Source organism: Acomys minous (assembly GCF_964271855.1).
Source record: "Acomys minous genome assembly, chromosome: 9".
Classification (NCBI taxonomy): domain Eukaryota; kingdom Metazoa; phylum Chordata; class Mammalia; order Rodentia; family Muridae; genus Acomys; species Acomys minous.
The window spans coordinates 116,342,691-116,414,779 of NC_140490.1; the positions used below are offsets into that span (position 1 = coordinate 116,342,691).

A 72,089-nucleotide genomic window follows, 5' to 3' on the forward strand; every position below is an offset into this window, starting at 1 on the left:
GAGCTGGAGGCAGGGATATCACAAGTTTGAAGCCAGCCTCAGCTACATAGAAATTATAAAGATAGCCCGGACTACACAAGATACTCAATGTCAAAGCAAAACAAAGGGGAAAAAAACCCAACACTAAACGAACATAAAAACCAAAGCCAATACATTTCCTTACATTCCAGAATACATTATTTTCTTACAATTAGAATGTATTCAGGTGGCATTAGGTTTGTTTTTATGTCTGTGCTTTATTGATTTTTTTAGTATATTTAGTCAGAATACAAGACATTCGGTATCATGGTATTTTCAAAGTGTGGTTCAGTAGAGTCCCTGCCCCTCTCTCCTCACCACTGCCATCCCGTCTCCTTGCCTCTCTCCTCTTCCTTACGCCTTTTGACCTTGTGCCACTGCCCCATCATTCCTTAGCGTCTATTTTTACCCTCTTCACCTCCTTCCTAGTTTTTGGGCTTTACACATACTTGTACCCACTTATGTATAACGTATCCCTTACAGGCGAGAACCTGCATAGGAGAGCACATATGAGTTTGTCTTTCTGAGATTGGGTCACATCCCCAAAGAACATTGTGTTTTCCTGGTCTATCCATTTTCCTGAATATTTCATGATGTCCATTTTTTTCTTTTCAGATGTGTGAAATTCCACTGCGTAAATGCACTATGTTTTAATTATGCATCCATCCGTTGATGGACATGCAGGTTAGTTCCTTTTTCTTTCTCATGAGTACAGCAGCAAGTGGCAGGTTATGGAGAACTCTGGATACACACATTTTAAAAACCCGACAGATCACGCTACACATATCCCTGACATATCCCCAACTCTGCTGGCTGCCCACACCCCATCCTGGCTGAGGAAACCCCATCCCTCATCCTTCTGAAGAATGTTATGCTGCCAGGAGAATAGAATCCAACCCCCCACGCTCTTGGTTCTTATGAAAATACTGATTAAATCAATTTTAATCATTAAATTAACTCAAGCAAGGTAGTTTAATTAACTTTAATTTTCAGAGGATGACATAATGGAATGAACCTCTGATGGCCAAATCATATCCGAATCCCACCAGGCACTTGTACTATTGTACAAGAGAGAGAATAAAATAAACTTACAAGACAGCTTCAGGTGACACAGCATTTGCAGTCTCGGCGGCCCATTCCTGAAGCTTGACTGTTTCTGGAGCCCAACAACCTAAGATCTGACAATTATTCAGTCTTTCTCAAACTCCCCATTAACTCTTATTGGTCAGATGAGAGTCAGTCCAGAATAACTAGAGGAAGTGTTGCATTCCTACTTAATCTCATTTTTCAAGGTGGCGTCCATTAAACTGAAGTACAGAGACACAGGCCACTCTCAGTGGCTGCTGGCTGTAGAGTTAGGACCTTCTGAGCACTCTGTGTCCTGAGATATCTTCAAATGAAACAATTGAAAGGATATATGCTTGAAATATGTTGATTTTCAACAAATATTTATTAAATTAATTTGCTTAGTGGGGGGACACACATGTGCTACAGTGTATACAGAGTGGGCAACTTGTGGAAGTAGATACCATTTCACCACGCAGATGTAAGGATCAAACTCAGGTCAGAAGGCTTGCCAACGAGAGCCTTAACCTGCCGAGCTCTCTACCCAGCCCTCTGCTATGGTTTTAATGAAACTACGTCTTTAAATGCTGTGGTGTAGTAGGAGTTTTGATTTCTTTAAAAAAAAATTCAGTTATGTACACCATTTTTGTTGTTGTTGTTTGTTTCTTTGTTTAATCGTAGGTATGGGATGTGGGGCTGCTTCAGATTGTCTACAGCACAGACTGTTTGCCTCTTGCGGGCTCTGAGAAGGGAAGTGATCTTTGCCATCCACAGATAGTTTAGTTCTGGGGCTCAGAGAGGGGCTTGGGGTGCTCGAAGGAAGAAGGCGCTATTGCTTCCCCCTGTGGTTCCTGGCTGCTATTGTTGCAGTTTAATGAGAAAGAGGAAGTTGGAGATATTTTGATTGGACTTGCCCCAAGGTTTCTGGAGACCCTCACCAGCGGGCGGTAGCTAAGGAGCACGAGGCCCTCTCTCCTCACTAACCTTCCTTCTTTCCCACCTGGTGTTGAGGTGTTGAAAGGGCTAGCGGTTGGAAGAGAGGTAGAGGCATACCCAAATAAAATAGATTTTAAAAAAGTATGCTCTTTAACTGTGATCTTCTTGTTTAAAAATAATTTATTTATTTTGTGTGCATTGTGGTTTTCCCTGCCTGTATGTCTGTGTGAGGGTGTCAGGTCCCCTGCAACTGGAGCTGCAAACAGTTGTGAGCTGTCATGTGGGTGCTGGGAACTGAACCCGTGTCCTCTGGAAGACCAGCTAATCCTCTTAACCACTGAACCATCACCCCGGCCCTCTACTGTATTTTTAATAAAATTATATCAATTGCCGTGATCAACTTAAAATGCCACTACCACTACCCAAAATACAGCAAGGTGTGGTGAACTTAAGTTCAAGTGTTGACAATAACACACATATACACACACCAAGAGAATGTCTTCGGATGACAGTAATACTGACAGTCCACACTATGGGGACAAGGGAGGGATACCATGTCCCTATGGGCAAGTTTTAATCCCAGCATCCTTTCTTTTCCAGGCTGCAAGGCACACATGCTTCTTAGAGACAGTGTCAGCCCTAAGAGAAACGAGAAACTAGGTAGACAGGTCTCAAGCAGCTTGCTTACCCACTCCTCACTTTTCGGCTACTTCTGGACTGCTAAGGAAGAAATAAACTTGCATCTTCCATAAACCATCTTATACGGTGGTTTTTGTTACAGCAGCTTAATCCTTCTGACTTATGCAGAGGGGGGGCAGGGGGGGCAGGGAGGAGGGGGGGAGGGAGAGGGAACAAATTAAAAAGCCAAGATTATCTTTTATCTTTTATGAGTCCCTTCTTCTTGCCAAACCTTTGGGTTTTACTTTTAACAAGTATAAATAAGGAACCTCAAATTGAACTGGCTGTAAACACGACCTGAAAACTACATGTGACTTCACGGGTTCAGTGTGCTTACCCTGTTCCAAAAGCCACCCTACAGCACATACTGGCACCTATACCCTTTGGGCTTAAATGGACGCGTGTAGTTAATATAAATCCTGAGTATCAAATTGACAAATGAAAACTCAGATTGTTTAGCATGTTGACTTCCTTTTATTCCAGTACAGACATATGTCTATGGGAGCTTAAGGTTTACGAGTTCTCTATAATCAGTTAATCACGGATAATTGGATGAACATAACACAGACTTCATCGCCCTCCGTGTGTGATGCCAAGACGATGATTTTCTCTGATTCCTGGTTTCGTGGTACCCGGTGCTTCAGAATAGTTCTGTGTTGCTAAGACAACAGGGATACTGCAAAAGAAAAACTGGGATTGAAGTCAAGGCACTGAAGCAGCCTCAAAGGATGTCATAAATAGTGTGTGCCAGGCCTTATTCACAGTGAAACCTATAACACCTGAATTAGAAGGAGAAAAAAAAATGACTGCATTATTCCAATGTTCTCCCAGAGGAGTAGGGTGCTCTTGACAGCTTCCGCTCTGAGGTTCAGAGGACAATGAGGAGTGGACTGCGAGTGAGGGAGTTGCCATCCCACTTGGTTTCCAAGACCCCGTGGAAATAAGTGAGGTGAGCCTGTTCTTAAATCCCAACTTCATTCTAAAGGCGGCATGTCTGCAAGGTGAGAAGAAAGCCAAGCCCAATGCTATTCAGTTGCTGTCACTTGTTCTTCCACTGAGAATTTATATCTCATCTGAATGAAGCCTTTATTCTGGCTGGCAAGTGTGTGTGTGTGTGTGTGTGTGTGTGTGTGTGTGTGTGTGTGTGTGTGTGTGTAGCGAGGGTCTGATACCTGCTAGGACTCCTGGTTGGCATTTGAAATTTGAGTCTACCAATAAATGCAAAGATGATGATTTCTGATGCTTTTTTTTTTTTAATGGCACAGGGTGTCACCATGTGGCTCTGGTTGTCCTAAAACTCACTATGTAGACCAGGCTGGCCTTGAACGCTGTGAGACCCACGTGTGCCATCACACCTGGCTCTGCTGACATTTTGAAGCTCCAGGAAGCCCCAGCAACAGTGGGGTGAGCCAGGCTGCATCCCCAGCTCTGTCTGTGTGAGCAACCTGAACAGCTATGGCAGTCACCCCCGCATTAACACGACAACACCAAGGCAAGGACTAAGGCAAGGAAAATCAAATGCTTGAGCTGGCCCTGTGAAAGGAAAACGGCATTTAACTAGAAACTGAAGAGTGTCCTTCAGGTCATGTGTATTCTACTGCAGAGATTAAAAAAAAAATCTGCCAAAACAACAACAACAACAACAACAACAACAACAACAAAACCCACCAACCCATGAACAATGAGGCCGGGAATGTGGGTCAATGGTCCAGAGCTTGGCCTGGCATGTGCTGCGCACGCCCCTGTTTTGCTTCCTAGCGCTACGGATAAATGAATAAATGGCATGACCAGAGAACCAAGAACCCACTGTCCCCAGAGCAAGGACAGGCCTTCCCCAGGGTCATGTCCTCTCTCACAAAGTCGTCTGGCCAGGAATAATGGCCACACAAAGGCAGGCCGTGGAGGATCGCAGTCTTCCAAGGGAAGAGACGGAGGTGGCTTGGAGACGGGGTGGCCACCGTAGGGTTCCCTTTTCACGTAGGAGTCAAGAGACTGCTTACTCGTGGAAACTGGCGGGGATGCAGTCAGGTCAGTGGATTTGAACACTCACTACCCAGTAAGGGTTTAATCTAATAGAACCAAGTGAAAAACCATTAGACCCCCCCCCTTTTTTTTAATACCCTGATTACATAAGCATAAAGAGGAAAATAGAAAAAGAACACAGAACACTGTATTTTTAATATTTGTAAGTAGCATAAATCATAACGGTTTGTATACTACACTATACAAATAACATACTGTTACTTTCCAAAGAAAACCAACTTCTTAGAGGGTTTCCCAAACAGTCAGTCACTCCATATAGCTAAGAGCTTGACCCTTTAGCCAGTTGCTACAGCACACGGAATGCAGGTGATGTGTTCCCGAGTCTTCCATCTCTGTGCCCGTTTCTACTGCCACTGAGGAAGGGACCCCTTGGAGGCCTGATGTGTGTGGCCCCTTCCATCTCTTGTGCCACGAAACGTGGGCTCTGCAGGTTAGGCAAGTGCCGACGGGGCGGCCTCCGTGCTTGGCTTCCCACAGTCTTGCTCCCCGTTAGGAGAACTTCCGCTTCTTCATGGCTTCCGCCTTGACCGCCAGGCTCTTGGCACAGATGGTCAGGACCACAATGAGGACACCCACCACAAATGTCACCACTGGCCAGAGGAAACAGTGCAGGAGGACAATCTCGTCATGTGTGCGGTGCAGCAGAACATCCTCCGGTCTGCAAGAGAGTAGGGGACAGGAAAGGAAGGCCAGGTCAGTCTAAAGAGCAACCGCCTCTGTACCACCTGCTGACAAGTACTTTCCAGCCCAGGGGCTAATCACTCTTCAAAGTGAAGACTGATTACAGACACCATACTGTTAGATTCAAGCCCATTTCCGAAAGCTGTGAGCTCTCGAATCAAGTAATTGCTGTAAATTTGCATATCACTTATTATATCATTTGCATGCTGCAAAATGTCGAAGGTATAGCATCGTTTTGCTATCATTTTCCTCCATCCTAAATTACTTCCTCTTCCCTCCTCATTCTAAACGTTAGTGATGGGTGGGCATTCTTGAACAAACCTAAACTCCATCTTGGTGTTTAGCTGGACCCCATGTGATTTTAATGGGGGAGGGGGAGAAATTAAAGGCATTGCTCAAGTTAGAGTGACAGAAGATCCATAGCCCATAGGCACGTCTAACCTGCAGTGTTGGCCACATGCATCCCAAGATGACTATGAACGCAGACCTACACACTAATATACCACATCACACTGTAGCTTCAAGTGGTTGGACACCCCTGGCATTTCTTAGATGAACTGAGCTTTGCCATATGAACCTAAGGTCTTATTAATAAGCAGGCAGGACATGGACTGAGTGTGTTGAGCTAACACAGTTGAGCCACTGCTCTCTCTTAGTAGGTCCTGCCAAGTGTCCGCAACGGATTTCTATCTTGTTAGTGAGGCCACTGCATTGATTTCTACATTTGACTCTGACAGAAAAGTAAAGATGAGACACGCCTCATAGGCCATGTTCTCTTATCTTTGGCAATCAGACAGGTGTCTGAGAGTTCGGCTTTCACACTGTGACTTATGTCTTATGAAATAGTAGCATTTTATCCACAGGAAGGTGTGCTCTGTTATCTTACAGCTGTAAGATATGTTAGCTACACTTCCTCCAGGAAAAAGGCTGCAAAATGATTTATCCCACTATCCCCAAGAACATCCAAGGTTTCTGAGGCCAAGGGCAGTGCCTTTAACAGGGAGAAATGCACTCCTGGGCACTCTCGTTAGTGCTAGCTTTCAGTTCCCAGAAGGCTGACAACGGACACTGAGTGTTTCCCTTTTCCTAAGCATCACATAGCATCAGCAGAAATGGATGTGCAGGCTGGATCGGAAATGACGGAATCCGTGTGCTTCTCTTCTTCAGTGCATAATGTCAACTCTAGTTGGCATTTCAATGAAAATGTATGTTAAATGAACGCAGAATCGTTCATCAAGGCCCACATCACACTCCGCTACCAGAAATCATTCTGATTAATCCCACAGCAACCCACTGTCTTCAAGACCTGGGCTGTGGTTCGCTTCAGTTCATATCCCTGCTGTGAGAGGCAACAGGGCCGTGACACTGCCGTGGCCCGCCGTTCTACATGTGTTCATTGTTAAATAACTTTTTGCAGCTGCTGAAGAGCCTGCCTGTGTTGCTGCCTGAGTCTGAAAATAGTAAGAGGCCAAGGCCTCAAAATAACCCAGGCACAAGACAGTCAGTGTCACATCTAGAGTCTTCGGAATGTGCAGTGCCAGTGCTGCCACACAGCTACAGGTGCCCACAGCTGGCAGATGACCTACCTAAGTGTGCAAGAGAAGGTTCACCCTGCCTCTCAGGATGCCCTCTCCGGAAAACACAACTATTGCTACAAAGAGGAGTCCTACATTCCTCATCAAACGAGTCAGATGCATCGCAACACGCATACAGTTCATAACCAAGGAACCACGCCCTGAAAATCGATGGTGCTAAAAACAAGGGGAAGAAAGGAGATTTGGGTTTTTATTACTATAGTAACTGCATGTGTAATTTGCGTAAGTAACATGTTTTTCTTTATATAACTAATTTCCCAGTAAAATGATTCTGTGTGGATCCTCTTTTGTATTCTTTCTCCAGCCATTACTTAGGATGTCACTGAATGCCTTATCGCAATAGTAAACAAATGAGCCAGAGAAACAGTTCCTAGGAGGGAGGCCGGAAACGCCATACGTAGAGCACGTGTTGGGGAAACAGGAAGTCAACAGGCAGGAAAGAAGGAGGCAACAGGAAATTGTTGGCTCCACAAGCTTGCTTTCCTCAGAAACTTTCTAGAATTCTATCTCCTTGTTCCTGGGCAACCCTTATGTTTTAAAGCTTTAAGTGACAAAATAAAATGACTCATCTGAGCTGAATTTGAACTGCCTCGACAAATCCCTCTTTGGAGGTAGTTTAAAAAAAAATAAATATTATCATACACGTTTCCTTAAAAACCATGCATGTCTATTTTGACTGTAGACAGCTCCAAGATGCCCCCACAATCTCCTTGGATAGGAAAAATTAGTTTCTCAGATTACCAGTCACTTGCTTACATGGTTCACTGAGATCACCTTTAAATTGCTTCTTCCTGCCTGTTTCACTCATGCCATCTGGGCTTATAGTACCTTAACTGAAGGCAGTCTCCTGCCTCAGTTATCTATTTCCTCCAGGTTGATTGGCCAAAAACTATCTGGCTTAGAATTCATTCCGTGTGCCCCACGCCCATGTTTATATGGTGGAAGTGAAGAGGAATTCTTAAAAAGGTAGGGAAAAAGCTGAATTAAAAAGAAAGAAAGGAAGAAAGGAAGGAAACGATGGGAGTTGTGAGCCTGCCTAAGCACGCACAATCGAAAGTGATGACGGGATGACGTGAAACCATATGTGTAACTGTGTTATTTATTCACCTTTCCGACGCTGGCTTTTCCCAACCTAGACTCCAGTGGCACTTGTCTCAGTCCTTTGTTCAGCGCTCTCGGATGGTGAAGTTGTGGGGCCCCAAAGTCTTTTCGAAACTCTGGGGGTAATTCTATCTACACTTGCGCAGGAAGCGTTACATAGAGGTCTAAGAACGGGAGAGTGCGGAACGAGCCATTTCGCAGACTAGCCGATGCTGACTAAGACTTAGGCCCTGGCGTGTGTCTCAGCCTCCACGTGATTCTAGGTATCATGTCTACTGTTGTGTGTGCATACTGTGTATCTTCACAGGAAAAGCTAGAGGTCTAGGGCAGAGCACACACATGTATGGGGCAGGGCCAGAGGCTAAGAGCTGGAAGTTCAGACCAAAGGAGGCCCTTGGTTTGAACTGGCAGAAGGATGCCCCTAATTAGCCTTGATTCTAATTGAGTGAGGAAAAAAAACAAAAACAAAAACAAAGAAATTTGAGGCACATCATCTTAAATACAGAAAATCTATGCCCTGTGATGTTCTCTAACCAAGTAGGACTTGTTGGTAAGTGGGGAAAGAAAATGGTGATTAAAATAAATAAATAAATAAATAAATAAATAAATAAATAAATAAATAAAATGAGAAATGTCTTCAATTTAATCTGTTCTTATCAGATCTCAGGGAGTGGGGGGGGGAGCCGTCTTGGTTGGTAATGTGCCCGCTGTGCAATACCAAGGGTCTGAGTCCGCGCCCCCAGTGCCTGTGTGAAAGCTGAACTTAGCTGCATGTATCTGTAATCCTAGCACTTTGGGGATGGAGACCAGTGGATCCCTGGATCATTTTGGCCAGTCAATATAGCCAATCAGTGAGCTCGGGGATCAGTAAGAGATGCTGTTTCAAAAGACAAGATAGCCTAGCACAACACACACCTTTAGTCCCAGCACTCCGGAGGCGGAGCTGGGGGCATCGCTGTGCTGTGAGTTCGAGGCCAGCCTCCACATAATGACTGTCAGAGGAAGAAATAAGATAAGGGAGAGACCCCTGACATCAGCCTGTGCCCTCCACACGCACATATACGCAGATACATACACTTTACACACGCACACACATACCACAACTTAAAATAGCATTGTAATTTCACAAATTTGATATTACAAAAACCGCACCAACTTGAGACAAGATGACCCACTTATAAGAGCTTATCCTACAGGACACTGAAGCCCATCTGGGCCCTCAGAAGTACTTCTTAGTTCTCTGGGTACAGGAGTGTTTTCATCAAGGAAGCCACTACAGCATTGAGACGTTGGCCCATTTTAGCAATGCAATAAGACACCCTCTGCCAGATACACTCCTCTTGCCTTGCCTTTTCAGTCCTATACACGTTGACTTTGACAAATCCTCCCACCCTTACCCTACCTTTGGTACTGAGTATTGAACCTGTGGCCCTGCACTGTTACGTGCACAATCTACTCTCCTACTGTACACACTGCCAAACCCCAGGCCTCTAGAGCCATGGAAGTTGCACAACATTGAGATATTACATTTATTATTATAAGCTACCAAGCCTTATCACAGAACAAACCATTATCATCGGAGACACTGCCACTGACACTTTGGGGGGAAACATTTGTTTCACGTGTTTCATCATTGCTTTGCTAACACAAGCACGGTGTTAGCCCCACATGACAGGCCTCTGACGTGTTGCATGGCCAAAGGACACCAAAAACTTCAAGACGTCATCACGTGAGCCCTTCTGCGCAGGTGCAATCTAGGCCTGCTTTAAATCTTATTTATTATTTACAACATGACCTAGTTTCACAAAGAGACTGAAATGGATAATACAAACAGGAGATTTGAATAAAATAAAATCCTTAGCCTGACAGTGAAAAAACAAGGGCAGTATAATTAGGATGAAGAGAACGTAAAAACTCCACTAAGATAAGCCTTAAGCTTAGTTTAAATAAAATGTATTTCTGAGCCTCTTGGTATCCAATGGCTGTGGAAAAGAAAATACTAGTTAACCAACTGCTATTACATAAGAAAGTGAAACAAGAGACTAGTGTTTTACTAGGGCTAACCTAGAAGAAAAACAAATTTGTATGCACGTTTACCTAAAGTAAGGCATTTGTCATATTTTGAAAGACTAGATAGCAGTTTCTCCAAGCTAAATGATAAAATCACTTGAAGGCTTCTTACCATACAGAGCTCAAGGTCTCAGATCTGCAGGACTGAATAACACTGCAACAATGCTTACAGCTTATCATGCCTGAGGACAACTGAATTAAGTGATGCTTTGGCAGCACCAGATCAGCATCAGCTTCGGTCTGGACAATGGCCACACCAGACTAAAATCATGACAGAGCTGGAGCATGGGTATAGTATGGTGTTTTTCCTCCCAGCCTCAAGCACCCAAATTGACTCATGAGATTCAAAACATATTTACAGATACCTAGGCCATATAGCTAGGCTCTTCTCTGACTACCTCATAACTTAAAATAGCCAAATTATTCTAATCTGCATTCTGCCATGTGGCTGGTTACCTCTGCTCAGGTACCGTGTGTGTGTCCTCCTCACATCTTCCCAGATGAATGCGCCAAGCAAGCCTGGCTTTATCCCAGAATCCTTTCTGCCTGCTGGATGTCCCACCTTCTGTTCTACCCTTTCCTATAGTCCATAGGTTTGTTTTTTTAATTGACAGGTGTTGCATCCATACGATATACAAGATATTCTCTCTCCACATGGGCACACACAAGATGAAAATCCACCAGGAAAGCCACACGTGTGTTCTTTGACAGATTAACGTCATCTGCATAGAGGGTGGGTTTTAGCCACCCTTATAAAGTCTTCAGCATGTACACAAATATTTAAATAAAATGCCGCCCGTGGGTCTGGAGAAACAGCACTCCTGCCTTGCAAGCATGAGGACCCGAGTTTGATCCCTGGACTCCAGGTAAGAAATGCTGACCATGGAGCCTGCACATGTAATCCCAGCACTGGGGAAGCCAAAACAGGCAGAGAGCCTAGGCTTGCTGGTCCACCAGCCTAGTCTATTGGTAAGCTCCAGGCCAGTGGGAAACCTGTCTCGAGGAAGAAATAAAGAGATGGATGGCTTCTGAGCAATGATACTGGAGGCTATCCTGTGTCCTCCACACATAACATGCATGAGAACACACACACACAGACAGACACACAGGCACATACACACACAGACAGACAGACAGACATACACACAGACAGACACACATATACACACACAGACACAGACAGACACACAGACACACACACATATATACACACAGACACATATATATACACACACAAACACAGACAGACACACACAGAGACAAACACACACACACACATACACACACAGAGCTTTACTGTGGTTAGAAGATAGCTCTCCATAAGTACACACAAAGTACTTGGGATATTTATGAAGAAGAAAGATTTCTTTGGGCCTGTGGTGAGGCACCACATCATCCTGGCAGCACTGGGCAAAGCAACTGCTCTCTTCATCAACAGGAACCGACGGGGAAGGCAGACGACGGTCCTACATTCCTTTTTTAAACTATGGCTCCAGTGACCTAAAGACCTTCTGATAAGCTCCACCCTTCAAAATTAACAATACCATCCTGGGCAGGAGCTCTGTGGGTCATTCGGCACGCCAACAATAGCAGAGTGTTATTGAATGTTTTGGCTTCCAGCAATACCGTATTCCATGGGCCTTCTGGAAGAAGACTGATTTAAAACATACTCAGTGAAGATATGATCTATTGATTATTAATTTTAAAAAACTGATCTTTGAAGGTTTTTTTCCCTACTAAAAGATACTAAACTTGGCCAATAGAAACGCTGGGGACCAGAGCTACATGGTTGTAGAATATATGTTTAAGGTGCATAAGGCCACAGGTTGGATCTCTAGCGAATACGAAAGGAGTTGAAGTTGGGTTTGGCATAACTGAGACATCCTTGTTGAGAGGAACTAGCTACTATGTCTAGTTGCTGGGGACGCAATCCTAGGACCTTGTCAAGAAGGTAGAAAAAAGCCAACCTGTCTTCCCATGCGCCTGCAGGGCACTTCCACAGCTCACTGAGAGCAACAGGAGACAGGGACCAGCCACACAGGCCCTCCACGGTGATCACTGTTTCCCCCGAGCCTCTCCGCTGTGGGGGGGACACACTTGGAACCCTGAATGTGGTTATTAAGCTGAAGGATGAATTTCTGGAAATTTCCCTCATCTGCATAACCACACAACTTCTGGGACATGAGGCTACCATAACTTTTTTCTCCGAGGGCTCCAGTCTGCACAGAAGGTCACTCCAGCTTACAGAGGCAAACGGTATCACACCCCCACCCCCACCCCCTCCTAAAAGCCATCTCTGGAATCTTCTTTTTCCCACCCCACTCACTATGCATGCTCCAACCTAACCACTTCTTCTTTGATCTGAAGTCCTACACATAAAACATATTTAATAACGCATCAGGTTTGCTTGCGCTTTCTCCTGCTAACGTGTTATCTGGCGGTTTCAATCACAGTCCCCAGCCAATAAATGTGACAGAGTAAAGGGATTTTCGTCCCCTACTCCAGTTCAAGCTCATTTCGTCTCACACAGGCTTAGCGATGATGCTGTGATAAGGGCTTTCAAAAGCCCAGGTGGCAGTGGTTTCGCTGCCGAGGGGTCCTATCTGTGGCTAAAAAATGCTCACCACACTTCTATAAACGTGAGTCGCGCCTTCTAGTCTCCCTCCACTGACCCCTCCCAGGCTGACTGAGAGTGGCAATGCGTAATTAAGCCAACTCCAAGCCTCCAGTGTGTACAGAGAAAAGCCCGCATTTGACTGTGGCAGGAGAGGTAGTGGAGTGGCAGGTGTGTTATTTTTTTGGAGCAATACAGCATCGAATTAGTTATAAAGCAGAGAGAGTATAGTAAAGTTCATTCTCGAGGAAAGACCTAAATAATCTGCAGGCACAGGACGGTGCCTAAGAACAGGAACGGGACGCAGGCAGTCTTGATCTTAAAGGTAAGTGTTTAATCTGTCCCTTCACATCGTAGTTTCCTCATCTCTAAACTCTAGGTGTTGTCATTACGTTTCTTGTCATCGTGGAAAAACACACGACAAAAATCGACCTAAGGGAGGCTGGAAGGATTCACTTGGCCTCATAGTTTAAGAGAGACAGTCCGTCAAGGTGGGGAAGACATTTTGGTTTCTAGTCAGGAAACAGACAGCAGACAGGAAGTAGAGCCAGGCTACAAAACCTACTCCTTTTGAGACTCCACTACATAAGGGTTCCACAAACCCCCGAAACAGTGACGGTTGGAAGGCAGAAGCATTTCCTAATCAAGCCACAGCAGTGATTAAAAAAAAAAATCTACCTTACCCCTGAGAACTAGAGTAAGGCACGTCAGGAGCTTACGGTACAGACGAGCTAAGAAGAGATGGGGCCAAGAATGACTGTCACCAATCAGCAAAACCAATTCCAGATTGTCTTCTTTGGGGATCTTTCACCCAAATACTATAAGGAGGTGGTCACAGGCGGCTCCTTTGATCACATTAAAAGTCCTTTCTGGGCCGGGCATGGTGGCGCATGCCTTTGATCCCAGCACTCTGGAGGCAGAGGCAGGCAGATCTCTGTGGGTTTGAGGCCAGCCTGGTCTACACAGTGAGTCCAGGACAGTGAAGAATATACAGAGAAACCCTGTCTTGAAAAAAAAACAAACAAACAAACCAAAAACAAACAAACAAAAGAAAAACCAGTCTTTTCTGTATAGAGGCCTTTGTTGCTCCTCAATCCCATGTGTCACCAACAGTGAGCATTGCATCCTGCACAGCAGGCTTACAGGGAGCAAAGGTAACCACCAGGAAAAGGCTTAACAAGCTAATGATGTCTTCCAAATGTCAGGCAGAGGCACTAACAACATTAGAGCCTTCTAATTAGGAACATAAGCAGAAGTTATACGCTAAACCCACCCAGGCAGTCCCCAGCTGCAGATGTGGTTGGGATCCCTGACTGTCTCAACAGATCTTCCAAGAAGCCTGAGGGAGCCGCTGCAGTTCTGGGTTCACAGAGTGATGTGCAGTTCTGGGCTCACAGAGTGATGCGCAGCTTTTGGCTTTCCTCATGCTTCGCGCTCATTTTTTTTTTTAACACACCCTGCCTGTCTTCTCAAGCTGATTCTTAAATCCCTGACATCAGACACCTGTTGTATGTATCCCTTGTCTGTAGAGGAATGTCAATTCAGAACATGGCTGTTCTGGCAAGAGATCACATCCAAAGACCTTCTAGGTCTGTGATCTGGCTGGAATACAGACACACTGTTTAATCCAGGAAACAGAGGCAAACAGATCTGAGTTCAAGGCCAGCCTGGTATAGAGAAAATATCAGGTAAAGAAAAGCTTAGGTCCAGTCATGGTGGTAAATGCCTTTAATCCCAAACAATGAAGGTAAAGTTAGTTTGTAGAAGGAAGGACCCATGTTTGAAAGTGATGTCTAATTGAGTGGCAGAAAATCAGAGAAGATTTGACAGAATAGGATACACCCAATTGTCATAAGAAGAGAGAGAAGGCAGTTTTTACCAGACAGAGAGAAATGGGTTGCGGAAAGAACTCAGGGGAAGATGGAATGAGCCAGAAAATGAGAAGAAGCCAGAAGATTAGCGCAGAATGCTGAGTTAGTCTGAGTCCAAGCAGCACAATTCCAGGCTCAGAGAGAAGCCAGATTGAATAAGTCAGCTGAGAGAAGAGTTTGAGCCAGAACAGCTGAGTTGAATAAGCCAGCCCAGAGTTCAGAAAGAACAAGTAAGGTTAAGCTTATTAAGCAGTGATTCTCAGAGGCTGAAAACATTCTAGGCCTAGGTTAGATTATATGGCGGCTAGAAGCTTGCAGAATTAGGCCTGGGTTAGCAGAAGGAGACAGTGAGTCTCCCAGACAACAACTGAGTCAGGAGAATAAAAGATACTTTTACATTTGTCTATGAAGGCTCCTATCTTCTCAGAGAGAAACAAACAAACAAATAAAACAGGAACCATTGTCAAGTTCTGCAAGCAGAAAGATGTGTATGAACTTTTCACACTGAAAAAAAGAAAAAAAAATGATCAGTGAAGTTGAATTGATGACCCAGAAATAAACCCACTCATCTATGGATACTTGATTTTTGACAAAGGAGCCAAAATCTTACAATGGAAAAAAGAAAGCATCTTCAACAAATGATGCTGTCTAACTGGATGTAAAAGAATGAAAATAGATCCATATTTATCACCCTGCACATCACTCAAGTCCAAGTGGATAAAAAGCCTCAATATAAAACAAGATACACTAAATCTAATAGAGGAGAAAGTGGGGGAAAGCCTTGAGCTCATTGGCACAGGAGACAACTTCCTGAACAGAACACCAACAGCTCAGGCACTAAGATCAACAATTAATAAATGGGACCTCATGAAACTGAAAATCTTCTGCAAGGCAGAGGACACTGTCAACAGAACAAAACGACAGCCTACAGATTGGGAAAAGAAAGATCTTCACCAACCCTACAACCAACAAAGTGCTAATATCCAAAATATATAAAGAACTCAAGAAATTAAACACCAACAAACCAAATAACCCAAATAAAAAATGGAGTACTGAGATAAACAGAGAATTCTTGATAGAGGACTCTTGAATGGCTGAGGAACACTTAAAGAAATGTTTGGTATCAAACAACTCTGAGATTCCATCTTACACCTATCAGAATGGCTAAGATCAAAAACTCAGGTGACATCACATGCCAAGAAGGATGTGGAGAAAGGGGAACACTCCTTCATTGCTGGTGGGAGTGCAAACTTGTACAACCACATTGGAAATCAATCTGGCACTTTCTCAGAAAATTTGGAATAGCTCTACCTCAAGGCCTGGCTATACTACTCCTGGGCATATACCCAAAAGATGCTCCACCATGCCACAAGGATGTTTGCTCAACTATGTTCACAGCAGCCTTATTTGTAATAGCCAGAACCTGGAAACAACCTAGATGCCCTTTAACCCAAGAATGGATAAAGAAACTGTGGTTCCTTTACGCTACGGAATACTACTCAGCTATTAAAATCAAGGACATCATGAAACCTGCAGGCAAATGGATTGAACTAGAAAATACCATCCTTAGTGAGGTAATCCAGATCCAGAAACACATTCATAGTAGCTGCTCACTTATAAGTGGATATTAGCCATAAAGTACAGGATAACCATGCTACAATGCACAGACCCAAGCAAGCTAAGTAACAAGGAGGGCTCAATGGAGGATGCTTGACTCTCACTCAGAAGGAGAAATAAAATAGACATCTGAAGCAGACGGAGGGAGGGAAGTGGATAAGAGAGGAGGGGGAGGGGAGGCAACGTGGGGATCAGTGTGAGTACAGAGTGGAGTGCTGGGAGAGGGCATCTGTAGGATGCAGGAGGCTCCAGGGAGTCTACAGCGGCGACCCTAGCTGATGCTCCCAGCAGCTGGGGGGTTGGGCATGGTGCCTGAAGTGGTCACCTCCTGTACCCAGGAGGGACTTCCAGTGAAGGGAGGGGGACACCAACCCACACACAAAACCTTCGACCCAGCCAATGAATGAGTGGCCCAACTCGAGTCGAGTGGCGTGTCATGAAAGAGAGCACCCACCACTGACACTACCCATAATATTCTGCTATGCTTGCAGGCAGGAGGCTGGCATAACAGTCGTCTCAGTGGCTTCACACAGCAGCTGATGGAAACAGATGCAGAGACCCACAGCCAAACTTTAGTTGGACCTGAGGGAATCTTATATACGGGGAAGGGGTGGGGGGGAAGAAAGGATTGCAAGAGCCAGAGAGGTCAAGGACAGCACACGAGAGCGCGCGTATGGGCGCGCGTGCACGTGCACACACACACACACACACACACACACACACACACACACACACACACACACACACACACACCCCTACAAAATCAACTAACCTGGACCCACAGGGGCTCACAGAGACGGAACCACCAGCCAGAGAGCATCCATGGGATGGATCTAGGCCCCACACACATATGTAACAGATGTGCAGCTTGGTCCTCAGGTGAGACCTCTAACAGCAGGAGCAGGGGCTGTCTCTGACTCTGCTGCCTGCCTTTGGATTCCTTTCCCCTAACTGGACGGCCTTGTCTAGCCTAATTAGAAGAAGATGCACGCAGCCCTACGTGATATGCCAAGGCACGGTGATACCCATGGGAGGTGCCCCCTTCTCTGGGAAGAAAGGGAAGACAGGACTTGAAGGAGACAAAGGGAGACCAGATGGAGGGACTGAAAGGAGAGGAAGAAGGGTAACTCCCTACTGGGATGTAAAGTAAATTCATTAGTTAATGAAAAAAAAAGTTACTTTAGCAAAGACAGAAATAGCATTAGCCTTCATCTCTACGCTTCCCACTTCCCAACTGCAGATGTGTGATGTGGCCGGCTGCCTCCTGCTCCTGCCACACAGTCACAGCCACTCTCACTGCCACAGCTTCTCCCCACCTCCCCCTACCCCACCCCCCACCCCTGTGGGAGCATGAACCCACAAACTGTGAGCAGAAATGTCAGGTATTTTCTCATAGCAGCAAGAGAGCGACAGTGTGTCTTCTGGGTCCCCTGCCCCCAACACCCTGACCTAGGAACTTAGTGCTCAGATCGGTGTGTTTCCAGTGCAGGGTCTGCACACACCGAGAGAGACCGTTCTGAAAGATCTCTCCCAGCAGCTGAATTTTCTGTCATTTCCCTAAGCTGAATCACGTCCTCGGCCCTCACTCCAGGCAAAGAGGACACAGAATAATCACAGATCGCACACTTGCCACGTGGGTGTGAGAAACCGTTTCCAGGGAGAAGATGACAAAACACGCTGATGGACCCAAAATAAGCTCACAAGCAGGGATTCCATTGGGTGCCTGGAGGGCTGGCAAGAGCTTCAGCGTCTTGGTTCTCAAGGAAATGAACAGGGTAAGGGATCCCCTCAAATGTCACGATATAGCCTTCCTGTCTGAACGCAACTGGCCATACTGGGTGCAGCTGAAAGATGGCATGTAAAAGTAGACCAAGAAATACTTCCCCGTGATTCCTTCGAGAAAAATCAAGATGGCAAGGGCTTCTGCAGTAGTAAGGCTGAAGTGGGGGATAGGACAGTATAGGCTCGGCCATATCCGAGGGATCCTCACAAAGTCAGCTCCACTTGGATGGTGTCCCTGGGGTTCCCCGGACCTACAAGTGCAGTGCATCCTGCTAAGCTCAGAATGTGAGCTCTACAAATGTTAGCGGGACGGATGGCAAGAAGACTTCAAAGCGCGGAGTGAAATCTATGCCCCCGAGTTGCAGCTGAGCAATCTGGAGGAAGGGAAACAAGACAGACCCTAGACTTCCAGGGGATCCTTTCAAAGGCCACGTATATTTGTCTGAAACTGCAAATGCCATAGATGTATTTGCCTAAACAGTCCATGTGTATTTACTGGTGTTTTCACAGATTGTGCCAACTATTTTCAGATAATTTCCAAAACAAGTGATCATATTGACTTTTCTGCTTTCCTTTCAGCTTTTTTTTTTTTCCTTTTAGGAGTGGGTATGCATATGTTAATGTGTAGCGGTGTGTATGTGCGTGTTTGCGAGTGTGGGCTGAGGGCAGAAGTCAACCTCGGGGGCCCATTTCTTGGTTACTATTCACATTTCTCAAGACAAGGTGTGCTGGATAATTTTATGGCAACTTGACATAAGCTAAAGTCATCTTAAAGATGGGAACCTCAATTAAGAAAATGCTTCTAGGCCGGGTGGCGGTGGCGCACACCTTTAATCTCAGCACTCGGGAGGCAGAGGCAGGTGGATCGCTGTGAGTTCGACGCCAATCTGGTCTACAAAGAGAGTCCAGGACAGCCAAGGATAACACAGAGAGGCCCTGTCTTGAAAAACCAAAATAATAATAATAATAATAATAATAATAATAATAATAATAATAATATGCTTCTGTAAGATCAGTTTGTAGGCAAACCTGTAGGGCATTTTCTTCATTTATAAATCATGGCGCAGGCCACAACCCACTGTGGGCGGTGCCACCCCTGGGCTGGTGGTCCTGGGTTCTATAAGGGAGCAGGCTGAGCAAGCCATGCACCAGTCAGCAGCACCCTCCATGGCCTCTGCACCAGCTCCTGCCTCCAGGTTCCTGGCACACTTGTGGAAGTACAAGCCAAATAAACTGTTTCCTTTCCAAGCTGCTTTTGGGTCACGGTGTTTTCATCACAGCAGTAGTAACCTTAACCAAGACACAGGGTCTCTTCACTGGCATGGAAGCTGCCGAGTATGGCTGCCGGCTAGAGATGCCATGGATCTGCCCATCTTCTCTGCACCCCCAGTGCTAGAACTAAAAGCATCTGTCACCACAACAGGTATCTCCCCCATACTGGTATCCTTCTGGGAATCAAACTCAGGCGCCGACTGAGCCCAGCCCCCCCCTCCATCCCCCACCCCCCAAGCTCTGCTTGTTTTCAAAATCCCTGTCTAGCACAGCCTCCCCCAACTGTGTAATAGTTTCTATTCCAGAAAACGATTTCTGTTTTATCCTGCTGAAGTGCTTTACCTTGCCTGGGGGATCCCCCCAAACCTGCTCCTCCTGGGTAACCAACCCCCCCTTATTCTGGCCTCCCATGCTGTGAAATGGAGTTGAACACACAGGAAAGGGGCCCAGACAGGTACACCTCTATCCCGCCTTCCCCTACAGCGGTTCCCTTTATAACAGACTCAGTTCAGTTCGGCCAAGTCCCTGTGAAGAGATCCTCAGTGAAGGAACCCCACTCACTCACCCGTTTCCTCACTTCTACCCACCTGGCACGTCAGTGCTGCGCTGCTGCTCTGGCCGCTGTGGGCAAAGGTAACTCTGTGCCTGGGGTTGGAAAAGGCCAAGTGAGTAGTATCTCGTACTGTGGAAGCTTGAGAGGAGGGTTACCTCAAGCTATAATGCTGTCCCTTTACCCGGTTCCCAAGGGTTGAAAGCCTGTTCCGCTACAAGGTATAGTGCACCAAGCAGCTACTTTTAAGTTAAATAATTAGTAGAATATATATATAAGTATACAAAAAATATATAAAAGTATATACTTACATATATATTATATTAGAATAAAATATAAAGTTTTAATATTGAATGTTTATATTAAATACTTATTAACATATATTTATTATTATTAAATGTTATGTATAAATATGTGTGTGCATTTTTTTTTAACTTTTCTACTGCACATAGGAAACAGGCTAGCATTTCTATCCAGGCTACCAATGACTCATGTGTCTGGACTCCTAAATTACATGCTTCAGGGTACATGAATAATAGCTTTACACTCAGATTTGTTGCCGTCTGTTGTGAAATTGTGTCTCTTAGTTAAAATGTATTAAGCATTTATTAAAATAATTCTGAATAATAAAATTAGATGAATTAGTTTTGAGCCCCTATTCCTGCATGAGAAGTTGCTCTTTGGTGTTTCTACAGAGAGCTCTGCTGAGAAGCACGCACAACAGTTGCCACGGTGACCTATGACTGAGTAACCGCACCTGCGGGTGCTAGCAGCTTAACTTCCTCCCTGTAGCACATCATATCCAGTGTTTAATAAATAATACATAAATAACTAACAGCAGACTGGTAATCTGAACATGGTTAAAAAAGCGTCTGAGGGTTGGAGAAATGGCTCAGTGGTTAAGAGCACTGCCTGCTCTTCCAAAGGACCAGGGTTCAATTCCCAGCACCCACATGGCAGCTCACAACTGTCTGTAACTCCAAGATCTGACACCCTCACACCAACGCACATAAATTTTTAAAAAATTAAATAAAATGTTAAAAAATATTTTTTAAAAAAAGTCTGAAATCTACATCAGGCTTCCACGCAGTGAGCAGTGTGTATTTCCAGTGAGATCCATTTTCTCTTCTTCTGCCATCTCGCCAGTGTTAATATCCCAGACAGAGTGTGCTTCTTTGCCTGTGGTGCTGCAGTGACAATAGCATGGAGCCTCGAAGGCGCACAGAACCCAAGACAGACGTGCATAGACTTCTCTTGTCAGAGACTTCTACATCTAAAGTACAGTTCGTTTCTAGACATATACTTGGGCATTTAAACAGACTTTCTTGGGATTTGGTTCTCTTCCAGTCAGCCACTTGGCATTTGCTTAACACCTACGACTAGCAGGCATCAGGGCCACCCCGACTTGCTGGCTTGCCCATCAGCAGGAGACGTGAGGGCAGGCACACTGTCTACACACCCACCACCCAGCAACGACACTGACACATGCTTATTTGAGGTGTTCTGGGAATGCTTGCTGTCCCTTACAGCTAAAATCCATTTCATGCTGCAGCGGACATTTGCACACAGTGCAGAGATAATAAAATAGGGGTGCTTAAACGTACCTGGGATTGGGGAGGAAACTCCCTGTTAGCAGGTGCGAGCGGACAGGAATACAGACTTTGGGGACCACATGCATAAGTAATTGATTTGGAGAGGGAACACATATGAAAGGGTTCAAATGTGTCAGGCTGGCGCTTCTGGTTTATTTTGCTATCAGTAGTAACCACAGAAAAGTGTTTACAGTAATGATTCATAGGTTAGACTTAACAGAGACTCTTGTGGTTTTCCTATTCCGAGACAGGCTAGAATCCTAGTCGCTATTAGTGACTCTTCAACAGGGAGGTTAACAAGATAGACTCTGGATGCAGAGGATTGAAGTTGATCTCAAACATGAGGAGAGCAAAATAGGGAGGTCTAGAAGCTGATTTTAAAAATATATAAATATATAAATCATATATATATATGTATGTATATATATATATATATATATATATATATATATATATATATGGAGCCAGGTAAGAGGTACCACAATAAAATTAGAAGCAAAGAATGCATTGCAGCAGTCTACAGCTCCATAGGATAAGTATAACTTACAACAACCTACTATATATTTTTATGAAGAACTTGTCAGAAGACATCCACAGGCTTTAAGGAGACAGCTGTGTAAGGACAGGGGATCAGTACCACTGGATCTGCTTGCTGTCTGCTGTGTGCCTGAGCTGAGTCATCTCACTGCCCTCTAGATGTGGGCACACTAACCTCTGATTTAAAAGATTTTGACTCTTGGTCGCTATTTGCCAGGTATGTAGTTTGCCAGGTAGGCCGGTTAACTCTCAGGGTTTCAGTTCTGCCAAGCATAGGATGAGGACAGTGGCCATCATGCCCGAGGCGTGACGCAGAGTAGGGGGCTAACGTATATGAAGCCCTTTAGCACTTCCTCACACACGGGAAGCAGGATGGACAGGTGCTGGCTACTGCTGCATGGGGCAATGTGAAATCGGTACCCAAGTCCCATTGGTCCTCAGCATCTTTCTGAATAAGTGGGATGAGGGAACTGAAGCTACTCTGACTTACAATTACGATGGTATTTGAGGGCTCAGGCAGGCAGGCACTTTGCAAGCGCAAAGGACATGAGTTTGATTCCCACAACCTACACTTAAGAAGACAGGCATGGTGGCACAAAGTTGTACTCACAGTACTGGGGAACTGGAGAGGGAGAGAGAGATGGGGGAGAGGGAGAGAGAGATGGGGGGGGGAAGAAAGGGGGAAGAGAGGGTGGAAAGGGAGGGAAGGAGGTAGGGAGGGAGGGAGGGAGGGAGGGAGGGAGGGAGGTTGGGACAGAGAGAAATCCTTAGGGCTCCCTGGCCAGTGAGAAAAGAAAAAAAGGTGATGGTTCCTGAGAAAGAATGCCCAAGACTGACCTCGGGCCTCCACATGAATACACACACACACACACACACACACACACACACACACACACAACTACCTGTTGGAATAGAAGAAATAGCCAGTGTAATAGGTACCATAATCAAGATTCAAAATAATCATCAGATGAAATATCCATTAAAATCAATAATACATATTTATAGAAAAATAAATTACAGTTCTTGTATTTAAGGCCAGAATGAAAAATCTCACAAGTTTAGGAATGGGAGAACATTCCTTTCAGAGAAGCGTGGAGCATGCGCCTAACACTCCAAGTCCCTGCTTGCTTGCTTTCTTTCTTTCTTTCTTTCTTTCTTTCTTTCTTTCTTGTTGTTATTCAAGAGTTTCTCTGTATAGCCTTGGCTGTCCTAGACTCACTTTGTAGACCAGGCTGGCCTCGAACTCACATCGCTCGATCCGCCTGCCTCTGCCTCCTGAATGCTGGCATTAAAGGCGTGTGCCACCACGCCCACAAGTCCCCGCTTTCTTTCATCTCCAGCACTGAAAAAAAGAGAAGGGAGTAGGAGAGGGCAGCCCATACACAACACACATGAAAGGAAGACACCTTATTATCAGCTGTTAGTGAGGTGACAATTGTCACAGAGACTCAGAACTCACGGCCTACAGGGCGTCCTGGACCCCATTTTAGTGTCTAGATTCAACAGTGGTGACACAAAGTTTCTGCTTCAAGAGACAGGCCAGCTCAGGGCACAGTAAAAAGGGCCTCCGAGCTGGGCATGGTGCATCCTGCAATTCCAGCACTCAGGAGGAAGTGGCAGGAGAACTACCACAGTTCTAAACCAGCCAGGTCTACATAGCAACAGTGTGTTTTAGAAAACAACTCTCCCAAAAAAAGGAAAGAAAAAAAGAAGAGGAGAAACAGAAGGAGCAGGAGGAGGAGCAAGGGGAGAAGCAGCAGCAGCAGGAGAAGCAAGGGGAGAAGCAGCAGCAGCAGGAGGAGCAAGGGGAGAAGCAGCAGCAGCAGGAGGAGCAAAGGGACATGTGGGAAGGTGTGTGCTCCAGCCTGCTGCTCCCTGGCCAGGAACCTTAAATTTAATATGTCTGCCATGAAATTCAGACAGCTGTCTGTGTCTATAGTGAGGGAGATTCCAGCACTAAGCAAGATGGATGTCTTCTGACTGTGGCAAAGTGCACGCAATGTAAAATTTGCCACTACCCTCAGCTGGCACCAGAAACGTTGCCACTGAGAAATTCTGCTGCCAGTGTCTTCCCATGGACCCGTCACTGGTTCCCTGTGACCTTAGTTACTTCTGTCTCTATTATTTGCTTGGAGATATGGAACTCTCCAAGAACTAATAAAAAAGAAAAGAAAAAGAGAAGTCCTTGATAAGTAAAAATGTTTGAAGATGGGATAGTCATGCCGAGGAGAAAGAAAAGCAGGGGGCATTCATGGCTATCAGAGCTGCTCCAATATAGAAAAGTGATGTGGTAAGCATTTACTATTTATCTATTTACTTACTTACTTATTTATTGGAACTCTGTCTTGGTTTCAATATGAAATGTCCCCCGATGGGCTCACGTGTTCGAGAGTATCACTATGTAGTAGCCATGGCTGGCTTGAAACTTGTTGTATAGACCAGGATGGTCTCAAGCTCTGAGCTCTGCCCACCTTTGCCTCTGCCTCCCAAGTTCTGGGATCAGAGGTGGGAACCGCCATGCCTGGCCTTCTGCTTGTTTTCCTTGTGTTATTTGGAAGACTGTGGACACTGTGGGAGGAGTGGCCCTAGGACCCTGAGGGCCTGTGGCAGTGGTTCTCAACACGTGGGTGGCAACCCTTTTAGTAAACTTCTTTTTCCAAAAATATTTACATTACAATCCGTAACAGTAGCCAAAGTTACAGTTATAAAGTAGCAATGAAAGTAATTTTGTGCTGAAGGGTGGTGGGGTGGGGGTGAGGGGTGTCACCACAACACGAGGAACTGTACTAAAGGGTCAGAGCTTCAGGAAGGTTGGGAACCACTGCCTTATAGTCTGGCACCACTTCCTGTCTGCTCTCTCCCTTCAGACTTCTCAGCCTAATCCACCAGTGGCAGTCTCACTCCTGGTGACATGCTTTCCCCAACCTGACGGACTGTATCCCCGCAAACGACGAGCGGAAAACGACCCCTACCAAGCCTTAGGATGCTTCTGCTTCTTGCCTGGCAATCAGTGTCAGCATCACCAAAAAAATTATTTTTGTTTACAAAGGTTTGGAGCAAATGGCTGAAAAGGTCTCCCAGCTGTGACAGTCTGTGGGTCTGTGAGTTCCACATACACCCTGAACATGCCACAAACACCTGCTGGCCCCACTGCACCTAATAGGAAACCACTGAGGTGAATGCTCTTCAGTAAGTAGTCCAAGGTCATTCACTCAGTCAAGAACAGAGCTATGCATAGAACTGAAGTCTCCTGACGCGCAGCCCTGCCCTGCATTCCACCAGCTGATGGGACTGCACTCGGTGACCTACTTGTCCTATGGTTCTGGTATTTTTCCTCCCAAATCGCCACCCTCCGCCCCCACCCCCACCCCACCCCACCCCACCCGCAGGGCTCTCTTTGAACGCTGCATAAAACGTCTTAAATGAAAAGTGACTTGATAACCTCACATTTGTGATTTTTGTTGCCGTGATGATAAAAGCCCTTTAGAAGATGAACTCGCCAGCATAAAGACATTCTGATTAGCCATCAGAAAATAGACTCTCAATTTCACATTTTAAATAATGCATGGTGTTGAGATCTCAGACTAAGGAGGAGTGTTGGCATGAATTCCATGCATACCCCACAGCTTGGCTGGAGACAGCAAACACTACTTTTTAAAAAGTACAGATTTGGAGACTAAACACAGCCTTCAGTTCTGATGTAATCGCTCAATATGGAACGAGACACAAGCGTATGTGGGAGAGTCACACTGGGTAAGATCCCAGGTTCACTGCCGTACGTAGGAGACTCACACTGGGTAAGATCCCAGGTTCACTGCCGTACGTGGGAGACTCACACTGGGTAAGAACCCAGGTTCACTGCCGTACGTAGGAGACTCACACTGGGTAAGAACCCAGGTTCACTGCCGTACGTGGGAGACTCACACTGGGTAAGAACCCAGGTTCACTGCCGTACGTAGGAGACTCACACAGGGTAAGAACCCAGGTTCACTGCCGTACGTGGGAGACTCACACTGGGTAAGATCCCAGGTTCACTGCCGTACGTGGGAGATTCACACTGGGTAAGAACCCAGGTTCACTGCCGTACGTGGGAGACTCACACAGGGTAAGAACCCAGGTTCACTGCCGTACGTGGGAGACTCACACAGGGTAAGATCCCAGGTTCACTGCCGTACGTGGGAGATTCACACTGGGTAAGAACCCAGGTTCACTGCCGTACGTGGGAGACTCACACTGGGTAAGAACCCAGGTTCACTGCGCTGCTCTTTAAGACATGATATGTCACTGAACTCAACGTATGAAGAGAAAGCTAATGTGGTCATTAAAAAGACAAAATTAAAACTAGCGAGTCAAGCCCATCTCTAACTAAAGATTAAGGAATATCTTGTAGAAAATAGAAAACATTAGTAATGAAAAATTTCTGTTTTGTGTCTTTTTGTTTGTTGGCTGGTTAATTGGTTTTTTGTTTTGTTTGTTTTGTTTTTGTTTGTTTGTTTTTTTGAGACAGGGTTTCTCGGTGTAGCCTTGGCTGTCCTGGACTCCCTTTGTAGACCACGCTGTCCTCGACCTCAGAGATCTGACTGCCTCAGCCTCCCGGTGCTGGGATTAAAGGTGTGCACCACCACACCCGGCAGTAATTAAAATTCTAACATAAAGCATAGTCATTAACTAATTCAACTGTTTATTCAAGACTCAGATCTGAGCCAGAGAGATGGTTCAGGAAGTAAATGCCGCAGCTGTGTAACCCTGATGGCCTGAGTTTGAGCCCCAGAACCTACATAAGAGAGCTGGATATGGTGGTGGACATCTGTATCCCCAGGATTCCTTGGCTGAGTCAGGGAGGCGGAACTCACAGGCCAGTTAGCCTGGGCTACACAGTGCAGAAGCAGAGAGAAAACAGACCTGCCTTAGCAAGGAGGAAGGAGAACACTACTTCCTGAGAGCGGTCTTCTGACCTCCACGTGTGGCACGGCATGAGCTTACACACACACACACACACACACACACACACACACACACACTCCACCCTGCCACACACATCCCCCCACCTGCCTAAATAGGTTAAAATTTCAGGCTGGGCATGGTGATTCACACATTTAATCTCAGCACTCTGGAGGCAAAGGCAGAGGCAGGCAGATTTCCAAAATCAAGACTGGCTTGGTCTATAGCGTGAGCCCAGGACAACCAGGGATACACAGAGAAACCCTGTCTTGAAAAAAAAACAACAAAAAACAACAACAACAAAAAAGGTAGATTACAATTTTAGGTCCCTTTTTTATGCAAATTAATCTTTCGAAGTCTTTTTCTTTAGTAATTTGTCCTAGAAAAAGACCGAAAGAAAAAAAAAAGTAAGAAAGAAAATTTTCACTACCAGTGATACAGTTAAATTCAATCCACAAATATATTAAAAATAAAGGTGTTATTAGAACAAATCTGTTTTTGGAATGCAAAGATGTGATGAAAGCAAATTACAAATGACCAAGCATTTCTTACTATGCTAGTTATAAATGTATTCAGAAGCGCAGATGTAAATTACAGCACATCCTTAGGAAACTCACTCACTATGAGGCACTACCTGCTTTTCCACTGACAGGCTCCAGACTGTCGGCCATTTGGTTCTTCCCTGCCTTTCTCTTGCACAATTAGGACTTTATAAAGCATCTTAAGTTATTCTGAATGCACAAGACTCAGAATTAGAGTCATAAAATCACCCAGCTTGTGTAAAGGAGTTGTGGAGACCAGTATGTCGACAGTCTATCAAATTTTATAGGTGAGGAAACTAAGGTCCATGAGAGCTAGCAGGAATTTTCTGATCAATTGCTTTTAATTCTCCATTTTAATGGCCCTCAAACTGTGCTCCACAGAGCTCTCTACTCATCTGAACTCAGGCTGTTATGTTCATCTGTCTTTAAAATGCTAAGGGTAAAAATATACACCCTAGAATTAGAACATATCCATTCAGTGGCATAAGTATAGCATATTTACTTTTTCTGAGCAACAGACTATCTCTCGCACGCGTGTTATATTGCTTTATCCATTAACAAACCCCATTTATTTAATCAGTCAATGGCCAAGCGTCCAACCAGAGAACAGGCAGACTGCGCACGACTGTTTCTCACCTGCTACGAGTGGATAAACCAAAGGGACACAAACATAGGTAACAATGACTGAGGATGCACTGCTCTGCAGACGGACTCGTTATCAAAACCCAAATAAAAGCATTCTCGTTTCGCAGGCTAGGAAACCAAGACACAGCAGCTCAGCCATTCAACCATGTAATACCAGCGAGTCAAGGGCACAGCAGTGTAAACCCAGACACCTGGCGTCACGTGGTTGCTGCCTTTAAGCAATTATTAATCTGCAAGAGGCAAACGTTCATGCGCATCTAACCCTGGGGAGTACTGGAAAGGGAACCGCGGTGACTTGGGAACACAGAAAGGAAGCAGGCAATAGACCCCAGCCAAGGTCTAAGATGGCACAAGGGAGAACTGAGGCACAGGTAAATGAATGGCCCCGGAATCACAGCATGAGGTAATGGCTGGGCCTAGGTTCCTCCTAGAACTGCTGTGCAGCGCCAATTCCTAGTAGTGAAAATGATGGGGGTGTCTCCAGATGAGGGAACAGGGTGAGAGAGACAGAGGCATTATGGGGGAAAAGTTGTTAGAGCAGAGCAGAGCAGGCAGTGGGGAAAGCTGAAGCCTAACTTCTCTCCAGTGTTCACAACACACACTGTCTCACATGCACACACTGCCCTCCAACCTCATGGGGCCTCATGAAGCGTCCTTGCCTCAGAAAGCATGTCCTCCACAGCACCTCACTCTGAGGTAGTCTTCCTCTTTCTTGCTTTTACCCAGCTACCCCCTGAGTCACACCTGTTCCTACCAACATGAGGCACTCGTGTCTGCAATCTCCCATCATGCCCCACCTCAGAGCAGTACCTGTAAGTCTTCCTTTGTTGCATTTACCTGACTTTTTAAAACTACAATGCTGTCTCTGTAAGCCACATGCTCCAGGAAGGCGGAGACCATGCCTGCTTTGTCTTATTGTTGTTTTATCTTTTCTTTATTTACTTTTGACTCAGGACCAACACATAACTCAAAACCAGGATTTGTAGCTGGATTGGAAGTAGGAGGGAAAAAAACTACTCAAAGATGATGATAAGGATGAGGATGATGTTGATGGTGGTGATGATGGTGATAGGCTCAAAGAGAGTCTTAAAAAACGAGACACAGCCCAGTCAAGGGAAGAGAGTCAAGAGAGAGAGCAGGGCTGAACAGAAGACTAGTGAGGGGCCATTTCAGCCATGCAGATGTCTGAACCAAGCAGCTGCAGAAGAATTCAAGCGATGACACAGAGGCTTAGGCTGGATTCGTTCATTAGATGAGGGTTTGTAAGCACAGGCCTATGAGCTGTGAACTCCCCCGTACTCACACGAACCAGGTGGTGTGAACAACCCTCTGCAAGGACAGCCACTCCTCGTTGGGCGCTAACCAGCTGAGGCAAAGAGGATGGGGTCCTCACTGTGCCGGCAGTACAGTACCCTGTCTACCATCAGTGCATGCTTGTTAAGGGGGCCCTACGGTGGGTTTTGCTGAACAAAGGTAAGCTCGGGGAACAATAAGGAAAATGTGGTATATAGGTCATTATTAATCTTACCTTAGAGTGAAAGAGGGAGGGAGGGAGGAACAGGAGGAGACAAGCAAGGGGATAAAAATTTAGATGTAATCTGAATAAATTAATTTTAAAAAGGAAAAAATAAAAAAGGAAAAAACTATAAAACTATAGATGTACACTCTACACATTAGAAAGACCGTGGGCACCGAGGGTTAGGGTGGCAAACTGACCGTGAATGGATGTAGCCCTGGCGTGAAGTGATGCAGAGGCCACAAGGGCTGACCATCCACGGCTGGTGGCCGCCCAGCCCTGACGACTTTCCTCCTGAACGCAGCTTCACCTCAATAAGTGACGGAAAGGCAAAGACTCCAACAATTTCTAGCTTAAATTTTAAAAATAACACCGGTTTCTCGAAAAATGGAAGTTCCTGGTAACTGTGCCTCCCAATTTCCTGCAATTGTGTGAAATCTAAAGGTCGCTTTAAATATAAAGTTCACCCCCATCAAGAGCATCTGGGAGTGGATACTGTGGGTCTATTTTAACTCCTCATGTGGCAGTAGTAAGAAACACACCTCAGTGGATGGCACCAGGGAGCTGCCATCTCACGTCCCAGTGACACTCCTGTTTCCTCTCACATATGCCAGGATGGAGAAACCAAACTGAAACGCCTGCTCTCCCAGAGTCACTTGAGAAGAGCGTCCTGCTGCCAGGCTGTGATAAACCACCCTCATTTCTGTCTACACCTGACAGTTTGCAGACGGGATGGCTCTGACTGAGGGATAACAGGGATCTAAAATGTGTGTCCACCATCCCAATGTGGGTACGACAGGCTTAAATATCTGTATTAAGATTAACACTAGAGGTATCTGGGATTTGGTGGGGCTTGAACTCGCATGGGACACGCCTGCTGTCACGACCTCTCTGTGTTCGTATGGGCCTCAGCCCTGCTGTAGCTTGACAAATCTAAAGCATGAACTGGGTGTAGTTTGACTACAGGTACAAGGCCTACACAGCTGTCCAGCAGTCAGCCATCTCCCCGGAGGAAAACTTCACACCTGGAGATCAATAACTCCCCACGCCCTCAGCCCAGCCCCAAGTAACTAGTATCATTCCACTTTGTCATCTGTGCACTGGACTATTTCAAATACCTAATAAAACGGAGCACTTGCTTTCCTGTGACTGACTTGTCTCAATGTAAATAACAGTTTCCTCAAAGTTCACTATGCTGCCACATGACAGAATTCCCTTCTTTTTAACATTGTGCTATTTATTTTTTTGTTTGTGTGTGCACACACAGGCATGTGTGTGTGTAAGAGTACGCTCATCAGGGCATGCCTGTGGAGGTTAAAGGTCAATTTGTAGGAGTCAGTTCTCTTGCTCTACTGTGAAATGTCCAGACTGAACTGCAGTCATCAGGCTGGGTGGTGCACACATTTGCCTGCTAAGCCAGCTTGCCACCCGTCCTTTCTAAAGGTAGGTTTTTTGTTTTTGTTTTTGGCATGCATATGCCACATTTCCTTTGTATTTTGTTCTGTGTTCCCTGTTGTTTTAAGATAGCCAGGGGTAGAGAGTCTTACTGGGTTGCACAGGCTGGTCTTACATTCTCAAGTTCAATCCAACCCCCTGCTTTAGGCTCCCAAGCAGCTGAGAATACAGGCATGTGCCACTTGCTACATGCCATGTTTTCTTTATCCAGTCATTTCTCCGTGGGCATTCAGAGTGTTTCTGTGTCTTGGCTACTGTGGGTGGTGGAGCAAAGAGGTACTAGGATCTTAGTACAGCAGTGCATGGTACAGAAGAGCTGTGAACCTTCATATCCTAATCGCAAGTATTATTTCTGAAATTAATACCCAGAAGTGGAATTTCTTGGAGGTATGGCACTTTTAAGTATTTGGAAGCCTCTCACCATGACCACACCACTGAATGTCCCTCCTGAGTATGGTGAGCCTCCTGTTGCCCCACACCATCACCAGGACTTGTCTTTTTTAATTTTGTTTTTTAAATAACAGTAGCTATCCTGGAAAGGTGAAGTGATAACTCACTGTGGTTTTGAATTTCATTTCTCAGATGATAAACAATGTAAACAATGACTTACAAACCCGTCAGCCTTTCTGTGTCTATTTTGGAGAAACGTTTCAAGTCCCTAACCCCCTTGAAAACGTGTAGGCTCTCCCTCCATATTTGGCGATGACCCCTTACCAGATATGTGATCAGCAGACATGTTTTCCTTACTGTAAGCTGCCTCTTCAGTGCGGAGAGCTAGCTAGCTTCACAGTTTGGTGCCCTGACTAGTTGCCCTCACAGTCTCACTTGGATGAATATAAAATGATTCCTACACCTGTATGCTGAGGCAGGACCTACTGTTGCCAAACCCAGGACTTCTGAGAACACTTCTTACTGACGCCTTTCTCTTTCAGGACTATGTACCCTTCCAAAGTGCTGTTCTCTTGTGACTTCCCTCCCACCTTCTGGCCATGCCCCTCTGTCTCCTTGCCTATGACTGAACTGCCGTCAGTCACCTTTCTCGTCCCATTGCGTTCTCAGGATATATTCTTTCTCCTTGCCTCATGACAGTTTGTGTGTCCAGGCGTTCAGGAGCTATGTGACACTGCTCCTCATCTCTTGTTCCTGGACTTTTAGTTGAAACTTTGAACTTTTTTTGAAGTATCTTTAGAGTGTATTAGGAGTAAGTGCCTCAGCATACTCACAGTTGGACTACACTTTAATCTCATTGCAAATTTGATACCTTCCTCTCCCTCAGCACATACATTGCCATGAAGTCAATGTCTGCTGCTCCTCACGCTAAAATGCTTTTTGGATACAGTATCCCTGCTTGCTACATCTACCGCCACCATCACCATCATAACCACCTCCTCCACCACCGACACCATCACCACCACTAGCACCGCCACCATCACCATCATCACCACCACCACCATCACCATCATCACCACCTCCCCCATCACCACCATCACCATCATCACCACCTCCTTCATCACCACCATCACTTAGGCCCCCAAAGACCTTTATCTGGACCAGCAGATGGCTAAGAGAAGGAGCACTGGAGGCCAGACCAAGTGACTTTCCTTTTTTTACTTAGTGGCTGGCTACAAACCCTGAGTCAGTTAGGTCATTCTTTAAGAGTTGGTTTCCTCCCTATGAGCTAAATGGGACAAGGATTCACAGCTACTGTAAGAAATTAGGTGATCTCAACAAAATGTCATTCATGTGGCACAAAACACTCCCTCAAAAATACAAACACCGTGTTCTGCTTCCTGTCTGCTTTCAACTCATCTCTCATATCCATCATGCATTCACACAGTACCCAACACAGGAAGAGTCAGAGACTACCTAGATTTGAAAGTCTACTTATGTCAGACTTCGGTTAAAAATAAAATTTGAACAGCTTCACCTGACTTTTCAGTGCCCGTATTATAAAACACACTGTCTTTAGTATGATGTTAATGTCCCTTTAGACATCTAACCCCAAGTGACCTGTTCAGGTTACAGTCAACACTGTACCTAAGATGCTGTTTTCAAGCCCTGGTTGCTGCAGTGCAGCCACCCCATTGCAAGGCCTTTCCGTTTTTATTCCTAACTGATGACATCATGCTCACATCTACACAGCATCTGTTTTCACCAACGAATACTCAGTTCTTGGAAGCAGAGAATTCACTTAAGTCAGTATTGCATTCATTTGTTCATTCACCAAATATCCACGGAGACACAGGCACTGGGCTAGGCACCAAGGAAACAAAGACAAAGAGTGTGGGCATGGTCTGTACCGAGCACGCAGCTGGGTGGGGGGGGGGGGCACACCGAGTGTAACGGGAGAACTTCAACGAAGGGTGTTAGGTGTGCATGGCTCACGTTTGTCAAAATGCTGATCCCTGGGCTGACCACTGGGGAGTCTCGTGTCATTAGTTGATGATGTTTATTTTTATTATTATTATTTTCACATTTTTGTTTTATGTGTATGAGTGTTTGCTTGCACATGTCTGTGTACCACCCCAGAGGCCAGAAGAGGGCGCCAGACCTCATGGAATTAGAATAACGGATGATTGAAGGCCACTGTGTGGGTCCTGGGAACCAAGCCCTTTGTCCTCTGACAACAATAGCCAGTGTTCTTAACCATTGAGCCATCGCTCCAGTCTCAACGGTGCACTATAAAACTCTGGCATACTATGTGAAGCAAGGACTCCAAAGCTCTTGGACAAAGTTGTACACAGATGTCTATGTAAGATATGCCATGTGAGACAAACATGGCGGCCTGCACCTCGGCTTGTTCTTGAATCTGCTCAGGAGCATCCTGTCCCTTAGGTGGCCCATCCTATTGGAATTCAAGGGCGTGTTCTCATTAGTCTTTCTTATGATCCGTTTAGGTCTAGAAAAAGGAACTGTTCCTGCGAAATTTGCTAAGTCCAGAAAGACACGCCCTACAGGTGGACACTCGCCTGTCTGCAACATGTGGACCTATGCAAACTACATCCTATTCCTAAGCGTGACCACAAATCTTCTGGAGCAGGCGTCGAGGGGCCGGGTGCGGGGGTAGGGGGTAGGGGGTGGGGGTGGGTAGTTCTATCAACACACCATGAGCCGTGCTGGCTTTGTTCCTCATTTTGACCAATAGAACATGTCAGAGGTGATACTTTTTCTTATTCTAGAACTGATGTCTTCTTCCCTTGAGTGAAGCTGCCACACTGCCACGCTGTAAGGAAGATATTCTAGCTCTCCGAAACACACTGAGGATCTTCATCAATAAGTAAAAAAGTGAGATTTATCAACAACCAATATCCACCTTGGACCACATACCCATCTTAGCCCGTGCCTAGTACACGTGAGTGCTACCAACCCACAGAAGCGTTAGAGCCACCGCTGTTGCAGTAAGCCACAAGATTTCAGGCGCTTTGCTACGCAGCAACAGGTAACTGACATAAAGACTATGCCAAGACATGCAAGATTTTATTCTGAGAACTCTCAGGAGGGACCCAATTAGACTCCTGTGCTAGAGAGCTGACCTGGGCAGCAGCGTGGAGAATAGCCTGGTGTGGCACAATATAGACGTGACAGGATGTATTAGACTATGACAGCAAGGAAAAAAAATCCAGGTCTGATCTAAGAGTCACACAGGCAGACACGCACAGGAGGCCGAATACAGACAGGGTCAGGAGAATAAAGTAGGAAATTAAGTAAGAGCCACTTAGATGGTTCTGGGCTAGGTAAACAAATGAATGACGGAGCCATTCACTAAGAGAGTGATCATGTGAGGAAGAGAAGGGTTGAAGTAATCATGGAGCAGCCCAACAATAAATCTTGAAAAATTAAGTTAGTATAACTACTCTGGGTGGGGCGGCAAGTGTTCTGACCCGTGGGGTCATCTTGACATGGTTAAGTATCGTGTTGTGAGGGCTTCCAAGGAAGGTCAAGTTGTGATGGTGTGAACACATGCTGCTATTTCCTCAGATTAGAAGAGATACAGGTGAAGAACTGATACAGTCTGAATGCTGACAGATCTGCATGGCCCTTAGCCTGTAACTCTTGGAACATGATGACAGTGCCCAGTGCCCCTCAGCAAAGCCACCGCCACTGGTAATGCATCCATAGGGTACAGATACATTCTCTCTCTCTCTCTCTCTCTCTCTCTCTCTCTCTCTCTCTCTCTCTTCCTCTCTCTCCCCCCTCCCTCCCTTCCCCTTTCCTACCTCTCCCACCCCCATTACCCCCACCCCCACCCCGTCTCCTCTCACTGTGCCCTGTGTGTTCTTTATATGCCTCCCACCAAGTAGAGCGGGAAGCAGCTTCTTAATCCTAGAAGGGACGGGGCTTCCAGGCGACAAAACACTTGAGATTACACCCAGGCTGCACATCTCTTCAAGTGGGCGCACACTATGATTTACCCATGTAACAGATCACGCAAACAACCAACATTAATACGCACGTGTAATCATCGATTTACCTTTGATGTTGATTAAAATAGCAAGTAAATGGCTGGGAACCGATCTCATCTTTCCAGTACTGTTGCCAGCTCATGACACTTTCCAAGTTCTTCTGGTCCTCTCGCTTACAGGGCGGGATATAGGAGCACTAACCGAACAGAACACAGAGAGCAAACCTATTATTCTACAGAATATTCAAAGAGAGTCCTTCTATTTCTCAGACACTTCGTTTTATTCTAGTTCACGGCTCAGGTCTGATGAAGGCAGACAAAAGTGGTGTCATCACCTGGGTTAGCCTGGGCTGCCCATCCCTTGGCCACAGATGGGCCAGTGGCACTAGTGTGGACCACCCTTAACCCATCAGTTTGATCTCAAGACAGGAAAAGACTCTCAACGGCACCCAAGACAACATGCTCATGAGCAAATGAGCATCTGTCTGAAAAGTGGCTGGAGCACCTTGGCTAGGACTGTCCATGGGGACCCATAGTCATTTTTTTCTACCGAGATGGGCATTTTGCAGATAACAAATCTAATTTTGACATAATCTTTAGATATAACCAAATCGACACCACTTAACTATATTTGAAATTTCCAATTTGGCACAATGGCAAAAAAAAAAAAAAAAAAAAAAAAAAGTCCAGTAAGAAAAGTATCTTCAGTCATTAAGAACTAAGGGCACTTTTATAAACGATGAGTTACTAGGGTACAGCAAATTAAAAACGTAATGCACCTTGTCTTTGTAGGCCAGTGATCTCTAGGGATCCATCTGCCCCCACATCCCATCCCACTAGCACTGGGATTGAAAAGGTGTACCGCCAGGTCCAGAATTTCACACAGGTTCTGGAGATCCACACTCAAGGCCTCACGCTTGCAAGGTGGGTACTTTGCTGACTGAACCATCTTCCCAGACCTCCCTGTTGCCTTTGTCTTTCCAGGAGGGGGATCTTTCCTATGTAGCTCTGGTTGGCATGGCACTTATTCCACAGCTTGGGCTGGCAGTGAAGTCAGGGCCAGCCTCTGAGTGCTAGGATTATAGGCATGCGCTGTCAACCCCGGCCTGACTGTTTCGTTTGCAGCATGCGGTTTCCCGGTACTTTCTTTTGCATTGCTTTCTGTTAAGATCGAGAACTTTGCCCGCGATGTGCACAGCTCCCCAGGATCCTGGGAGACAGCCAAATAGAAGCCTTGCTCCTTAAATCGGCCACATGATGTCACATTTGTCCGTCCAGCCCAGGCTGCTTACCTTCTGTTAGCTATCGGTCCTGCGTCACCTTTGTTCTCTAGAGTCACCCATCTGTAGGAGCCTTCTTAGTCTTAGTCCACATCAAATGTCCCTCCTTGTGTTGGCCCGGGAGCCACACCCACGAACTCACAGCTAGAATCCCACAGTAGCACCCTTGTCTGCTTACCCCAGGCTCCCTGTCTGGCTGGTGAGTTGAGAGCAAATGCTGTTGGGTTTTTCCCTGCACATTCACCCTGGGCTTTCTACACCGCGGACTGAATGAGTCTATAACATACAGTGTTATTCAAGATAATGAAGCTACTTTTCTAAGTTAAATGTTTTACATTATATGTATGCAAGCAAATTTCAAATTGTAGGAAATGTCATTATTCCCCACCATACATACATTTATGCTACATAAATAGGATTTTAATGATTGAAAAGCTGAATACTAATCCCACGTACACCCAGCTTCCCCTCTATCACTAAGGAACAGTACAGCTTTGTGGAAGACTCTGGATTCTGTGTTTTTTCTAAAGCTGCAGTTGGGCTTAGGAGCCACAGGTGCCAGTACGTGGAGCTCCGGTCTTACGGTTTATTTGGCGTTTGGGCTGAGCTAAATTACCTTTTCCTGGGCTTCCTTTCCGCGCCACTGGTCTGTACAACCTCCAAAATAATTTTTAGCTCCTGCTTCTGACTCTACTGTTGGAGGCACATCAAGAAACAAGCCAGCCAGGAACTGACTACAGGCACTGTCACAGCACCCCCCCCCCACCCCGCCAAGCGATCCTGCCACTGAAGAGATGGTGGGAAACTTTGATTGAGCCACCATTGCTGCTGGCAAAGAGGACCAGAGTGGCAGGTCCTTTACATTAATTAGCCAATATTTGCAAGAAGACCATGATCTTCCTACTGCTTACTTGATAAAGCATGGTAGATTAACACACCTTCTTTCTACTCCTGGTCATGAGATTAGGGGCCAATTTACTGTGCTGTGCTCTTTCAAGGAAGGAGAAAATTCCAGTCGTGGAGGTAGAATCCGTGAGGTGCGAACATCTAAGACTCATCAGGACGCTGTCAACATGGATGTCGCTGACACAAGAGGCACACTAAACATTTCAGGAGACAGCCAAGTGCAGCCAAAACATACTCAAGATGTTCATAACTCAGTTTGAATTCTTTGCTATTCAGTTTTTGGAGTGAGGTTGGTTTGAAAGACACAACCTCTCCTCCAGATGGCAACTATGGGATTTGGTCAAGGGACCCTCACCCATGTGTCTGGAATCATCAGCGGGAACCGTTCACCAGGGTTTATATTAGGCGAGCTGTGACTTCACCCGGGATGGATTCTGGGCACAAGCTACTTTCTTTTCATATCAGGAAAAGTGACCATGAGATTCTTTTCCCACAGGCTCAGTTCTTCCAGCAACATGGAAAAGTCAGTATCGTCATGAAAGGAAGGAAAACGTTTAAAAGGCTAAACTTGGGTTCTTAAAAATCACTAGAGTTTTTCATCTTCTCAAATCTTGACTGCCTCGGTTACTTATCTCTAGATGTTGTTGTGAAGCCCTTCCCAGATCTTCCCTAGAGGCTTTCTCAGTTCTACGTGGAAGGTCATCACAGATGAACAGAATTTTAACCCCCGTTAAAAAGCAGTGTTCTCGGAGAGGATTCAGGAAAAGCTGCCCCCCCCCAAACTCCCTTCTCTCTCAACCACTCTGGCCAGAAGCTTTCCTCAAAGCCTCAGCGCTCTGACCTGAACTTCTCTTTGGGGAAAGGCCATAAGTACAAACGCAAAGCTTAGCATCACCATCACCGCGGGCTGTGCTACTGGAGCTGGTTAACCCAAACGAGCAAGCACTGTGATCTCATATCCAGTAAACAGAAGGGGTAACTGAAAGCCAGTGAAATGGCTCAGCAGATACAAGAGCTTGCTGTGAAGCCTGGTGACCTGAGTTCGATGCCCACAACCCCCTAAAGGTAGAACGAGAGAGAGAGAGAGAGAGAGAGAGAGAGAGAGAGAGAGAGAGAGAGAGAGAGAGAAAGAGAGAGAGCGCTAGAGAGAGAGAGGGAAAAAAAACCTTGGAAACATTGTCCTCTGACCACAAGCAGGACACAGCACGTGCATGTCGGCGCCTTCTCCCACCCAACCCCCGACATACACAAGGTTTTACAATTTAAAAAGAACAGGAAAGTGAGGTGGACAGGTCTTGTTCGAGGTCACAATGGTAAATGGGGCCTTTTGAGTGCAAACGGCAGAGGAATTTTTTGCTGTTGTTTTTGTTCTATTTTGTTTTGCCGGCGGGGGTGGGGGTAGGGGGGGGTGTTTTGTTTTTGAGACCAGGCCTCACTCTGGATTGGAACTTCCTAAGTAGCGATGACTGGCGTCCCACTTACTATGGCATTTGAAGGTATTGTGGGGCTAGGGAGGCAGAAGCAGGAGTGGACAGGTAGGAACAAGAAGGAAGAGTGGGGGCGGGGCAGGGCGGGATGAATACGCTGAGGATGGGCCAGGGTAGAAAACAGTTGCAGCTTCCCCGTTTCCCCTCTTATGGAGTAAGGGGATGTCCTGTTTCTTGCGGCCTCTCTTGGAAAACCAATGTTGCATCTCTGGAATTAGTGTACTCCACCCAAGGACTGGCGGGGAGGCCGTTCGCTACAACTGTTGGCTACCCTGGTGCATCCTCAGAGAAACACAATCCTAAGTCTTCCTCCTGCCCCATCTGGCTCAGGGTCGGTTTGCTGGTGGCTATAATTTCACTTAGGTGAGCGGTTAGATACGATGCGTTTGGTCTCAGTGAGTACTCCCCTAGAGAAACATCTTCCTGTGGATGCCGACCTGTTTGGGTTTTCACTTGCAAAGGCTCCCGATTTGTAATCTCCTTATCACCCAAGTCATCTGGATCCTTGCTTGGATCCTCTCTTTAAAAAGGTAGAAAACTCCACTCCATGGAGGGGAAGAGAGGGAGCAACAGAAGTTCCCAGAGGTGGTGACGGTGTCCCCAGAAAGTGTAGAGAAAACAGGTGTCACCAGGAAAAGAGTCCGAGATGAACGGAACCCAGCTCAGCCAGGAGATCTCGAGTATGTAGTGATGACGTGGCCGTGTGCAGAACAGACGGGGGGGGGGGGGGGTCTTTTCCCCAGGACAAGTTTGTAACCCTCACACGCCTCAAAACAAGCTCGGTTTTGGTGAGACAGTGATTCTTCCAGCGGATGGGTCAGCGGTCAAGAGGAATCTTTCTGTCACCCTGTGTGACTCGGAGGGCAGTGGTCTGCCGGTATGTTGAAAGAGAACCTATGCTGAGGTTATTTGTTAAACAAAACAAAACAAAATAAAAAACAGTGTTTGCTTCTCTTAGCTTATTTCTTATCCCAGCTATCAAACAAATAACTGAGTTTTGTTTTTTTTTTCCCGAGACAGGGTCTCTCTGTGTAGCCTTGGCTGTCCTGGACTCGCTTTGTAGACCAGGCTGGCCTCGAACTCACAGTGATCCGCCTGCCTCTGCCTCCCGAGTGCTGGGATTAAAGGTGTGCGCCACCACGCCTGGCAACTGAGACTCTTTAATACAAGGCTTCACAACACAATGGGAGCAGTTTAAGTCTGCTTTTAACTCTCTATGCTATTTTGCCTTACTCCCAGCAAACATTCCAGCAATACTTGCACTTTGGAGCTTTCCTCGGCTACAGCTCCTTACTCTTGATCTTCCTTGGACCTCTACCCATGGCTCAATCCCCTACTTTCTCTCTATCTCCTCCTCCCCTGGCTGGCAGGAAGTCCAGCCCTATTTTCTCCTCTGCTCATTGATTGGCTATAAGCTAGCTGCTTTATTGACATATCAGGGGGACAGTTGGGGAGCAGAATTTTCACAACTTTTAGACAATAAATTCTCAGAACAAAGCTTGCAACCAACCAGACATGGCAGATGTGTATTGTATCATGCGGTGTCCAGTGTTGGGAAAATCCACTAACGACTGATCCCACCCAGTGACCTGCATTGCACCTTCCAGCACTACGAAAGCAGCTGGCAGGGAAGAAGTTCCCAGATCAAGTCCAGCCTGAATTGTTCTGTGTCCTGCAACAGAAGGTGTTACGGCTGCCATCACTCTTACGCATACTGTACTTGAAGAGGAGCAACACGGGATGATGAATCAAAAGCATGCAAGCAAGGGAGGAAGAAGTCAAAGCATCCCCATCTGCAGGAGGCACTGACCTGTGGTTCAGAGAACCCAAAGGCTACACCAGAGAATGCTGACATCTGCTCACTGCACCCAAAGAAGAGGAGAACTAAGATCCTTATCTCTCACCTTGCACAAAGAAGTAAATAAATAAACAAATAACTAAGGACCGAAGACATGAATGTAAGATCTGAAAGCTTGGAAGTACTGGAAGAAAGCAGAGGTAAAACACTCCAGGTACAGGCAGGAGGCAGGACTTTACACAGAGGCCCCCAAGAGCCTGGCAAACAACCCAGACAGGTGACAGAGGCGATGACACGACAGTAAAAGGACCTTCACAGCAGAGGAAGCAATCGCCAAACTCAAGAGAGAGTGTGCAGAATGGGGGAAATACTATCCTGCTGTGTGCCCAGCACGCGATTAATATCTGAAATATAAAGAACTAGAAATGTTGAACACCAAAGACCAAACTCCTGAACCAAAAACTGGGCTAGTGAACTCAACGGACAGATCTCAAAAGAAAAAAATAAAAAATAAAAACCTACCAATAAATATTTCAAGTTGCTTTGGGATTACAAGTCACCCCAGTCAGAACAGCTATCATCAAGAACACAAACAAATGCTGGCAGGGATGTGGGGGAAGGGAAGAGGGCTCCGACAGGGCTTCCTCACTGCTGGTGGAGATGCAAAGTGCTGCAGCCACTACGTATGTCAGGGCGACGGTTTCTCAAAATGGTGCCAAGTAGGGTCAGTGCGATGGCTCAGCGGTGACGGTGCTTACTGTGCAAGTGAGTTGACTCTTTGACCTCCGGAACCCACAAAAAGGTGGAAAGAAATAAGTGACCTCACAAACGTGTCCTCTGTCCTCCACAGTCACTGTGACATGCACATCCCCAGATAAATAAATAAATAAATAAATAAATAAATGCCCACTTGAGATAGAACCACTATATGACGCAGCTGTACAACTCCCGGGTATGCACCTAAGTTAACACGCCTCATAGACGCTTATTCATTGTCACATTATTCATGATATTCACGACAGAAGGCAAGCTTAGCCGTCCATCAAAAGACGGATGATTGTAGTACATACAAATAACAGAATTTTACTCATCTATTTGCAGGAAGACGGTTGGAACTGAAGAGCTCTATGTTAAGTAAAATAAGCCAAACTGATAAAGATGAATACCATACCTTATTTTCTTATCTGTAACTCTAGAGGGGTGTGTGTTTTGTGGGTCATGAAAATAGAAAAGGGACAGCAGAAGGGGTTGTAAAGGTCTTAAGGGCGAGGGGGGGGCGGAGAGGGAGAACATACGATGTGAAATTAAAGCATGAGACTACTTGGGGTGGGACCCCATTGGGTTGTGAGGGAGATGGAGAACGGCAGTGCAGAAGGGACGGATAAGAACAGAATGGCACGTATATATAGAAATGCCACAGTGAAACCTATCACTTTGCTAACTCGGAAAGCAAACTTTTCATAAGACGCAAAACAAAAGTCTGGGGTGAAATGAAGCATGTTACAAATATATTTGTTTAATGTCCATCTTTATTTTTAGGTTTTGGTTTTATGCAGCATAGGCTGGCCTCTCTCTCTCTCTCTCTCTCTCTCTCTCTCTCTCTCTCTCTCTCTCTCTCTCTCCTCCCCCCCCCCGTGTGTGTGTGTGTGTGTGTGTGTGTGTGTGTGTGTGTGTGTGTGTGTGTGTGTAGCTGAGGATGAACTCTGATCCCCAAGCTTCTGTATTTCCAGTGCTGGGGTTATAAGCACACACTACACACCAGGCGCTAATGCCTGTGGCTCAGACAAGGGGGTTGGTTTTCACATTCATGAACAAAGCTGACAGGCTGAGTGAGCTATTATGGAAAGCACGACATAAAGGTTCCCGGTGAATTTATTTAAAAAAAAAAAAAAAAGACATAATCATCACCTTTGACACAGAATGTTTGATTGCGCACTTATTCCTTATTTTTCATTGTCCTATTTTAGGGTTTAACCAAGGTTTATAATAGCATTTTTTTCAGCCTACCACAAAGAACCTGAACTTTAATAGAACCTTGCTCATGCAGGCTCTTTGTCAGTCTTGGGGAGGGCATTTCAATCCTACAGGTGGAGTAGGAAGAATTCAGTTTCTTCTTTCACTGAGTCATTTTAAAAATTATTGCATAAAACATAAGAGTCTGTTTGACCAAATATCAGGGACTGTGTTCTATGTGGAACACTTTAGAAAAAGAAGGAGAGAAAAAGCATGTTTTCTCGGTAGTTTCCATCATGACTTCACTTGACTAGCACTGAAAGACAATACTAGGATGAAGTATCTTTCCAAATAAATTTGGCTAGTAAACAAGTTATTAACACATTATCTCATTTTTTAAAAAATGCATTGATGCTTAATTACTTTTCTCTTGCTGTAAAGAGACACCAGGACAAAGGCAGCTTATAAAAGAAAGCACCTCATCGGAGCTTGCTTACAGTTTCAGACCGCATAACCATCATGGTGGAGAGCAAGGCAGCAGGCAGGCAGATATAACACTGCAACAGCAAGCAGGAGGCGGAGCAACCCTGAGGCCCACCCCCAGAGACACACCTCTCCCAACAAGGCCACACCTCCTGATCCCTCCCAAATAGCTCCACCACCTGGGGGCTAAGCATTCAAACACATGAGCCTATAATGGCTATGCTTACTCAAGCTAGCTGACACATCTACTCTGATTTGTGTAAATCTGTGTGAAATTGCCAAGGCACGTGAAGGTCAGAGGACGACCTGCTAGAGTTGGTTTTCTCCTTCCACCACGGGGTCCTGAGGATCAAACTCATCTTGTCAGACTTGAAAGTCCAACCCACGGAGGCATCTTGTCGGCCCTCCAATTTGTAAGTTTACTACTGGTCATGTCAGTGACATAATCAGAAGCATCTGTGGACTTGAGTCATTTGTAAACTCCACAGTGTTTCCGAAGCTGTGTGCATGCACGTGTGAACATAGCTTCACTGAAGAACCACAAACAAAATTATACATCAGCTAAAAAACAAAACAAAACAAAACAAAAAAATCCCTTTGGATTCATGTCATCAAGGTTGACTGGGAATTTTCTGGTCAGAAAATGGGTTGGGAAGGTGACATTCCAAGAAGAAATACAATGTGCCAAGACTGCGAATGGACATTCCAGAAAGAGTGAGTCACCTAATGGGCTTGAAGGAGTCGGGCATGGGAGATGGAACTGGAAAATGCCCACACCTTCCTGGTATCCACTAAGGAGCTCTGGCGAAGAGTTCTCACTCCTGCGCAGAGAAGATTTCCACTCACCCACCAAGGACGCCAAGACTACAGTTGCTTCTCGGGAATTTGGAATAAACACTACCCACTTAACTTTTAGATTCGTGCAAACTGCTGGTTATTAAAATTCCGGAACGTTCAGAATGACATCCCATCTTCAAGAGAAAATAGTTCAGTTAGTCTAAGACGTAGAAAATAAAAACACCCTATCTTTGCTAAAAATAGACACTGAATCTAAATAGTAGCCAGGCCAAAACGAGAGACTTTTATCTGGATGATGTTCAATAGGTTTTATTTATAATGATCATGCTAGGACAATCAGAAGCTTACGGTTATGGGTTTCAGTCCTCAGGGAAGGCACAGGGTATGACTCAGTGGCAGAGAGTGTGAGCTCAGCATGCACAGGTCCTCGGTCCAAATCCTAGAATAAACTCCTCTGGGATATGGCCAATATTCTTATAACCATATTTAACAGGGAAAAGAAATACAACACTTGCAATGCTCATGCACACACTCAGACAGCCTCACCAGGGGCACAGGGCATTGCACCGGGTACTACAAGGTACATAGTTCAGTGCATCGGGGTGTGGACGCACAGTCCATCAAAGCATCGTGACTGCCACTTCTTCATGAAGGCGAGCAGCAAGCCCTGGGTTCCTCGATCAGTCCCCTAGTGTGAGGATAGGCAGCAACAGTGAAAATGTTGTGCTCCTATCTGTGGCAGGCTGCATGCTCTCTATATATTCCATCTCATCCACACATTTGCAGTGTGCAGCTGGTACTCCTCTGCTGAAAGGCAAAGGGGGTGTCTGTCTTTTTGTCTCCTCTTTCCTGGACTGTAGATGAGACGCCGATCGCAACAGACGTGGTAAGGTGTGACTTTCGTGGTCGCAGAGTTTCTGCCTGCACCGTGTCAGAACACTTGCCCTTGATACCACAATACGGTTCTGGACAGAAACCCAAGTTGACACAGCACAGTGACCACACGGCAAGGTCTGTTGTGTGGAGGAGCAGCAGTCAACACTGAGACAGCACCTGCCTGATGGATGAGTAAACGAGACCTTTGAAGGCTCCAACATCCATGCTTTCTCTCCATCAAGAACCCCCAGACACCCTGGGGTCTTGTCACCATTCTCTTGTGTGCTGCCTGATTTCCTGACCCACAGATTTTGTGAACACGGTAAAGCCAATTTGATCTTCAAAGATCTCTGACAATAGCTCATGAATTAGAGGGCTTCCCAAGGGCAAATCAGGTGGCCAGACTTCTAAGATTTTCTTTGAGATATATATCTGCTTTTCACACACACACACACACACACACACACACACACACACACAGACACACACATACACACACACAGACACACACACACACACAGACACACACACACACACACACACACACACACCTCATATAATCCCAGACTGAGAACTCCTTGAATGAATCTGTGTGGAGTGCTTATTGCTGAGGAAAGACCCTGTGGCAGAACCTCAAGTAGCACCAACTGAACCTACTCTTACCCTCCAAAGAAACATGCGGGTGTTGACTAGACTACAGCACAGCAGGCAATGGCAGCTGCTTGGGGCACCACTGGACGCAGGTTCTGTGCTAGCCTCAACGCTGGGCGCTTTACCAACGACTACACTCAGAAAGGGAGTTCACAAAGTGAATGAGGGTAGTGTGAGTTTGTGTCACCACAAGCCCAAGAATCCATACATTTTTTCTGTGTGCTTCTTTACATCTTGAAAACGTGGTTGTGCCCCACGTACAGATGTACAGGAGAGAAGTCGCAGCCCATGGCTTCCCTAAGTTGCCCTTTGATCTCCGTATCCACAGAGAATAGGACAATATGGTGGACACTCCTTCCCTGGTGGGTAACTACAGGGGTGAGTGGATATCCCCATGGCACCTGTATTCAGCTTGTCTATTTGGTTTTTGAAGAAGACACAGTTTGGAAAACCACTGTGCTGTTAAATCAATGTAGGATGACTCCACTTTCACCCACTGTTTCAGACACAGTCTGCATGAGCAAGCCAGCTCACCTCTGACTATCCTATGGCTGTTTGCCAGGCCAATACTCTTCTGTCCACCTTCGCGGACCAAGAGCCCACAGAAATGGAGGAGATTGTAATGCCCTGCTCAAGACCGCATGAGCTCTGTTATGCTCTACAGGAAGCTCGGTGTCCTCAGCCCCACACAACCCGATACAGCTCTGTGCAATCATGGTGCTGCGCTGTCTGGGCCCGGAAAGCAGTACCACGCATCCCAGATTCCTGAGTGCTACTGTCTCGAGAGGGTAGAGCTCCGGGGACCTGTCACATCGGTGAGGAGCTGAGTTCTACCGGTTTACACAGTTTCTGGTTATTTCTCTGAAATGAAAGCTAACATGCTATGTTGTTCCCTCTACAAAATAGGCACGTCATTCATTACATGAGTGATGAACATGTGTCAACATTTTGTGTTGCTACTCTGACCTGTTTACTGAGGACCCCATAACCCTGCCATCCTTAGTGGCAACTGAACCTCCAACAGTGCAGAAGAGGTCAGTGCCAGAAGCATACACAGGCCCCAGAGGTGAGAGTCCTGGCAGTATGGCTTGAGCGACCAGACTTTCTTTGGCAAATGAGCATTCCCCTTTGAGAAACCACTGCTTTGCCAATGGGACTCAGGGAGGCTAACAAGCTTCACTATGGGCCACCAGGATACCAGGCCACCCACTGCAAAGTTGGCTGCTTACTGATACAAAAGAAAATTGAGAATTACTAGATTAAAGCAGGAGTCTCAAGCAGGTAAGTTTCAAAGCCAAATGGCTCTGCCTCCCAGTGCACATTCTCTTTGTACTCCTACTTTGCTCAGCTAACACACACACACACACACACACCTACACACACACATATACACACCTTCACACACGCATACACACACACATACACATATACACACGCACACACACATACACACACACACACATCTTTTTTTCTGGTAAAGATTTAAATTTATGTGAGCACTCTAAGTCAAACCTAATATCCTCTTGCATTTTTTTCAGCTGAAGCTACACCCCTGTTATTTATCAAAAAATAATGTACATTGGTAGCTAAGTGGATGAGATAACATGAAAACCACCTATAATGGAAGTAGTTTTAAAATGATAGAAAATTAGTAGTGTGTGTATGAATATAGAAAGCCAAAAGCATGTATTTTATTCATTTATTTATTTATTTTTACAAATATGAAGCATGCTGTTTGGTAACCTACTTTTGAAAATAATATATTGTAAACATCAATTTGTAGAAAAACATCTCTTCAGTAAATTTAATGTATGATATTTTACCATATAAATGTGAATTCTCACATACACACACACACACACACACACACACACACACACACACACACACACACACATATATATATATATATATATATATATATATATATATAATTTTATATGCTTGTGAGTGTTTTGCCTGCAAGCATGTCTGTGCACCAGCATGTGTGTGCCTGGTACCCAAAGGCCAGCAGAGGGCATCAGATCCCCTGGAATTGAAGTTCCAGATGGTTCCCATGCAGGTGCTGGGATGGGACGTCACAAGCCTAAGTCCTCTGGAAGAGCAGCCAGTGCTCTACTGAGTCGACTCACTCCAGGCTCATGGCGATGGCTCATCCTGGTTGTCAACGTAACTGCAAGTGGAATCCACTAAACTCAAAACTGCAGTAGAGTTGCAAGGGAGTTTCTTGATCAAATTCTTTGAGGTGGGAAAGCCCTCTCTAAAGGTGGCCTACACCTTCTAATGGCAGCCTATGTAATGGGACATGGGGGAAGGAAAGCTTTGCTATTTGCCTGCTTGCCCTCACTCTCACTGGCAAGTGTGACTCCCCTGTTGCTGCAGCCAGATTCCAATGCAGCCTGGAAATCAGCAGTTCTCCAGGAGTCCTCCTGTACTCCAGCACCAGACTGGACTGCAGAGATACCCAGACCCGTGGACTGAACAACTTCCGATGCACTCTTGGTCTTTCTGGCAGGAGTTAGCCACTGTTGAGCTATCTGGACCACAGCCTGTAAGCCACTCTGCCACTATAGAGCTATCAGGACCACGGCCTGTAAGCCACTCTGCCACTGTTGAGCTATCAGGACCACAGCCTGTAAGCCACTCTGCCACTGTTGAGCTATCAGGACCACGGCCTGTAAGCCACTCTGCCACTGTTGAGCTATCTGGACCACGGCCTGTAAGCCACTCTGCCACTGTTGCGCTATCTGGACTATAGCCTGTAAGCCACTCTGCCACTGTTGAGCTATCTGGACCACGGCCTGTAAGCCACTCTGCCACTGTTGAGCTATCTGGACCACGGCCTGTAAGTCACTCTGCCACTGTTGAGCTATCAGGACCACGGCCTGTAAGCCACTCTGCCACTGTTGAGCTATCTGGACCACGGCCTGTAAGTCACTCTGCCACTGTTGAGCTATCTGGACCACGGCCTGTAAGCCACTCTGCCACTGTTGCGCTATCTGGACCACGGCCTGTAAGTCACTCTGCCACTGTTGCGCTATCTGGACCATGGCCTGTAAGCCACTCTAATAAACCGTCTGTTAATACACATCTGTCCTATCAGTTCTGATCCCTTAGAGAGCTCAGTCTTTGGGGGACTGTCAAACTTCGCTCAGAGACATCACAAGCCAGGCCTCCACCGCCTCTCCTAGAATTCTCAATCTTCCTTGCACCAACAGAACAGTCCATTAAGCTTTTCCTGCTGGCTTCTCCAGCCCCAAGTGCCAAATACATCTACCATCCTCACATACTGATCAGTCTGAGCAATCCTGAGATTATGCAACATTTTCACATGTCTGGCTCCCAGTGATCTTCATCACTTGGCTATGAACATGTTCTCATTTTTTTCCTATTGAAAAGATCACACAAAAAAAGTATAGTCTCTAAAATTTGTCACTTTTCATTAAAACTTCAACATATTTTAAAGTGTTTTTTATTATGTAATTAAATACAACAGTGTGTTCCTTTATGATTTCTGTCTTTGATGTTGCGCTTAGGAAGGTTTTGCTCACCCTAAAATGTTGTCTAGATATTTATACTTTACTTATGACTTCGTTATCTAGTTCTGTCACTTTAAAATTATGTTATACTAAAAGTGTAATTTAAATCAAATGTATAGCTTTAGTTTACTTAACAAAAAAATCCCAAGTAAATTATGCATTTAAATTTAACTTATTATTATTATGCATACATATGATGTGGTGGAGACATGTACATGCTATAAGTGTATATGTCAAGGCCAGAGAACAACTTCTAGAAGTCAGTTCTCTCCTTTTACTGAGGGGTGCAAGGACTGAACTCAGATCACACGGTTCTGGGTAGCAAGCACTTTTACCTGCTAAGCCATCTCACCAGCCCTTAAGTAATTTTTCATTAGAAAGCTGGTATTTTAAGATATTTTCTCAAATAATAGGTCAGTTTTAGAATCATCTACTGAATAAGACATCCTTACGAATTATGTAAAATACTGATATTTGCAAAACAAAATAGTAATTTCTTTGTGTGTAATGGCTTCATTAAAATGCAATTCACCTACCACTCAATTCACCAATTTACTGTGCTCGATTTAATGATTTTTAGTAGATTCAGAGAGGCAATTATCACTGCAATCAGTCTAAGAACTTTTTTTTTTATTATAACCAAAAGACACCTGGACCCATGGATTACCACAACCAGCTCTCTTATGTCTTTACTGACTCACTTTCAGTCTCCAGAACGTGGACTTCACTATTGAGAACGTAAGTGTGTGGCCGTTCGTGGCTTACTGGTCGGTTTGTTTCTGTTGGTCTGTTGGGTTTGTTTGTTGGTTGGTACCAAAATTTCCTTATTTGAGGAAGAGGATGCAGGCAGTTCAGATGACACGCGATAGGCTGGGGTCAGATGACAGAGGAGGAGGGCTCCCCCTTTCCAAAGACTAGGGGAGTGGGGAGAGGGAGAGGGTAAGGGGAGGGGGAGAGAGGACTCGGGGGAGACAAGGCTACAATCTGCATGTAAAGTGAATAAGTTTAAAAAAGAATTAAAAAAAAGAAAAAGAAAGAAATGATATAAATCAAAGAATTTCAGCGGATGTTTCAGTACAACTTACAGAAAGGATAAAGATAATTCCAGTACGCATGTGTTGCCATGGTGACCAGAGAGGGCCCTCTACACCCTAAGCTCAGCTCCCCTCATTACTGTCTCCCCCCAGTGAGTGTGTCAAGGAGATACTCATTCCTTGCCAGTTTCCGGGGCTCACACTGTGCACACGTTGGTTTTGTGGTCACTAAATTCTTTGCTGGCTTTCACCCGCTCACTCGAGTAGTGAGTCTTAATAAAGTCACGCAAGTGGGGAGCATTTCTGTCTATGGCTGGCTTGTGCAGGCCCAATAGTGAATAGCTCATACTTTCTCCAAGGGTAACAAACGCTCCCTTCTCTTGGTTGTCAAGGTCTGGTTTCTTGATACCCTGCAGGTAGACTCGGCTACCTCAATCGGTCTGCACCTTCTCGGTCTGCACCTTCATCGGTTCCACCTCCTCATAACAGGCTGGAAGGAAGTATTTGGCAAAGTCTTTCAAAACCACATCAGCTCGGTGCAAGTAGTAGGACACAGACAGAGGGAGCCAACCTGGTGGGTGATGGCGGACTCCCAGTCCTGTGGGCAGTTCTGGCTTGGAGTTGGACTATCATGGCAAAGGCTAGGGGAAATGCTGCTGAGGCATGGGGTCCAAGGCCACTCTGTGGAGGTGACAAAGAGCTGATGATGTTGAGTGACAAGCGAGGGTGCTGAGTCAAGTGCCAGGCTCTGTTCAAGCGCTGCTGATGCAAGAGGTCATGGCAAATCATGGCAACAAATATTGCTTGGCTTTTTAAACTGGGCACATTTTCTTTTTTGGTTCTCTCAATTCTTATTTATAGTCAAATAACCTCCCATTGTATAAATACAGTATATTCCTCCATTCATCAGTTGATGAATGTTTAATAGTTTCCAGCTTGTTGCTGTTACTAATGTGCTATATATTTTCCACATTTTTACTCCCAACATCCATGTGCTTTTTCTTTTTAATGTGTTACTCCTAAGACCACATATATTCTCCAAAACAATGTATTTGATAGTGATGCTTCTGCACAACAATCCCTGCCTTTTAATTGGGGGTAACTGGTCCATTTACATGTAATACATGTTCCTAAACATGCACAAACATGCATAATACCCATTTAGAAATTCTATTCTACATACTTACATTCCTTTTTGAATCATGAGACTTTTCTATGCTAAGCAAGCACTGAGCTACACAGCAACCCATTAAATCTCTTTTACTATACAAATCTTGAATTTGATCACAGGACTTGCATGGAATCTAGGCTGAGATCAGAGAATGAATATTTCTATCCAGTTCACAGATGGTGCTGATGCTGCTAGAGTGCTGACCGCACTTTGAAAAACAGCAGTTTGGAAGATGAAACAGACTGTACATGAGAAGACTGGTGAAGAGGTACCAAAATAAAAATAAAGTGAAAGAGAACTGTGTTTTGGGACTGGAGAGACAGCTCAGCAGTTAAGAGAGCCTCTGGTTTACCCAGAAGACACAGGGTCAAGATTCATAATGCATGTGTCCCACTGTACCAATGACGAGTCCAGATGCTCTGGATGTGGCCTGGTAACAGAGACTTTGTAGAGACCTAATGTGCTGGATTCTGCATACATATAAACTAATTTGAATTTGTTTATCAACAAAAATGGTTTAAAAATAGCAAATATATTGATTTGCAAATATAACACAGGTTATTCATAAAGAACAGAAGAGGGACTACAATACAGGCCAAAGCATGAGAATTTTTGCACACTGGCTTATGCCCTAGCAAACATCTAAAGCACAGAATGAGAAACGGTTAGGAACATATGTGATATGAAACACCATCCTGCTCAGTGTTTTCCTGTGAGTAATTATGTTAATTGTAATATAAATGTGCTGTTGATCTAGGAACTCAGCAGATTATGCAATTCTGCTAAAAGCTGAAAAGATTTAAGGCCAGGGGAAATAATAAAACGTGACATCTCCACTCATGAATTCTGAGAGCAAAGACCATTTTAAATAAATAAAACGTGTCAAACATCTCATAAAAAGCTTTACAGTTCTGAGGTGTTTGTAACAAAAACCAAAAGAACAAAACCCACATCTTCTCAAACTGCAAATAAAAAATAACATCACAAATCTCCAGAATTTTAGTTTCTGATTGTTTGTCTTTAATAAATGATTTTGGAGGGAACCTTACAAATTGAGATTTTTATAAATGGTATCCCCAAGTGGTGATTAGAGATAGAACATGAAAAACAGCTTTGGATACACAAATTAGATTGTTTCCACAGTGTGTGGTATTCCCACTGTTAAGTCCAGCAATTGGAAGACTGAGACTGGAGGATCTTTGAATTGAGAGCAATTAATGCATTATTTTGTTTGAGACACTGTCTTAACTATGCTGCTCATGCTGCCCTCAAACTTGCCATCCTCCTGCCTCAGCATCAGCAACCTCAGTGCTAGAATAATCACAAGTGCTCAGTACTGTTTCTGGTGTGTTCTTCAATAACTAGCCATATCACTTGCCTGTTCAAAAGTATTCCTTGGCTTCTGGATGAAGTCTGCTGCCGAGACACAAACTTAGTGACTTAAAAAATAAACCATACATTTACCATCACTAAGAGAGTGGAGAGCAGTCACGAGCGCTGGCTGCTGTTCCAGAGGTCCTAGGTTCAGTTCCCAGAACACTGTGGCTCATGACTGTCTGTAACTCCAGTTCCAGGGGGATCTGACCTTCCTCTAGCCTCAGTGGGCACCAGGCATGCATGTGGGACACACACACACACACACACACACACACACACACACACACACACACCTAAACACATAAGATAATAATACATAATTTTTAAATCCCAGAAGTCAGAAGGTCTACCAGGGTAACATCTACACTCCAGTCAAGCTTTCTTCCTTTCTGGAGTCGGGGGAGAATCCATTCTCTTTCTTACCTTTCCCCTTTCCTTGGAAATCAACTGCATTCATCAGCTCATGGAACAGCTGCATTCAAAACGACCAGCCAATGCTCACTGAGTCTTTCTCAAAATACACTGTTCTGAGCTCTGCCTGGGTCCCACTTTGAAGGGCCCTAGCAACTACACTAGGACTACATATAAACTTCAAGATAAGCTCCCATTAAAATTACTGTTGTTGTTACTATGTTATGTGTATGGGTGTCTTGCCTGTATTTATGTCTAGTGCACAGGGACCAGAAGAGGGTGTTGAGTCCCCTGAAATTAGAGTTACAGATACTGAGTTGCCATGTGGGTGCTAAGAGTCAAATCCGGGTCCTCTGGAAGAGCAGCCAATGCTCTTAACTGCCCAGCCATCCCTCGTATCTGAATCTTCCAGTTTTAACACCAGCTGACCCCCTATCCTAACTCCCACTGCGGACTAACAGACACGCACAGATTTTTTTAAGGCGTATGATGTGACCCTCCACAGGCATCCTTCCTCCCATAGCTTCCCAGGGACCTCTAAGCCCCTCCTGGCGGTCCAGGCCTCAATTTCCCTTCCCCTCTTTTCTCCATCGCAACCAACGGGCAGATGCCCCGACACAGCTCACACTCCCACAGTCCAAAGCTTTGCTTGCGGCATCTCTTCCTCCTCTGATAATTGTTTCATTCCTATTTTCCCTCACGAAGATGAAAGCTTTCTTCTCATACACTCATGGCATATGTCTCCTCTGTGACGCTTTCTCCCTAAATTTCTCCTCTGATTGTCCCTACCATGGTTCCCTATTGAGCCGGGTGTGATGGCGCACGCCTTTAATTCCAGCACTCGGGAGGCAGAGGCAGGGGGATCGCTGTGAGTTTGAGGCCAGCCTGGTCTACAAAGCGAGTCTAGAACAGCCAAGGCTACACAGAGAAACCCTGTCTTGAAAAATCAAAAACAAAACAAACCAAAACCAAAGACAAAAAACCTGGCATTCTGCCTTTTTTATGGTTACCTATGTTCTATGTGTCTTCCGCCAGGCCATAATCTTGAGGGGCAAAAAACTCATAGATTCGCCCTCATGTGTGTACCTGTTAGGCACATGTGAAACTGACCCCTTGATTTTCATCCACATCCACCCTTCTAAGTCCTCCCTCCTTTGTAAGGGCACCCCTCATTTGCCCTGTGGTGCTTGCCAAAAACTTCGGGGCCACCTTCAATTCCTCTTGCCTTCATTCTTCACATCCAGCCCTGACCGCAGGCGCCCACTGACCGAGGCCACCACTCTGTCTTACCCACTCTTGTTCTAGCTACCTGCGTCCAAACCGGCCTCTGTACTTGTCACTCTGCACAAGTGAGCATGGGTGTGCAAGTGCACACATGGAGATATGCACACACACATTATTTTCAGCAGCCAGAAGGGTAGTCCAGGCCTTTAAAAGCAATTTGATTATATTTGAGCTTTGGTCAATGTTGAGTATTTTCTTTACCATCACATTTACAATAAAACCCAATGCCCGTGCTCCTCAGGGCTCCAGTGCCCCTCCCTCTGCTCAGTGCCTAGCGCTCCGTAGCTGAGTCCACTGTTGGACCCATTGTTTCTCAAACAGACCTAGCGGAGCTCGTCCCAGAGTCTCGGCACCGCCTATCTGTTCAGATACGGAAATGTCTTTCTCCAAAGAGCCAAGAGCCATATTTCTCTCTGACCTTTCAGTTTCTGGGTACCCGGTACAGCTTCTGCCCTCTGCAATGGACGTTTCATCATACCCAGTTGCTCAGAGCATCTGCTGTCACTAGCTATGCTCTCACCCTGCCAGAACTTTTAAAATTCTATCACTATGTGAAATTCCATTATAAATTGACTTATGCCTACTTTCGGCACCAAGTAGGTGCCAGCTTTCCGACTGTGGGGACTTTGAGCCCTGGTGTGGTCTGGAACCAGACGAACTACTAAATGAACAAGTTCATCTTTACAGGTCTTGAACACACACACACACACGTGCGCGCGTGCACATACACACCCCTTCTTTGGCCACAGTAGATTCTGAGAAACCAGATGCTCACTTGAATCAATCAATGAATCTGTCTGTCTATCTATCTCTCTATCTATCCATCCAGTCATCATCTATCTATATCTATCTCTCTATATAATTATATTTAACATATATATGTGTGTGTGTGTGTGTGTGTGTGCATGTGTGTATTATTTAGTAACATCATCAAAGGAAAAAAACATCCAAAGAAAGCCAGTTCTTTGTGGACAAATAAGACTAGAGATGTTGGCACAACTCCACTGTCTTTTCATTACATAGCTCTGGTCTGATAGATTTCTCCCTGGAGAACATCAAAGTGAATATGCATGTCAAAGGTCAGGATGGATTTCCCCAGGAGCCGTGCGGCCCGTGCACACGTGGGGACAGGGCGCATGCGTGTGGGTCTGAAGGTCATCTCCTAAGGTGGTGGCAGCTGCGACGCCTTCATCTGTGCCCTTCCGCCTTTCTGGATGCTGTTCTTCAGGCCAAAGCCCTTTCTCGGCCCCTGTTAAGGTCTTCTTCTCTCTTTTCAATTTCATATTGGTTTCTTGGAGACAGAATTATTCTTTGCTTTTAGGGTTTTGTTTTTTGTTTTGTTTTATTAAAAGGAGAAAAAAACATTCCAAACAAAAACTTAAACATGGAGCCTGTCTCCAAGTGCCTACTCTCATACCACACAGCATAGGACAGCTCCTAAATTCATCTTTTCTTTGCCGTTCACAGCGAATTCAATTTGAAGTCCAGTGCTTTTCTTGCAGAACAGAAGAGTCCATTTCCCAAGACACTAGTTTTCATCTCTTGGGTACATATTCGAATAACTTGCACAACTTTGAAAGCTACAGTATTCAGGCCCCATCCAAGACCAAAGCAATGTGCCTGAAAAAGGGACCTAAGCACAAGAATGCATTTTGAAAGTTCCCAGGTAATCTCACAGTGCAGCCATAGCGGAGGACCAGAGTGTGCTGAGCACACGCAGCTGCGAGCCACCAAGAGGTGCTGTAGTGTTGGGAGCAGCTGCAAGAAGAAGCTAACTAAAACTTAGACTGAACTACGGTTAATCCACAGTGGATCATCTCTGTAATCAAGTCCCTACCTGACTTGAATTCGACATCACTACACACAGCGACTCCCTCAGAAAATAAGAATTTACTGAAAAAACTTTAATGAAAAATGTAAAGCAATTGAGCAAGACTTAAAGATGCTTTGAAGGAACTGTTAGTGAAAGGTCAGCACTTTTCTCAGGGGGCTATAGCTTGACAGTCTATATATTTGGGTTTTTTGTTGTCTTTGTCGTTGTTGTTATTGTTTTGTTTTGTTTGTTTTGTTTTTGAGGCAGTGTTTCTCTGTGTAGCCTTGGCTGTCCTGGACTCACTTTGTAGACCAGGCTGGCCTCAAACTCACAGCGATCCACCTGCCTCTGCCTCCCAAGTGCTGGAATTAAAGGCGTGTGCCGCCACGCCCAGCTGGCATCTATATATTTGTAACATCTGTACCCTCCCCACCTTTCGCTATAATACTTTTTAGCAGAGTCCAGGATAAGGTACTGGCTCTGCTAAGATGAGACGTGGTTTCCTAACAGTTTCTTCTGATGGTTGGCGTTCGTCAGAACTGTGAGACGGATGGGACACAGAGGGAGGAGGCTGAAATTTTAAAAATAAGGTTAAGACTTAGCTCTGTATAGCCAACATGCAAGAGGACTGTTTAGTTACAAGGACACTATAGAAACTCAATCTTTTTACGCACCTGACTCTACCATGATATTTTAGCTACCCTGAATTTTTCCACTACTGAGGGCTTCCAAAAATTTCCAAATTGAACACTTAATTGACAAAAAAGTGATGTTTGTTCTATAAATACTACAGTGCATCACAATGTGGACATCGAGACGCATACTTGGCAGAGGAAAGCATGCATAAATTGACGGGGAGGTCATTCATCACTTTCTGGACCACAGACCATGTCATTTTTCCAGTTCTGACACTTTTTGAACAGTCTACCTTATGGTCTTGTTTGACACTTCCTCCAAAGCAACTACTGCCAAGTTCTTAACTGTCACTAAGAAAAAAAATATTTCCAATTTTAATATTACATAAAACATTATGATTGCTTCCAAGTGATTTAAGAACCAGTGTCCTAGTGATTCCAATTTACTTCTGTTGCCAGATCCTGCAAAACTGCCTAGAAATTGTAAGTTGTCTTCTGTGGTAAATTCTAATTTGTTTATGCCAAATTTAAATATTAACCAGCCACTAGTATGTCTGTATATGCATATGTGTAATTTATTATTAATTAAATCACTACTCAAAAATAATTAGCAGTGTTTCACCAACTATGCCCACTCCTAAGTGACAAACTACAGTCTATCTTCTAAATCACTAAAACTCCTTGACACTTTTCTTGGATAGGTTTTAATTAATTCCGATTTTTAGAAAAGTTTTTCTAAATCTGTGAGACTCCTTTTTCAATTCCCAAGCCCTGAAGAGATTAACTGACACCTGTCTTTAAGACCCAACATTGGTCAGTAGCTCGGCCATTAGGATCTGTATCAGAAATGTTTATTTCCATATTTACTGTCCCTGTATTATCTTCATTCATTTTTAAGGCAAACGAATCTCCATGCATTTGCGGGAGACTTTCCCAATGAGCAGTCAATCATATTTTTTTAAAGAGTGATTACTTCTGACTTTCCAAATTAATGAGCTACTCCTGAGTTTGCACAGCGATAGTGAGCTTGTTTAAAATATTAATTCAAATTTCGGATGAACAGATCTTGTCACATTTAAAAGAACGTGCTCCTGTGTGCACAGGATTCATTTTCGTTCTTTGGAATGATGTCCTGCTCATCTTCAAGCATAGCCCTCACAAAGTTAAGAAGAGTCGGTAACTTAAATAAATATACACACCTTTAGTTGGCGGCAGTTAGGACCAAAGGCATCAAAGAACCCTCCTGCAGAAGCAGGCGCACTGCAAAGCTCAATTAGTTCACAGACTGAGGACACTGCTTTTTATAAGCGCTTTTCCCCCCTGGGAAGTTTTCTGACTCTCCCTCTCAGCTCTCCAGAGGCTCACAAGTCCTAACCAGGTTTTATCTTTTTTCTTTTTCCCTCCTCATTTTTTTTTTCTCCTTGTGACAACAAAATAAGTTGTCAGGAAAAGGCTGTTTGGTATATAGTTCATCGGGGACTTTCTATTTTCGGTAAGTCTTACTGTTCTACTGATTGTCCCCAAACACCCAGAGTGGTTAGGACCCCTCCATCATCATCATCATCATCATCATCATCATCATCATCATCAACAACAACAACAACATCATCATCATCATCAACAACAACAACAACAGCAGCAGCAACAACAGCAAACCTGACCTAAATCAGATTCCTGACTGCTGTTGATATCCCAAGCCTATCTTTAGAGTTCAAGTTAAAAACCCCTCATTAGAACTAAAAGGCAAAAGTCTAAGAACTTTCCAGGAGCGAAGACACAGACCCCTTCAACCTCCCAAAGAAGGTCACGCGAGTCCTTGGGAGTTCTTGAGGCTCAGGGGGCACCAGTTGACCTTACACTGGAGTAGCTGACTTCCCGCTACCCCATGGCTATATTCGAAGGAAAAGTTAACTTTCTTTGCTCCTTGAATTTAGGCAAACGGTACTGCGGGCGCTGGACCTGGGTTTGGGGGTAAGCTCAAAAAACCCTACAAACAGAAAAGATCAGTGCGTTTGCAGAGACTCTGTGTGCCACTGCCCCGCGGGCAAACACACCCTGAGGACTGGAGCCCTCGGGCTCCGCGGATGCGTGCATGCACCTCACCTCTCCTTTCTCCTGCTAGCAAGCACAGTACAGTGCGATTCTTCCCCCTGGGGTCTGACCCGGACGCTGGCCCCGAACCTGCTCCCGTGAGGCGGGAGCTCCCGCCGCCCCTTCTTTACCTTGGGGTTGGTCAGGAGCTGGTGCTGGTCGCTGTGTAGCAACGCCCTGGAGTTGGACTCGGAGTTGTTCACGTACACCTGGACGCAGGGGTACTGCGAGGTGCCCCTGCAGTCCGTGCCACAGGTGAAGGTGCACTCGAACACCTCGCCGATCTGCTGCACCGACAGCACCGTGCAGTTGGCCGCCGTGGCTTGCAGATCCTGCAGCGCGGGACTGAGCCAGCAGAAGCCGAAGATGAAGAGTGACACGACGCCGGAGATGATGAGGAACAAGCCGAGCCGGATGCTCTTGTCTTCGGCTTCCGTGTACTCGTAAGCCACCCTGAGCTTCGCCATCGCCCCCAACTCTCCAGGGCTGCCGCGCTCCCCGCCCCCTCCCGCCCCCGGCGCGGAGCTCGACTGCCTCGGGCGGGAGGAGCCGCCGCGGCCGCCGCCGCCGCCGCGAGACAGCAGGGGAGTGGGCGGCGAGGGGGCGCGCGCGAGAACAAAGGGGCCGAGGCCGGCGACGCCCCCGGAGGCGGCGGCGCTGCCCGCGGCCGGGCTCCCCGGTGCCACGGCCGCCTCAGAGCGTCCCGCACCCCGGGGCACCCCGAGCCGGCCCCCGCCCCCGCGCGCTCCGCGCCCCGCGCCCGCCTCCCCGTGCGCGCCGCTCGCCTGCCATCGCCGCGGCCGCTCGCCCGCCGCCCCGACGCTGGGAGCGGCTGGGCTGCCGAGCCCCGGCTCCACCGGGAGGGAGCTGCTCCTCCCCGCCCTTGGTGGCCGCCGCCCCGCCCCGCCCCGCGCCGCGCCCTGGCAGCTCCCGTGGGCGAGCACTAGGGCCGCGATGAGCTGCTCTCGGAATTCTCCTCGCCAGATGCAGCCTGGAGAGATGGCTGAGACGGCCGTGGCGAACGCTCAGAAGAAAAGTTAAAAAAAAAAAAAAAGATAAAAATAAAATACAATTGGGGGAGGGTGCTGTGAACGTGCAAGGCGGGAATCTTAAACTCCGGGGTTGTTTAGCTACGGGGAGCTACTGAGCAGCAGGCAAAGCGATCTCGGGCGGCGGCGAGGGACAGCGGACGCGGACGCCGGGGTATGCCCACCGGCGAGCGGCGGGAGCTGGAGGTCCCCGCCGATTCCACGCCGCCGCCGCCCGGCCAGCGCAGGCGGAGTCCTCGGGACAACTCTTGCTGGCGGGAACGCAGACGTGAACCTCTGTGGACTTTGCTGGAAAAATAGGTCTCAGGCAGCGGGAACGACCCCTAGGGGTCGGAAGCAAACAGGTGGCAGAGGCTTGTAGCTTGGAAGGCGGCACCACTTTCCCTGGCTTTGGGCTGTGGAGAGCAGAATCTATTGGCCTCTTTAGGAATCTCGCCACCCTTAGCCGGGCCCGGGATTTGCAGGTGAGCTTCTTCTAGAGCTCTGCAAGGCGACCGCCCATGCAGGCACTTTGAAACTGGTACAGCTTCTGAGTTCTGCTGTTAGCCCTTCGCCTTTCTCCTTCGTCCTTTCTGCTCCCATATCCATCCTGCCGATGCATACCTTTAGCCTCTATTCTCCTGACTTCTTTGTAAGTTAAAACTACCTTTACCTAAGTTTTTTTTTAAATCATAAAATCAGATTTGAGAACTGTTTCGAGCTGCATCTGGAAGAATAAAGCTAAAATAAACAGACACCTTTTTCTTGGCTTGCAAGTCTCAAATAAATGAACTCATGTTCCCGATAAAAATCAAGTTCAGAAACGTGGAAATTCTAAGCCCACTCCAGCAGACGTCATAGCTGGTACTGACTGAACTTCTTAACAGGATTCTGACATGTCACGCTGACTTGCGTTTCCAAGCAATGGGAGAGCAGACTTCAGTGTCTGTTTTCTTAATGAATAAAAAGGCTGCAAAATTTGGGAAAATTTTAAATCGCAAAGATGATATGACTCAGTACCTTCTAAGTTTGGAGGCAGACACTTCATTTTTTTATTTCTATCTGGGATTTCCCCCCTTTTGCTGTAAAAACGTTTGTTAGGAACTGCCTATTAAAAAAGAGCTCAATAGTTTAAGTGTCTTGACTTAAGAATGCAAATCTTCACTGAGTGTTTTCCTACGACGGATTCCAATCCTCATTTCAAGAAGGTGGCCTCTTCTAGGATCAGAGGTCTGTGTGTGTGTGTGTGTGTGTGTGTGTGTGTGTGTGTGTGTGTGTACAAGTAACAAGACCACTTAGGCTGAGAGCCTGAGGGTAACTTAAGGGATATTACACATTTCAGTGCCTCTAGAGGTCAGGTGTTGTGAACTAAACCCCTCCCTCACAAGTGGGTAAGACCCACGTCAGGGAGTTCTGTGTTAAAGCAAATGTCTGTTCAGTTTCTTTCTTCATGGTAATTCTCAAAGGGGTCTAAGAAGCTGTTATTCTCCAGCTTTGTGTAATTCAAAGGGTTAGGTTTTTCCTATTTCTTTCTTAAGCTGGCTTATCATCTGTCTTAAGTGAAACATATCTGAAGACTTCACACATTAAATCAACTCGTTTCATTCTGAAGGACGTGCACTGGAAATGTGTGTGTGTGTGTGTGTGTGTGTGTGTGTGTGTGTGTGTGTGTGTGTTTCTTCTACCTGGGGTAGAAGGAAGGCTGGACACCCTTGTTACCCTTGTTTCAGAAATGTGTCATCATCACTGACTTTAAGCCGGAAGGGCAGTAGGAACCACGGCACCTCTGAAAGGCTAAAGCCCAGCGTGACTTAGCACCATCTGCTCCCAGGAGGGCAGAGGCAGCACCCAAAAGGCGAATCTTTCCTATGAATAGAAACTAAAAGGCACAATGTTCAGAACTAGGCTCCCTCAAAGGATCCCGTTGCCTCCACAGCTAACAAGATAGCTAGAGCAAACCAGACTTTTCATTTGGAAGAAAAGCAAAACCTTCCTGAGAAACATTTAAGCTTTGCTGAGATCCATATTTTTGTGATCAACACCCTGCAAAGAAGTTCGTTGGCTGATGTTAAAATCGCAACATCCCATCTCATGTACATGCAAGAAGGAATTTAATAAGGGAATGGAGTGTGTTGTTCCCATTTGTTGTTATTTCCCAAATCAGCACATTTTGAAGTCTTTCTATAACTTATCTAACTAACTACACGGTTGAGGAAAACCATACATTATCACCTTTCTCATTAAAATTCACATTCTGGAGAAGTTTTAAATGTTTGTAACTAACTATAGGTAGGAAGAAACTAGTGATCCAACAAAGAAAAATCATATAGAAATCTTACTTCTTCAATTCAAGCATAACTAGAAAACGAGTTTCCTTTTATTTAACCTTAACTTTAAAATATTTTGCTTGGGGGATGGAGAGATGGCTCAGCAGTTAGAGCAGGCACTGGTCTCGCAGAGATGGAGTTCTGTTCCTAGCAGCCATGTTGGCAGCACACACCACCTAGTACTCTAGCTCTAGGGGATATGGCATCTCTTTACCCCACAGACACCAGCTCTCAAATACTTACAGACAGACACACAGACGCACGCATACATTATTAAAAATAATAAAAATTTAAAATAAAGGTTTGCAGGAGACCAGAAAGTAGCTCAGTGGTTAAGAGCACTGGCTGCTTTTTCCAGAAGGCCAGAGTTTGGTTTCCAGCACCCACATGGCTGCTCACAAGTCTGTAACTCCAGTTCCAGGGGATCCAAAGCCCTCTTCTGGACTCCGCAAGAATTGTATGTTTGTGACACACACACATACATGCAAGCAAAATATCCAAAATAACAAATAAAGATTAATTTTAAAATGTTTTAAGTTTTACTAAATGATTTCTAGCCTGCCATGACCAAGAAAATAACTTTTTTTGTATGTCCCATGGTGTTAAATGTTTATCTCCTTAGACTTTAAATTTGAGATCAATGTCCAGCCATAAATGTTACCTATTTTACTGAGCACATTATTACTGAGACCATGACTACTTCTAGATACTTAGAATATATTAGTTCAAAATTAACCAAGAAGTTCCCTGAGACTTTGCATTTCACTGAAATAGCAAATACTTTAAAAATAATTTATTTTTAAAAACTCAGATGTTTGTACACAGGCAAAGCACAGATAAGCAAAATGTCAAAAGCAGAAAATGTAATGACTTGTGTTAATCATTTTAAAGTTTCACTCATGTGTATTTGTTTTGCTCAAACCCATTCCTCCAACTTCTGTCATACCCCTGTCCGCCTCCCTCCCAATTTCATGAGCTTTTTAAAAAAAAAACTCCGAGCCCACTTAATGCTGCTGTACGTGCATAAGCCCTGATGCAAGCTGACAGTCTCCCTCACCAAACGGCCATCAATTGGCTATAGCTCTTCAGCTAGGATGGGACTTCATAAGGCCCACTCGCCCCCATTGTTGCTTAGATATTAAAGTTTTAAATTAAAAAAAATTTCAATGAAGTAGTATGAATGGTGGTAGCTAGACCCCCTAAAATCTTTCCACCTTTCTTGCTCATTGAATTTTTATAGGAGACACACGTTTATGTAGAAAGCAAAGAGTAGAAACCAAAAGGCTTTGGTCCCAGCTTTCGCAGTAATTCATCTGATATAATCAACAATGTTTCTCTTCAAATAAAAGGGTTGGAGCGGGTTGGTGGTGGCGCACACCTTTAATCCCAGCACTTGGGAGGCAGAGGCAGACGGATCGCTGTGAGTTCGAGGCCAGCCTGGTCTACAGAGTGAGTCTAGGACAGCCAAGGCTACACAGAATCCTTGTCTCAAAAAAAAAAAAAAAAAAAAAAAAAGTTGGGTTACAATTATCTTTAACATTCTAGGATTGAGTTATACATTGGTTTTGTTGTTTGCAAATTAAAAACAAAACCTTTTATTGCTACATGATAGACACCCAGCCAAAGGGTATTCCAAAATAATACTCAAATACAGAGACCATCTTCCCACAGTGGCTAACAGGGAGTGTGGGTGTATACTTGGGAACATGGGCATACAGTCACAGACTAAATGTATTAACTAGGTTACTCACAAATGTCCTAAATCAATCTTCTCATGAGGAAGGATTAATTCAGAGATAGTATTTCCAAGATGATTCATCAAAAATAAATTTCAAACATATTATATCCAAGAGTTGTTTGGCATCCGCACTATGAAATGTATGAAGGGAGCAATCAGTAGAGGTAATGTGGAGCTGACAGCTTAATCTTACCCCATTTATTTCAAGTAAGATTTTCTTGCCTCTGTCTGGACACATGACGGAAATCACATTGATTCCTATCATCTACCCACTGCTCTCTTGGACCATTTAAAGAAGTTGAACTTTATCATAAACTAATATTTGTGCTTTGCCATAACAATATTATGGTCCTGGTATTTTTTTAAATATTTATTTATTATTGTTATGTATTGAGTGTTCTTACTGCATGTACACCTGTAGGCCAGATCACATTACAGATGGTTGTGAGCCACCATGTGGTTGCTGGGAATTGAACTCAAGACCTTTGAAGAGCAGGTGGCGCTCTTAACCACTGAGCCATCTCACCAGCCCCAGTCTTGGTATTTTTTAGGGTAAAATTCAGATGTGCAGCCATTTTGTCTCTCCCAGGCCTTTTCTTCTGATGCATTTTCTTGGTACTTCACTTACTGATGGTGTTTAGGGCACTAAAGTTTTATACCCTTACCTTAAATGCTGAAAAAATGAATAATAGTAATATTTCAAAATTGAAAAGAAACTCTACTTTAGTGCTCTATGAAACAAGAGTATGCACCTTCCTTTCCCAGGCCATGTAATTTACAAACACGTCAAAGATAATGGCTCAGCCAGGCATCCTGCCATTTGCCTTTAATCCCAGCACTGGAGAGGCTGAGGCAGACAGATCTCTGTGAGTTTGAGGCCAACCTGGTCTACAAAGGTTCAGGACAGTCAGGGCTACACAGAGAAACCCTGTCTTGAAAAACCAAACCAAACCAAATTTAATGGCTCTTGTTCAGGAATGTCACTGAAAATGTAGAGAAGCCAGGAAAATGATTGGCTCATCTTCATAAGATAATGCAGATTCTGAATAGTATTTTGCAAGTCAACTAATTTCATATTCAAATTTTAGATCTACATTTAGAATGAACCAAGAATAACCCAAAGCTTTAGATAATGTAAATGCAGAAATAATTCTTGAGCACAGTAACATAAATGGCATTTAAATAATGGTATGTTTTATGTAATAGCATACTTGAGGAATATTAATTATTCAAAGACATTAAAACAGTCAAATGATGTTTCTCTTAGGAGGAGGAAATATTTAACAACTCAAAAGCAGACCAAATGAATGCACTGCTACATATGGTAATTAAAACTCCATCTTAAAATAGAGGTTCAGTATGTAACGGATTTAAAGGTAGCTTTGAAACATTGTGGCTGCCCCAAATCTTTATTTTTACACACAAGAAGAGGAAACTATTTATGCCATCCCCTCATATAACATTTTCTTACTGAAGTGTGTGATTTTGAAGGTTTCACCTAGGTGTTTCTATTATAAATGAGTATAAAGTGGCCAGAGACTCAAAATGTTAAACCAACTCAGCCACTTGTGGAAATTCTATCACCCTTGAAACGAGGCATTTCTCCCAAAACGTTTGAAGAATTCAAGTATTATCAAAATTATCTCCAGTGTACAGTAGAGACAAAATTTCCTGGAAGAAAAAGTCCTTTATTATGATTTATTTTTAAAGTTTGGTGTGCATCGGCACTTTACCTGCATGTATGCCTGTGTGAGGGTGTCAGATCCCATGGAACTAGTTACAACCAGTTGCCAGCTGCTGTGTGGCTGCTGGGAACCGAACACGTATCCTTTGAGAGAACAGCCAAGTGCTCTGAACCACTGAGCCATCTCTCAAGCCCCAAGTCCTTTATTATAAATTAAGAAAAATATCATGTGGCCAAGGTAGCCCGTGGGCCAAAGACAAATGCAAATTACCAAAACATTTTACAAAATGTTTATGCAAATTAAGAGCCTTAGTGGTAAAGAGCACTTGTGGAGGCCTTGGCTTTGGTTCCCAACACCCAGGGTGGTTCACAATCATTCATAACTCAACACTCTCTTCTGGACTCTAAGGTCGCTGCTAACACGTACATATAGATGAAATACTCTTACAAGTTACGAATTATTGTCCTCAGCTGATTCCCTAAATGCTGCTTAAAGGAGCAAGAATCATCATAACACAGATTCCTACCCTGCCCCCCACCCCTGGTTTTTCTAGACAGGGCTTCTCTGTGTAGCTTTGACTGTCCTGGACTCTATACAGCAGCTGGTCTCAAACTTAGAGACATGCCTACTTCTACCTCCCCGAGTGCTCAGATTACAGGCGTGTGCCATCCCCACCTGGCATAACGCTGATTCTTATGAGCAAGATATCAGAACCTAGCTATAGTACAGTAGGTGCCTACCATGGTCTGGAAATGAAAAATGAATAGGTCGATCAGCTAATTATATTTAAGCAAGAATAGGTGTGCAACATAGGAAGTTATGAAAACTTTACAATTCCAATTTATATGACTGGCAGAAATTTTTATGGTATATATACATGTTACTAGCATTTTATCCACAAATACTGAGTTCTTACAATCATACAGCATAAAGAAAAGGCCAAAGGTGGACTAGATTTCAACTTTCAACTAATGAATATATTGACAATGTATGCAATTACTTTTAGCTGGTTTTACTAAACTCTAAACTAAACTAAACTCTAGCAAAAATATTCTCTGGATGCCATAGTGGTGAATGTTTTGTGTTTTACACTTGGAAACCAGCTGGTTTTCTTCCAGATCTGATAAGTAGCATTGTAAGATGGGGTCTCAGCGAGGACACTGCATATTACAGGAAAAGCAAGTGAAGCTCTAGCACATGAAGGCTCACTCTAATGCTAACTTGGTAAGAGGTCACCAGAACCTTAAACGAGTTAGCATTCATACATTAGCTAAAGTATAAGGTGCAAGGGTAGCGGTGACTTCGGATGTGATCTGCAGCACTTTCATGGCTTCTCCCACGGACGTCAGGTCTCCGGGTGGCCCTCAGGTGTGTTAACTCAGAAATCTACTGCTAGACTAGTTAATCCCTATAGTGATCTCAGTTCAGTCAGACTTTATAAACCTAACTGAATGACCAGGTTTTTAAATAATAGTAATATTGCTCAGTCTAACTCACGTGATCTCTACTGTGGTAGACAGCAGGAGACTGAACATTCAGCCTCCATATTTACACTCAAACTGCACAAACTGGCTCTCCTGTCCCTTGGATACTTAACTAAAACAAAACAAAACAAAAACAAAAACAAAAAACCACATAACCCAATGAACATTTTTAGTATTTGTCGGCCATCATTGTTTCACATGCCTGGGCCTGTCAACTAAAGGGAGGAAAAGAAAAAGAGAAAATTTAATTGAATTTGCATCTTGCAATCTAACTTAATCCCCCCCTCCTCCCCTGATAGTTTTAAGCATATTCAGATAACAGCATATTCTTTAAGGATCTATTTCTCAGTTAAGATGACTTCAGACCCCACTTTTGATCAGGGTTATTGACATCTCAAATTGCTGAAATAAGGCCTGTGAATTATTAAAGCCATCCTTTTACTATGAAATGGCAGTCCTGTTAGTGGTGATTTTCTGTTGGACCACTTCTACTGAGGTACTTAAAAGCTTCATCAAACAGCCAGCACTGTTGGACAGTACGTCACACACAGAGAGATACCCTATCTCACTCAGCCGAAGACTTAATTTGAAGACAGCTGTCACAGCTCCCCTTGGTTCTCTGGCTTAGTCAAGATCCTATGTTTTATCAATTCTAAAACACACCCTTTCTGGATGTTTGTAATTAAATAAAAAAAAAAAAAAAGCAACGCACTCTGTAATTGGCTGTCTTCATCTGAGACTTTGATGTGACTTAACAGCTTTTGGCAGATTTGTAGAAACACACTAGCTATCCGAATTCCTTGCTAACACTTTTTCAGTTACCACAGGAAATACTACTCAGCCCTACCCCTTACCTTACATACAGGACACTGTCCAACCAGTTCCTCTTCCACTGTGTTCTATGAGGCCAAAAGTAATCTCAAGCTCTGAATCCTGGGCTGGGGGACACAGGTAAGAGGTATAGCATGCTTGCCTAGCCCTACTGAGGCCTCATGCTTAAGACCAACAGACACAAAACACAAGCAGTCACCATGGCTCCTTCTTGGTATCACACTGATACCTTTGTTTTATTGGTCCTTGTACTTTTGCCACACTCATTAAATTATTGCTCAGTGACAGGCCTGGAATTCAATCCTTGAAGGTAAATACTGTTTCCAAAAGCCTTCCTTTAAATGCCAGCTGTCCTTACTTCCTTTTGTAGTGATATCTTTGAGTATTTCTATAAAATGTGAGACACTACCTACCCCTATGATGCTATTCTTTAAAGAGAAAACATTAATGTGTGTAACATCATGTCGCCTGGCAGCCAGAAGGCAGGAAGGGACATGCAGCATCCAAAAGAGCATTTAAACTAGGTATTTCAGCCGTATAACATTCTCCAAAAAGTGACTCTTACCATGTCCTGACCACAGCATACGACTGTAGTACACACTAACATTTTTGGTAATAGAAACAATAATCATTTATGTTGATCTACATATAAAACCACTCTTAAGCCATGCTATATTCATTAAGCCGTGATCTTGATCTAACAAACACCGTTTGATTCAATCCAACACTTAAATACCACGTTGCTTCTCGGATTTGCTTTTAATCTTTCAATGGATTTATGTGCTTCATGTTCCAAAATCTGTCTATGGTACGATCCAGGTCACTATTACACGCCACTGGCAAGGGGAGCCTGGTGACAGGCCACTAGAATCTAAATTTTGCAAAGTGAATATATCCCAACATCTGTCTTAGTCTCCTCAGCCTCTTTAGTGTGTGACATCAGGGATTTTAACATGGAGCCTCACAGATGGCAGCAATATCACTCTACCAATGAGCCACTAGCCCAGATCCCTAAGATTAGATAGTTAGTAGATATTTCTAAGTCTTTATCAACTTTATACACAAACCACACTTGAGAATACTTAAAACGTTCCTGTTTCCACATACATGTGCATGCGTGGGGGTGCATGCACCTTCAGCAACTTTGTGCAAAACTGATGCTCTGAATGCAAATCTAAGTGGTGTGAGTCCTTTAGGGCCGTGTTTGGACACCTTCCGTTTTATTGGCAAGTCAGTGTTTCTGAATGAAAGGACTCAAGGGCATCATCTTGGTTCACAGGAAAAAGTTAGGTTTTGAAAGCTAAATGAAGATGCTTCAGTTTCATGAAAACGAAGTTGCCTCAAAGGATAATTATTTCAATGTCCAAATAATTTGACTTGTGCATTTTCAAACTGAAATGATAAAATATGCCAATTAACAAGTATTAATAAAGTACCTGTGAATAAATGGCTGGCTTTCACAGACCTTAGAGTTCTTAGGAAGATGGTCCTGAAGGACAAGGTCAGCCAAGAGTGCCAGAGGCAGTTTTATTGTGTTCTGATGAACCTCAAGTACAGAACTTCACATTCGCACAGGTTAAAGGACTGGCTGCCTTTTGCGGGATATTAGTTTCTGCTCAAGGAAGTGGGTTACAGTTCAGTGATAGCAGTGTGCCAGAGCGCACCGTCTGCTTCACTAGGGGAAAGAAAGTACAATTTACACAAAGCGAGACGGGCAGTGTTCGTTTGTATGTAGGATGGGAATTTCAAATGCTTATTTTTAACTCGTATTTGAAGTCAAGTTTGACATCTCACATCACCAAAATGTAAAAACAAAAATAAAACTCACTTAACGGGCAACTTTCCTTAATTGTGACGACTCTGAATACAAAGAACTCAGAATATTGAAGTGTCTGCTTGAAATTCTTGCCCATGGCTGCTAAGAATGAGAGGCAGCACAACAGACTTGATATGAGCTACCTTGATTTGTTAATCACAACCCGACCGTGCTTCAGCTGATACTTTAGTCAGTCAAGACCCACCCCCCCCTTCCACTGGGTCTTCCTGCCTACCAACTGTTGATGGCTATGTAGGGGAAAGTCTTATTTTATAAAGAGGATTATTATGAAAAGATTAGTTGTTCATTACTTGAAAGAAAGTGGGATCAACAATCTGGATGTGGTATACCTCAAATAATGTAGTGTCTGTTACGATTTTTTTCTTAAATCACGATTTAAAAAAAATTAGTTTTGGCTAGCTCTTTAAGAGTAAGGTGAATTTTAAGTTTCTGCTCATTCTTGATACATAAACATGGCATTTTCATGCAGTCATGTAGAAGACAAAAGACTTCAGTCACCTGCAAATGTGACCTATCCAGGCCAGCAAGCCAAAGGTAAATTCATAAAGAGAAAATGAATCTATCACAGAATTCCTCATCACTTTCTCACAAAACAAGCTTTTTGGTTGGGTCCCCAGAGTGCTTGGGTGCTTACTTGTAATGCTATAGCCTATCCAACTTTCTCCCAGGGTTAATGCTGAGGTGCCTTTTAAATGACAAGTAAGAGGGCCCAGTATGGATCCATTAGCTTATTTGCTGATAGCTGGAAAGGGGGAGCGAGGGGGAGGATTTGCATCTAGTCATACCATTCAGCGTATTTGTAAACTTGTTTTCTGTGTTTCTCATGTTGAAGAAGAAATTTCACAATTTCAAATCAAAGTCAACACTGCAGTGAGGAGAGCTTTTCTACTTTATTACAAAGAGAAGAAGCCTTTATGTGGTCAGAAAATACAAGATTGATCTTTTTTCTCTTCCTATGAAACGCTGCTGTTCAAACAGCCAGAGTGAATTGTCTCAGTTCACGTCTTGAAGTCCCATCACATTCACTTGGGTATGGATGTCCTTGGCTGCTGAAAATCTGGCCCTTTAGTGCACAGGGCGACAAAGTCCCCTGACCAGCAGTTCCAGAATGTCCCGTTTTCATATATTGCATCCATGCACACCTCCTAAAAATGAGGTACAGCAGGGCAAACATTTTCCAAAATAGATGTCATATATATAATATATACACATTCGTACATACATACCTTTATTCATGTGATGTCCAAAATTTAAAAAAAATGTACACATTTATTACAAAATCGTAACAAAGACTGGACAGTGTTTTGCTCATTCTGGAAAGATGAAGCTCAGTAACAACACAGCCCTGGAAGCCACAGAGACTGTGGCGCTCTCTTCTACAGTCATATTCTTGCAGTCAGCCTGGCGAAACTGCCTTTCAGAAACAGAAGGGAAGTAAAATGAAAGAAGCAGACCTTGCTCATCCTTCCAAAGGAAATACGAGAAGGATCTTCACATAAAAATGCACAAACATCTGTTATTTTATTACCAATAGTGCTACAATGAACAATGCAAGTTTTGTGGTCTAATTTTGTTGAGTCTTTTGTGGGTTTTCTTTTTTACATTTAAGAAACTAAATGGAAACTTCTGTCAGTGTACTTGCTTGTCTTTATAGACCCAAGTCTGTCTGCTGGCAAAAAGAAAATAAATGAAAAAAATTCAGACCCTGCTCAAACTAGAGAAAACAAATTACAAATTTAGTTGTTGGGCAGCACATAATTGGTAAGGCAGGACCTCAAATGGTGACCCTGAACGTAAGCCAATTGCCAGATCCTCAAGGAATGAAACCCAGGGTGCCTGAGCCACATCAGTTCTGCAGTTATGTCGAGTATTGTGCTGAGACAGCCATACCCCAAGAAAAGGGAAGTCTTTTTTAGAAGGCTTGCTGAGCAGGGTTGTAGTTGAAGGTGGACGGCAGGTGAGGCCTCTCTTCTAACTTGTCATATTCCAGATGGAACTCCTATAAAAGAACATCAGATATTGAGAATTTAAACTACTTTTAATTCTCTT

The 72,089-nt window shown here is 44.8% G+C and overlaps 2 protein-coding genes and 1 long non-coding RNA gene across 11 annotated transcripts in view; 1 reads left to right on the plus strand and 2 right to left on the minus strand.

Annotated features, from left to right (window-relative positions):
- The first annotated feature begins 2,843 nt into the window (after nt 1-2,843).
- On the plus strand, nt 2,844-4,358 carry LOC311605073. Its single transcript, XR_014781775.1, has 2 exons — nt 2,844-3,821; nt 3,856-4,358. It is a non-coding gene; the product is annotated as an uncharacterized lncRNA (long non-coding RNA).
- Nucleotides 4,359-4,856: 498 nt separating this feature from the next.
- KCNMB4 (potassium calcium-activated channel subfamily M regulatory beta subunit 4) lies at nt 4,857-59,902 on the minus strand. Its single transcript, XM_084795374.1, has 3 exons — nt 59,242-59,902; nt 35,593-35,720; nt 4,857-5,398 (listed from the first exon to the last, which is right to left on the minus strand). The coding sequence occupies exons 1-3, from the start codon at nt 59,575-59,577 to the stop codon at nt 5,230-5,232; spliced, it is 633 nt and encodes a 210-aa protein (XP_084651500.1). The 5' UTR covers nt 59,578-59,902; the 3' UTR covers nt 4,857-5,229.
- An 11,004-nt stretch (nt 59,903-70,906) lies between these two features.
- Nucleotides 70,907-72,089, minus strand: part of CNOT2 (CCR4-NOT transcription complex subunit 2) — a 93,807-nt gene continuing 92,624 nt past the window's right edge. For all 9 annotated transcript variants that reach the window (XM_084795363.1, XM_084795359.1, XM_084795365.1 and 6 more), the window contains one exon: nt 70,907-72,039. In XM_084795363.1, coding sequence (XP_084651489.1) covers nt 71,953-72,039 — 87 coding nt within the window. In that variant the 3' untranslated portion in view covers nt 70,907-71,952. The remainder of the gene's footprint in view (nt 72,040-72,089) is intronic.

What these genes read in the sequence shown, in the direction of transcription:
- KCNMB4 (XM_084795374.1), bottom strand. Translation starts at nt 59,577, where the DNA reads ATGGCGAAGCTCAGGGTGGCTTACGAGTACACGGAAGCCGAAGACAAG. An exon ending in AGCTCCTGACCAACCCCAAG is followed by an intron (nt 35,721 to 59,241) that starts GTAAAGAAGGGG and finishes CTGTTCGGTTAG; the next exon opens with TGCTCCTATATCCCGCCCTG. An exon ending in TATTTTAATCAACATCAAAG is followed by an intron (nt 5,399 to 35,592) that starts GTAAATCGATGA and finishes ACTCTCTTGCAG; the next exon opens with ACCGGAGGATGTTCTGCTGC.